At 62.9% G+C, this 68,845-nt stretch overlaps 1 protein-coding gene across 1 annotated transcript; it reads right to left on the reverse strand.

Moving 5' to 3' along the window:
• Positions 1 to 26,859: 26,859 nt before the first annotated feature.
• On the reverse strand, positions 26,860 to 59,314 carry FAM120B (family with sequence similarity 120 member B). Its single transcript, XM_054595245.1, has 11 exons — positions 59,251 to 59,314; positions 51,225 to 52,369; positions 47,149 to 47,329; positions 41,539 to 41,640; positions 40,092 to 40,264; positions 39,084 to 39,176; positions 38,545 to 38,751; positions 37,352 to 37,460; positions 34,778 to 34,870; positions 32,226 to 32,277; positions 26,860 to 26,933 (listed from the first exon to the last, which is right to left on the reverse strand). Exons 2-11 carry the CDS (start codon positions 52,347 to 52,349, stop codon positions 26,921 to 26,923), a joined length of 2,148 nt encoding a protein of 715 aa, XP_054451220.1. The 5' UTR covers positions 52,350 to 52,369; positions 59,251 to 59,314; the 3' UTR covers positions 26,860 to 26,920.
• Between the last annotated feature and the right edge of the window lie 9,531 nt (positions 59,315 to 68,845).

The raw sequence follows: 68,845 nt of genomic DNA on the forward strand, positions 1-68,845 counted from the left end.
ACCCGGATGCCCTGTGGCCCAGTCAGGCTGACACAAAATCAACCATGGCAGTTACATCAACTGGGAATACTTCATCTCTTTCAAAGGCTTTCTCGGTGAATTGGGGGTTCCGTTTTTCATTATTTAAAGTGATACAGACGTGTGTGTCTGGAATTTTCTGTGAGGTCCTCACCTCGAGGTTTTTAGGGAAGTTCTCCAAATTGATGTCTTTTCCCAGTTTGAGCGACACGTTATTTAACTTAGTTTTCCCCTAGACCGTGAGGGCGGTCTCATCTGAGGGCTGGTGTCCGAAGGAGGCTGGACTGTGGGTCCCACCACCAGCTCTGATTCCGGCTCCTTGGGCAGCTTTTCTAGACGATTCTGCCATAATTCCTCACTGGAAAAGGCAGCTTTTTAGCACTTGGACAGATTGGAGAGACAACCCACTTCGACAGCCAGCCCTCGATTCTGGTTAGAAAGCTGCCACTCCGTCCAGAGTTAGGTGCCTGCTCACTACGCAGAGTAAAGGCCTCGAACTAATCTGATAATCTGAGAAATGGCCGCAGGACACACTCCCTCTTGGAGGTGCTGGCCGTGTCCAGACTCGCGCGTGAACCGGGACGCTGCGTGCACGCCTGTCTTCAGCGGAAACAGCTCCTTGGCTGCCCAGGGGCCGCGCTGGCCCCGCCGAGCCTCTGACCTGCAGCGGCCACTTGGCCTCTGCATCTCCCGCTCCAGTTTGCAAGCCGAGAGCTCGGCCTTTGAGATGACTTTGCGAGCCTGTCATCCGAGGGGACCATGCCGTCTGCTGATGGTCCCGGTATCAGAGCCGCACAGGGCGCTTGCCGTAGACCGAGTCCTGGGCCTGCCGCAGACAAACCTGTCCGGGGGCTGGGACGAGGAAGCCTGTGCTCTGAAAAACCTCACACACACGCGCGCGCGTGTACTTGGAAGCTGTCTCCGCGTCTCTGCGACGGTTCCAGTCAGGAACAGGCCCTGGGAGACGTGTTCGTGGTTAATTACAGGGTTTAACGTTTCACAGTTACGAGGAGCTGGTCCACACAGAGCCAGCGGCTGGGCAGGGACAGGGTGTGACGTGGGGAATGTAGGGACATGAACTTGTGAGCTGGGGCCACGTCAGCTCCTCTAGACCTGCCACCTTCAAGAGGATCACCCCAGTCACCTGCAGCGGGGAGAAGCCAGGGGGTCCGCAGAGCCGGAGACCCAGCCCTGCCGCACCGCCTCCCCCCACCCCCGCCAGCCACAGGGCCCCTCCAAGGCACAGGAAGGCACTCCCGGAGCAGGTGCCCCCCTGTCCTTGGACTGGCAGGGCTGGGGGCGGGGGCTGGGGGGGCCAGAAGGCCAGGAGCCCGGGGGAGCCGCGACCTCATCCTTGGGTGGTGCTGGTTGGATGTCTCCCACCAGGACAGGCCTGAGGGGGTGTCTGCCAACACCTTGGGGTGACGTTTCCCAGACAGGAGGCCCCGTGGCCTGTGCTGTGCACTGTGGAGGCTGTGACTGGCCTCGTCCCACAAAGACGGAGCCCTGGCCGCCCCAGCCACAGTCCCATCTCTGTTCTGAGGGGCGCCCCCGGCACCTGCCCGTGTCCTTCACGCTGGTCTTAGTGGCTCCTGGGAGCCTGTCCCCTTTGAAAACTTTTTTCTACAGCGGGAGAGACCTGCATGCAGGAAAGCACGTGGCGAGGGGACGGCTGCCCAGAGCTGGACCGGCCGGTGCAGCCCCCGACCCCCACAGCGCGCCCGGCAGCCCCAAGGCGACCTGCACCACCGCAGCTCCGGGACCCCGCTGGGCGGCGCCCTGCGAGGCCTGTGCACTGGGCGGCGCTGGCTGGGTCCCCAGAAAGGGACCGACGCCCGCACGCGGCAGGCCCGCGCGCCGCTCTCCAGGAGGCCACCAGGTGGCGCTGTCAGCCCGCCCAGCGCGGCCGCGCGGTCGGGCCGGCGCGTAAGGCAGCCGGTCCCAGGCCGAGTTCCGCGCCGCGCGTGTCCTCTCTGCTGAGCTCGCACCTGCGGGGAGGGAGGCCTGGCTGGCGCTCCAGGTCTCAGCTCGTGCTGACGTCCAGGGGGGAAGGACAGGAGTCAGACCCAGCAATATCGACAGTAGACCGGTCTGCAGGAGGAAACCGGAGAGTGGCGGGTAACAGTTTGCAGGGAGGCCCCAGGCCTGGGAGGGGAGGGCAGGGAGGTGGAGAGAGAAAGAAGGCACGAGGGGCTGCCTGAGGTCTCAAAAACCAAAGCAGAATTTGTTTGGAAACAGGGAAACATAAGGGTTTGCCCAGTGGCAGAACTGAGGCCTGGACGCCAGTTCTACAGGGCCTCTCGCGCTTTTCTTTGTTTTCTGCTACCTGCAAGTCCTGCGGTTTCTCGTGCTGTGGCAAACTCCTTTCAAGGAAGGCTTGACGTTCCGACAACTAAGGGCCTTGTGGGTACTAGTGGGAGGGGACACCCTCGAAGCCGGGGGCACGACCTCCGAGGGATGAGGCTCCGAGTCCCGGTGAGCAGGCGGCTGCCCCCACCTGACTGCACCCCAAGAAAGTGCAACAAAAGACGTGCTCTCCTGCGAGTAACTGAGCGCCTTGGGTTCGATGGGACTTGGCCTGGGCCGCTTCCGGTGGCCACCGAGAGGGGCCCAATGGGTTTTCCTTGTGTATCGGGGGCAATTTGGCAGGAAAAAAATCAGGTAAGTCCGAGGCAGACCTGCTCTAACTGGAGATGAAAGAGAATTCCCCAGCGGTGGTGACATTTCTGGACCAGGGGTTGAAATGTGCTGTAACATCGGGTCTCACCAAAAACTTGAATTCAAGGCTGTCTGAAATGTGAACACTTGTACAGACTGGAATCTCCACTTAATTTCTTTTTAAATATTCATTTTTAGCTGTTTGAAAAGCTGGAGGCTGTGGTTTTCTTGGCGTCTTGGTCTCGATTCTCAGTCACGTTCTGAACCGACTGCTGGGGGCCGCAAGCGGCCCGGACGGGGGTCACGCCGCTGCCGCTCCTCTGCATCTCAGACGCTGCGAGCCTTCGTCTCCAGCCCTCGAGCCGCCCGCCCGCGTCCCGGCAGCCGCCCTGGAGGCCAGCCCCGTTCTTCCCGCTCCCCGGGATTCGCCTCCAGCTGCGCCTTTCTGCGTAAGTTCTCGGAAGGAACTTCCCTGGAAGCTGTTCACGCAGCCACGGGGTGGTGTGGCCGAGAGAAGGCACAGAGGACAGTGACAAGGGGACCCAGCAGGAGCCCACGCAATCCTTGCGGGTCCTCTCTGCAGGCCTCAAGGAACAGGAGCCAGCTTCGCTGCTGCACGAGGAGAGCAGGGTTCCTCCAGGAAAGCAGCGTGGGCTTCCTCACGTTGTGTATTTAGACGGGAGGGGAGGCACCCACTCAGGCGCCCCTCATGCTCGATGGCCCGTCCTGCCAGTGCCCGTTTTCAAGCCCCTGCTCGGTGCTGAGTCCCAGGATGCGCATGGGCTGACGCCGCCGCTCTCCTGAGGAAGACAGGCCAGCCAGCACGGCGTCCGGGGCCGAGGCAGGACACCCCGCGCGTGAAGGAGCCGCGTGGGCGAGTGTCGCTTGAGCAGGAGGCTTACGGGGCAGGTGGCACAGGAGCCACGGCTTGGTGACCAGAACAGCCAGGATCTGAGGGGCTGGGGCTTCCCCCGACTCCCAGCCCCTCTCTGCCAGCCCAGGACTACGGCGTCTTGAGCTCGGTGCTCAGGGCGGGGAGGCGGGGGGATCTGAGGCGGCAGCATACAGGCAAGTAGTGTGAGGCCAGAAGCCCCGACAGCTGAGCCAGGAAGGTGCTGCCTCCAGCCACATCGAAGTGACGTCGCGCTGCAGATTCTTTCTAGAAGGAAGCCAATAATTCCGTGATTCTTGTGTTGCATCCCGGAGTGAGGTTGAAACCCTAACACTTCAATTATTTCCTGAGGTTTTATCCCCTTGCTGTGGTGTATTCATGGCTCCCATTGAGAAAGGGCGGGACCCCAGGTGCAGGGTGAGGTGGGGGTCACAGCTCAATGGGAGCCGTGGGGGGGGGGGGTGCCTGGCGTGACCACATCCAGAGCACAGTCTGTCACAAGAGCGGCGTTTGGCGTTAAATTCTTTCCGTAACCAACAGCTGGGGAGCAGTTATGCGATTTATGAAATACCTCACGGGACACTATACGGCCTGTGAACCCCTGTGGAAGGTGGCAGAATATCAGGGCCGGACACTGAGTGGACGGCGGCAGGAGACAACGCCGTCTGTGCAGGACGCTGGCCGAGCAGGTGGCAGCGTGTCTCCTCCCTGCTCTGCGTCACTCAGGGAAACATCACCTGCTTTCTCAGGTAACAGACCTTGCAGATTGTCAGCTGTGCTCAGGGGAGCTTGCTGGTCAGTCAGGCCCTGAACACAACATTGTTTCTTATGCTCTATTTTGATGAACGAGCTCATTTATACAGTGTTTCTATCTGTCACACGGGTAATTGATATACATCCTACTATTGATCCCCACTCCTAGGGATAACGACCGTAAATCGCGGCCAGCCTCACCGCGGGCGCCCTCTTTCCCGTCGCTGCGCAGGGGCTATTTCGGGAAAGTGCCGGGGCGACAGCTGCAAGCCGCATTTAACCTGCCAGCTGGGGCGCTTCACAGGTGCCTGCCCGTCCGCGCTGCAGGCAGCTCTGCCGAGCGCAAGTGGCCACGAGGCCAGTGCAGCTCGCACCTCTTCTGGGAGGCTCAGGTGGCCTGGCTCCTCTTTTAGAGACTTAGAGTCCGGCCACCCACAGGGATGGCACCTCACGCCGGGGCTCAGGCGCCGGGCAGGCTGGAAAGGAGAGGCTGTGGGAGTTGCCATGGGCTGCGGGCGACACCTGGGGCCCGGCCTCAGAGAGCCTGGCACCTGAGCTCCCGCCGTGAGTTGCTCCCCGCGGTCGGCCGGGTCCTCAGCAAACATCTGCTCTGCAGTGGGCAGCGTGATGGTGCCGTGAGGTAGGGTTCTCTGTTACTGTCCCCTTCAGCTGCTGCACATGGGGGGCCACGTGGCACCCAAGTTACATCCATTTCTGGGCAAAACTAAATGTCTTGGCTTTTGGAGAACTCATCTCAAAGAATTGTTAGGAAAAGGAAAGCAAGTTCACCCAGCTTCTCTGTGACTCTATTCCAAACTGAGCTTCTGCAGGACAAGCTGCCGCTGCAGTGTGGCCACAGGCCTGGCTGGGCCACCCAGCCTCCGTCCTGCACATGGCCAGGAGGTGGAACAAGGAGGGCGTCAGGCAAAGCCAAGGAGGCTTTTGTGCCAGAGGGCTCCGACTGTTCACACGGGACCGAGGCGGAGGAAGCCCAGGGACAGTGGTTTGGAAATTGTAACACAAATGGCATTAACATGAAATGAGGCCCCAGGACTCGGGAAACTCTGTGTCTCCCCGTCCTGTGGGGACCCCTCCCCAGGCCCCCTGTGGTCGCCCCTCACAGTTGCCAGAGCAGCAGACTTGGCCCCGCTTCCTCCAGAGGGGCCCCTGGCCCACCTCAGCCCGATCTGCCTGGAAACTCTTATTTATCCTTCTAACCCTTCAAATTCTGGCCCGGGCCTGCCTCTGCCCCCACAACCCCCGACACACACACCCCTGCCGCCTCCTCCTCTTCCTCCTCACCCATGGTCTTCTCTGCACTTGCGCAGGTGCCTGCAGAGGGTGATTCTTCGCTTACGTCACTTCCGCCCGGCACCCCTGCGGACGGGGACCTTGTCTCCTCCAGGCCTTCGGCTCTAGACCCCTGTCAACTATTTTCTCTTAATAAATGTTTAAATAATTAGTTCGGTGGCTGCTTGCATAAAACCTGGGCTGGTATCTTTGATCCTTGGGGAACACATTGTTACTAAAGGCAGTTTGGTAGGAGAAATCTTTCCTGCACAGGGCGGGGTCGTGGGGACAGAAGAGGGCTGGCCCCTCGCCCCGCCCAGTGGGAGCTCGGCCTGCGGGTGAAGCGTTTGTCCCCAGCCCGGCAGGCACAGCTGCCACAGAGGTTGGGATTCAGGGCTCTGCAGCTGACCAGCCCCCCCGCCCCGCCACGGGCTTCCCCCACCCCCGCCTGGCGCGCAGCCCGAGCTGGCTGCTGGCCTCCGGCCACTCCCTGAGGCCCCTTCGGGTCGCGGTGCCGCCAACAGCCCTGAGATTTGGGGCTGGCCCCTCTCACCTTCTGCCTCTGTTTTGCAGCAGATTTTGAGCAGAGATGATCCCAAGAAACCAAAAGTGAAGAAGAGCCAAAAAGCAAGAAGCGTGAAAAGCAACGAGGGCCACATTTCATAAACGACCTGCACGGTGCGGTGACTGCACGTTCCGGCGGCAGGCCCAGCGAGCTCATCCGTGCGCGGTCGACGTCTGATTTGTGAACTGCTTGCTACGAGATGCCTTATGAAGTTACAAATGCTCCATTATGCTTCGTTGTATTCTTTTTTAACGTAGAACATGACTTAGGTTCAGAACTATTTCAGAATATGCAAACACGGCGGCTGCAGGGTGGATCCGCTGCAGTTGTTCACGTGCCTGTAGCTCAGACTCGCAGATTCATGCTATAAATGGGGTAGTTTTTCTGACTGATGACTCATAATCACTATTAAATTTTAGAGTGAGTTAAAAACAGCATGTTTGGTATGACTGATTTTGGCAGAAATATAAAATTATGCCGAGGCAAACACACGGGAAGCAGACTGGAAAGGGGTGTCAAGCACGGCCAGCAGCGGCGTTCGGGCCTTTTCCTTTGCGCTGACCCGCACCCATTTGCAAGAAAAGAAGCTGAGAGTGACATGTGGACTCTTGTCATCAGCCTGTGGGGGAGGCCAGAGAGCGCCAGCGCGGCTCCGGGCGCTCCCGGGACCAGGGCAACCTCAGGCCGCTCCCATGTTGTCACGCCCGTCCCTCTGAGCTCTTCTCCACGTCCTGCTCCCTGGGACACCCTTGGCCCAGAGCCCACCGCACGAGCCGGTCCCTCCCTCCTGCCCCCCAGATTCCTCTCCTGGGGTTCCGTACACCGCCTGCGATCGCCCTGCCTGCACTAGGACCCCCATTTTTGAAAGCTCACCAGACCCTACTGCGCATTCGTGAAAGACCCGCACACAGGACGCGGTCAGGAGAGATTCTCCGCTTGGAGGAAGAAAGACGAAGAGCAAGAGCGGCCGGGAGGCCGCACCGCAGCCCTGCTTGCGCTGGCGGTGCCCCGACGCCCTGCCTGGCTCCGGGGATGCGGCGCAGGCCCCGTGTGCGTTGGCGGGTTCTTCTGGGTCTGGGGACGCGCGCTCCTGGGCAGCGGGGGGCGCGCACCGTTTCCGAGGAGGGACTCTGCCTTCGGGGAAGGCGCGCGGGCCATGGCTGTCACAAGGAACCTACCTCTCAGAGAGAACCACGTCCGTCTCCCCACGCCCAGTCCCAGAGTGGCCCTGGGACATCACTGAAGCCATTCCCTCTTCTCTGTCCCCAGTGCCGTTCGGATCCTCGCTGAGCCCCGGCTGGCCCGGCGCCCGCCAACGCCGGCCATCTTGTCCGTGGGCGCCGGCCGCCGACGGCCTGACCCGCGCGTTCCGCCGCCGCCGAGCGGCAGTGGCCCCCGGACACGCACATCTGAAGGCCCGCTGCCCTCCTCAGCACCTCTTGGCTCTTCATTTGGACTTGCTTTAAAAATAGTTACATACAAGAAAAGCACCTCTTTCGGGTGTGCGTCTCTGTGTTGACACATGCGCACAGCGGTGCCTGCCCACCGCGGCCGAGACGGGCCGCGGTTGCTTCCCCGGGCCTTGTCGCGTCGCCGGGCCTGGGCCCAGCCGTGGCCGTGCGTCCGCGCGCTGCGCCTTAGGTCCCGCCCCTCCTAGGACACCCTCTGCGCGGAGTCGCACCGGATGCAGCCTTCTGAGGACTTACACCTGTGCCCTGGCTGGAGTGGCTCAGTGGACTGAGCGTCAGCCCACGAACCGAAGGGTCCTGGGTTCGATTCCCAGCCAGGGCACGGGCCTGGGTTGCGGGCCAGGAGCCCAGCAGGGGGCGCGCAGGAGGCAGCCCCACGCTGATGTCCCATGTCCTCCCTTCTTCCTTTCCCTTCTCTCTGAAGATAAATAAACAAAATCTTTAACTTTAACAACTAAGCCTGCTATTTGAGATGCTAGTAGGTCCACACGTACAACAGTTGCCGGAAATCACGTCCCACGGGCTCACCGGGCGCCCCCGGTGTCGGCATCGACACGGCCAAGTGGCCGACGGCGCCGTTGCCGGGGCCCGCCGGCCCCCCAGAGCCGCGCTGGGCGGGATACGCACGCGCGCCAGGCGCCCCTTCCCCCGTGGGCCGCCCTGCGGCGGCTCTGCCGCGGGTCCTTTCACCGGTGTTTTCTACAGCCGTCCGTCCAGCTCCTCTGTTTCTTCGGCCTTTCCCTACCCTTCCTTCTGTGGTCGATTCCTTCACACAACTTTCTTCTCCTATAACCCCCTTTTTCTCTTTTCACCTCTTTGCCATGGTTACGCGTTCCAGAAAATCAAAGCAAAACAAGGCAAAGGATGATGTAAACGGAGACGTACTGTATGGAACCTTTGGGGTCGGCTTTCTTTCTCTCAGCATAACCATCTGGACATTCGTTCCAGGACAACCCTCGGCGCAGCGTGCGGGGCCGAGAGTGCGCGGCAGGACCCCCCCATCCTCCTTTTCTCCCACCCGCATTTCCAGGGAGTGGCCGCTGACCGGCACCGACCGGTTGCCTCGCCGCACGGCGGGTGGCTGCCCCGGCAGCGTGGGCGCGGCGGCTGCGATGAGCCCCCGGTCGGGGCACCCCGTCATCTGTCCGCCCTCTGCCCGTCAGTGGGGGCTGAAGTCTTGCCACGCTCCGGGGGAGGGGAATGGGCTCCACGTCTTGAAGGCGAGGAGGGCAGAGGATCTGTGGGCAGACTGTGAGGTCGCCGTGGCGGGTATGTCTGAACTCGCTCTATGAAAATGTGACCCGCACGGCCCCCGAATAATGGCGTTCGGGGTCTGCTGTCTCACGGTGTTGGCCACGTGCCAGCCGTGGGCTTCGGGCTCATCACTGAGCTGCTCTGTGATCATCACCCAGAGACACTGGTGGCGTCGCGCTCCAATGCCGGGGCACCTGCGCCTCGGGGCACACGGGCCCAGCGTCCCGGTGCCACCTCTGAGCTCGGTCCTCAGAGACCCACCAGGGTGCCTCCACTTCCTGCGTCCCCAACTGCGGGCCTCAGGACGGACAGACGTGGGGTCAGCCTCTCACTCGCGGGATGGGTAAGCTCTGCGGGGTGAGCCTCCCGTGCAGACAGAATGGTCCCTGGAAACCCTGACCCTCGGTTCCATACGCGTGGGGGCTCTGGCCGAGGCGGCGTGTGTCTGCCCGATGGCCTGTCCGTGCTGTGCCCCCTCCCGGCGTGTGTGCCCGGCCCTCCGGAAGCCCACCCTCCGCAGAGGTCCCGCGCCTGAGGGACGGAGGCCTGGGAACTGGAGTGACAACAGCCCGCCCTTTGTCCCTCCCCGTGGCTCTTTGTCTGCCTGACAGATGTTCAGCCTGGCACGCGGCACTCCTGGGTCCGCGCACGGAGCGCGGCCCACCCGCCCGCTCGCTGACCTCTGCACATGGCTTTGCTGCCACTGTCACGGAGGCCCCAGCCCCCGGGCCCCCCCCAATGTCCCCCCTTTCCCCTGGTGCACCCCGAACCAGCAGCCATGGCCAGGGAGACGGTGGGGTAGCCCTGCCCCTCTGCCGGGGGCTGGGAAGGCTGTGGGAGGGTTGCTCGGCTCCCCCTCAGTGACAGGCCGCTGTCTGGTGGCCCGTGTGACCTCAGGTGTGGGTTCCGAGCAGAGCTCATGCGTCAGGAGGCTCCCCCTCGAAAGGCGCAGTATGATTTCAGGGCGGAGCGAAGGGGGCGGGCGGTCGCATTCCTGCTGCGGGCAGGCCGTGGGGACTTCTCGATCCCCCCCCCCGCCCCCCGTCTGCCCCATGCCGCTCCCCCACCCGGTCCGGGGCGCCGCACCCCCGCCTCCCTCTCCCACAGAGAAGGACCGCGTCTCCTCGGGCCGACTCCGCTCGCCGGAGGGAGACCCGTTTCCGGAGAGCCCGGCTGGCGGTGCCCGGGGGGCCCCGCAGGGCGAGGCTGGGGAAGAGAACGCAGAGGATCGGGCATGGACCGGGCCGACCTCTCCCCTGGCCTCCGCTGTGGGGCCAGAGGTTCAGGGAGGGGAACGGGACCTCGCAGCCCCCACCGTGCCTGCGCTGGCTCCCCGGGCCCCTGCCTGTTCTCTGTGGGCCTTTGGCTCTGTTTCTGCCGCCAGCTGCTCGGCTCTTTCTCTCTGTCTCTGTTCCAGCTCCTGCCGGGACGCTGGCCGTCCCCTTAGTCCCCATCAACCCCCTGGGCCTTCCACCTCCCGGGCCAAGGGCTGAGTCAAAGGCGGTCGCCCTGGGCCGGGAGCGGCGTCAGGGGGCCGCGGGCACCGCAGGGCTCGGCCCGGGTCTTCTGGCCGCCACCGGGAGAGGGCGGCTAGGGCGTGCCTGTCCCTCCCCGCCTTCTACTTCTAACTGGGAGGGACAGAGACACCGAGACAGACACAGATGGAGGCAGGGGGACAGGGAGACCCGCCGCGGGGACAGCGGGAGGCAGAGGCCCAGGAAGGAGAGCGGCCGCCCCCTCCGCCTCACTGGGGTCACTGCTGCCCCCGACAACGCGGCCCCCCACGTTGTCGGGTCAGGTCACTGGTCCAGGGAGCCGCAGGAGGGGGTCGGGTTTGCTCAGTTTGTCTGACCCAAACCTCAGCATCTCCTCCCTCCTGAAAAAGCCGTGGGGGAAAGTCCAAGGCGCAGCGTGAGCCCACAAACCCCCGCAGGTGGGCCCTGCGGCCGAGGTGGGTTTGCCAAGGGCGGAGGACGGGCCCTCGTCGGGCCGAGGAAGGCAGGTCCGGAATCAATGAGAAGTCGGCCGGCAAGTGCCCGGTGGCCCAGAGACCCCGCCGGAGGGAGGGGCGGCAGCCTGGCGCGGGGGGCGCGGTGCTGGCTGAGCCTCGCCGGGCCTGCGGGGGGCGGGGCGGCGGGCTCCTCGCGGGGCCTCCTCGGGGAGCCCGGGCTGGGAGCCCAGCCCAGCGGCCTCGGCAGCTGGGCCCTGGCAGCTGAGCCGGTGAACAAGGCGACGCATTTAGGGACGGGGTGGCCGGGAGCAGGCGGGCGGGGCGGCTCGGGGAGGGCTGGCGGGGGCTCCACGCCTTCCCGGGGTTGCCCTGCCTGAGGCCACAGGGCCTGCCTGAGGGCCGGGGTCCCCTCCCCACTCGGTGTCTGCGAGTGAGGGCAGGCGGGGAGCGGGGGCGCCAAGGGAGGCGGCCCGGGAGCCGCGCGGCCTGAGCAGGGCAGAGGGCGGTTCGCGGACCCAGCAAACCGCCCACGGCAGAAACCGAGGGACCCGCTCGCAGGGGGCGCTGCCGACGGTGGACGCGCGGGACGGCGTCAAGGCCTCCTGCCCACTTCCCGGCTCTGTCCGGAGGCGCTTCTCTGACAAGTCACAGGGCCTGGGGGGATGGGAGGGAAGGGGAGGCCGAGGGCTCGGCCACCGTTCCAGGGTCAGCTGGTGGGTCCCACGCTCCACCCCTGTTCCCCGCCCCGGGTCTCCTTTGAAAGGGGCCCCGGGGATCAGAGGGGTGACGGAGCTTGTCTGAGGCCACCCCACGGTGGTCGCAGGCCGGGCAGCAGCCTGAGGCCGGAACCCGGGACCCACACGCCAGCCCGTTTCTCCCGGTGGCCACACGGGCACGTGCCCCCACACCCCTGCCCACGTCGGGGCCTCGCGTGCCAGCAGCCCTGGTCAGGCAGCGGGGCTGCCTCTGCGGCTGCCGTCGGCCCCCCTGGGCCTTCGCGGGAGGTCCTGGCACCTGGGCCGCGCTCCGGCCGCACCGGCCTCCCGCGGGGGCTCCCGGCCGCAGTGTCCACGTGCGGCCCGGCCCGGCCCTACCCGGGCGTGCGAAGGGGAGCCGCAGGGCTCTGGGGACTGGAAATGGGATAGGGGATGTTTGAACCTGCATAGGCCACCTGTTCGAATCTGGCTCACTGGGCACAGGGACCAAAGGCTCGGCCGCCTAACAGCTGCTGGGGAGGGACACGGGCGGGGGGGGCTCGTGTCAGAGGGAGGGACAGCTGTGTCTTGGTCTCGGCCCACTTTCTCAGTGGCACCTCTGCTGACAGAGTCAGCCCAGGGCCCAGGACCCGGGGTGGCCACCTCGCGCCATTAGCCCTTCCCTTCACGTGGTGCACGGACAGTCACTGACCGCCTGCTGTGAGCGCCAGGACGTCCCTGCGGGGGCCGCTCGGCGCATCCGGGGCCCGGGGCTGGGGCTGCGGGAGCCGCCTACATCCCCATGCGCCTGCCGCCCCGGGCGCTGTGGTCCGGCCCCGGGCTCGGCCTCAGGCAGGGCCCCTCGCCCCGCAGGGGCGCGCGGTGGGCGCCGCTCAGGTGCGCGGCGCTTGGTTCCTGCGGCGGGAGGGCGCCGCCGGAGGCTCTGGCGCCGCGGCTTTGGAGCCACTGAGGCGCCCGGACGAGCCGGGCGAGGTGGCTGTGATGCGGCCGCGAGGCCGGCAACCTCATCGACGCACTTTTTGAGGTGGCAGACTCTGAACAGAAAAACCGTGTCTTCCAGGAAGAATTTTCTGCTGACAACCACCGCAGTGCGTCGGGGCGCGCGCCAGCTATCGCTGGGCGGCTCCCGTGGACAAACACCGGTTGCTCCTGAGGCGGCGTCTTCGCAGGACTGGAGCTGCAGGGCGCAGGTGGACGGCAGCTCCCCGCCAGCGGCCAGTCCAGAACCAGCGGCGGACGCCCCGAGGGGCCCGAGGCCCGGACGCTGAGCTCTCCCTGCCAAATGCCGACCGAGGTTGAGGGGACCCGCTCCCCAGACACTGCCTGGGCCGCTGCAGGTGAGTTGCTGCCCACGACAGAGGCCGCCCGGCCCGCCCTGACCCGTCCGGACCCGCCCTGACGGGCCTGGCCGGCAGGTGGCCCCTCGCGCTCTGGGCTCTCATTTCACTTAGACCAGCAGCCGCTGTGACGCTGGAGGGGACAGTTTAGTGGCTCCGGTTGCAGCACAGGCAGCTGAGAGGAGAAGTTCAGGAAGGCGGCTGTGGACAGGAGCCCCGTGTTTGTGTCTGGAGGCTGGGCCTGGCTGCGGGGGGTCCCCGGAGGGGGGTCGGGGTCTGTGTGACGAGGCCCCGCCCGGATGCAAATTGCACAAAACCTCTGTAGTGCAGGAGCTGGGCGCCTTCTGAACCTTCGCACGCACTCGGCCACCTGCCCAGGTGGCGTCTCCCCTCCTGGCCATCCACACCTGGGCGTGTCGATTCCTGTGCTGGGGCTTTGATCTCGGCTCCGGCCCTAGGGTCCTTTGCGGCCAAAGGAGGAAGAAGGTGAGAAGCCCCATTTCTCAGCCAAGTGTTGATGGCTCAGCTCCGTGCTCGCTCAGGGGGCAGATGGACCAGCCTGCAGGGCACCTGTGAGCCGGGACAGATGGCCTCTGGAGACCCCTGCTGCGGGGAGGGGGGCGCCAGGGCGGGCGGAGGGTCTGGGGCGAGGCGCGGGGGCGGGGGGGGGTGCCTGCTTGCCTCCTACAGGTTTCACAATAAATCACTCACCAGTTAAAGGGGGCCCCCTTCTGCTCCGGCCCTGGAGACGTAGCCCCCGCGGGGGCCCTGGCGGGGCTTCCTTGGGGCCTAGCCGAGGGTCCTCAACGCGCCGCTGGCTGTCACACCCCGTTTGTGCTCCCGCAGCCCCTGGAGCCGGCGTCTCCCAGCTGGGGTGGGGGCCTGGGTGCGGGGGGGGGGGTGGCCCGTGCAGGCGGCGCTGGTCCGCCGAGGCCGCCGGTCCCTGGGGGCGGCGTTTCCCCTTCACCCAGGAAAAGCCCGCAGGCGGAGGCCATCGGCAGTGTCACTCTGCGTCCTGTCAGGAGGCAGGAAAGCGGGTCCCTGACCCCAAGTGACCCCGCTGTCTGCAGCGTCCTCAGACGCAGGCTGGGCGTCCAGACCCGTCTGGCCGCCTGGACCCACTCCCTTTTCAGGCCCCACTGGTCCTGCCCCGGGTCCCAGGGGGAGGGAGCCCGTCCCTGGGACCCATGGCCCTGAGCCGCCGCCCTCAGGCCTCGTCGCCCCCCGCCCCCCGCCGCCCTGTGCACCCTGAGCAGCCCCGCGCACAGTGGGGCCCACAGGTGCCTGCGGGGGGCCGGCCCCCGCTTTCTGTGTGTTGCTCGGTGACACAGAGTGTGCCCGGAAGATCAGCTTGTCTGCGACGCCCAGCTGGGCGGTGGGGCGGGGACTGGGCCCTGTTAGGGAGCAGCCGCCCCGGGCCCTGTCCCCAGGCCGCGCCCCCGCCCGCTGGGCTTTCGGCGCCTGCAGCAGCCTCCTGGCCACGGACCCCCCTCCCTGAGCGGGGGAAGCAGCCTGTGCACGCATGTGCACGTGTGTGCCTGTGCCTCTCACCCTGGGGGGGGCTTCGGGACCACACGCCCCAGAGATGCAGTTTGTGACTGAGCCTCTGCGCCGTGCCCACCTCCCCCGACGTGTGGCACCACGGTAGCGTCGCATGGATTTTGCTTGTGACACTGCACATGTAGGCCATTTAAAATCCCTCGCATTTTGCAGAAGTGGCTTCTCTGCTCAGCCAGGCTTTTCCATCTACTTTGTAAAAAGCGAGGCCAGGCTCCCGAGGTGTGGAGAGCGTCCTGTGCCCCCTGCAACGCAGGCAACAGGCGGAAAAGCACACGGGGCCCCACGCTCGACTGGGTGGGGGTCGCACCGCAGCAGCATGTTAGAAGACGCAGCGGGGCGCCCTGGCATCGAAGCCACGGCCCTGGCCCCTCCCTGAAGGTGCCGTGCCTCCGCGGCGTCTGTCTCCCTGGGGCTTCGGGTCCGGGGGCCGCCCCCTCCTCCAGCATCAGGACCCCAGGGCTTGGTGCTGGGTGTTTTAAAAGCTGTCGTCAGAGTTCTCTGCGGCGACGTGCTGGGCCGTTTGGATTTCCTTTCCCTGAAGGTTTCTGAGACTGTCCTCTGCGCCTCCGCAGTTCCTCCCTGGGGACCCCCGGCTGTTCCTGTGGGCCCAAAGCAGCGGCTGCAACTGCCCGGCGGTCAGCGGCCAGGCAGGTGTGCTCGGCGCGGTGGGCACGGGCTTCCCTGGTCTGCGTGATCTCTGGCCTGTTACTCTGAGTTTGGGGGGGACGGGGAGAGCTGAGAACATGGCCCTGTGTCTGGGGGAGGGATGCCAGGGACAGACACCACCCCGGGCCCTTCCAGAAGAAGCTCCTCCGGTCAGGTGCTCACTGGGTCCTCTCCCCTGTCCCAGGTGTCTTTTGAAAAATAACTTACTTTTTATTTTTAGAGAGAGAGGAAAGGAGAGAGAGAGGGAGAGGAACACCGATGTGCAAGAAACATCCACGTGTGGCTGCCTCTCGCGCGCCCCCTGCTGGGAACCTGGCCCGCCACCCGGGCCTGGGCCCCGACCGGGAACCGAACCGCGACCCCTTGGTTCGCAGGAGGCGCTCAGCCCGCGGAGCCGCGCCCGCCGGGGCTCGGGCGCATTTCCTCTGTGAGCCATCAGCCCTCGAATGTCCCCTCAGTGGCCGCTTCACAGCGGCCCCGTGTGCCTCGAGCCTCCCGCCCATCGCCGTGCTCTGGTGTCCGAGGGGCACGGCCTCCCCGCCCCCGCTCCTGTCGCCCCCTTCCGCCTGCCCCCCTTCGAGGAGCTCTCCCCGCCGCGGCCCCGTCACCCTGCTCGAGCGCCTCAGGCCTGGGGGCCGGGAGGAGGCCCGTGCGCTTGTTGGGGTGTCACTGCCAGTTCAGAGGCTGAGAAGGGCCGTGGACGCGCCCAGAGCGGAGCTCCCGGGTCTGTGCAGTCCGATGCCCGGCCGTGCCCCTGTGGCTGGCACTCTTGTGCCCACGTCACGGGAGCAGGCGCTGCTGCCCCGAACGGCGGCAGGAGCACAGGGCGGGGGAGCCGGGGCCTCTGGTGCCTTGGCCGGTGTCACTGCGGCTCTGCATTCCTGTGGCTGTTCGATGGTGAAAGTGCCACCGAGATGCAAATGTTCTGTCACTTGCCCCATCCTGCAACACACATGTCTGTCAGGTGCTGTGCCAGGCACTTGAGCATGTTGTACTGGGCATTGTTTTTCTTAGGAAATAATTTAGCATTTCTTAGGCTGTGTCTAAACGTGGCTGCTCGGGAAGCCCCAGGCACATCTGACCTCTGCTTCCGGCCCCGCACTCGGCCAGCCCTGAGCCCCTCGGCCCGGTGCCCCCGGTGCGTGGTCCGTGACGGTGGACGGCACCCCCCCCGCCCCCCCCCCCGCCCCGCCGACGGGCTCGCGCACGTTCAGCAGTTAAATTGCGCAGGGAGCTCTCGGAGCCCCTTCCCCACCGACCACTCTGCACGAGGGGTTCTCTGCACTCAGCAGTTTTGTGTTTCACAGCTTTCGGCTAAGCAGCTTAGCATAACAAACACTGCCCGGGGTCTGAGTTCGGCAGCTGCCCTGTTTGGGATTCCTCGGTGTTTCTGTGCTGACGCGTCAAACAAGGAAAGGAAGCTTCCACAGCGACTGCCTGCAGCTTGCAGGGGACAGAGTGCGGGTGTCCGAGGCCGGCCAGCCACGCACGCCGAGCCCTGGCCGCGCGGCCTGGCTCGAGGCGGACGGCAGGAGGCGTGCGTCCAAACGCTCCTCCTCTGCCCGCCTCTTCCTCCCGTGCTGCGCGTGTCAAAAAGCGCGTTCTCTCCCCGCGAGCACCAGAGGCGGCATCATCCGCAAATGGGCCTCCGGCCCCGTCAACCCTGCCCTGGGCACTTGTCACTCGGGGCCGTCCTCCGCTCCCGACCTCCCGCCACCCCCGCCCCCAGTGGCGGGGACAGTCCCCACGCACGGCTCCGGCCCCATCAGCCATGGTCCAGCTTCAGCAGGAGGCCCGGAGGGAGAGGCCGCCCTGCCCTGCTGGCGGCGTGGGGACCGGACGCCTCTGTCCTCACAGCCGTGCACGGCGGGCACTTGGGAGCCGCACCAGCTGGGCCCCCACCTCTCCACAGGGGCAGGAGGGCGGCTCAGGCCTGGGCCAGAGGCCGCTGTGCGCCCTGAGCCCCGAGCACAGCCCTCCTCGGGCCTGGCCCGCGGGCCCGGGGCGCGGCCTCCGTCGAACACGCGCGCCTGGGCAGGGCCCTCAGCTGCTCTGGTCTTGGTGGCCGGTGAGGCTCCAAAGGGCTGAGCGGTGGGGGCCCGGGACTGCGGACGGCAGGTCCCAATGGGCCAGGAACCGGAGGGGCCTCCCGGAGCAGCCCCTCCTTGCCCATCCGCCCAACGACTGGTGGGGGTTCACTGGGGCCAGTGGGTCAGATGGCGCTCAGTCGCCTCTTTCCATAGCAGCTGTGCTGCCCGCAGAGCCGGCCTGGCACCTCCATCCACGCCGCTCCCTCCTCCTCAGGCGGATCCACACCCTCCATTGGCCAAAGGCGTGGGCTTGGTGGGCTTGCTGGTGGCAGAGGAAGCTGCCCCTCCCCACCGTGGGCCTTCGCCGACGCCTCCAACAGACGTTTGCTCACCTCGTTCCTGCTGGTCTTGGGTGCCTGTGTGAGTGTGTGACCGCTGGGGCTGCTGCAGCCATATTGTGACCGTGAGGAGAGGCGCTCACCAGGTCCTGCTGGCAGTGGCACGGGAGGCCCCTGGACTCCTGCCTCAGGACTTCCTGCCTGTGGGGGAACCGGCCGCTTGCCGGAGCCGCTGTTCCTCCGGAGCCCGTCGTTGTGGCCGACGCTGGTGGGTCTGGCTGGACGGAGGAGCGGGAGGCACTGCAAACACAACAGAGAGGGATCAAGGGACACAGGGCCCTCCGTGTTGCTGGGACAGTGGGAAGGGCAATAGGTGCACGTCGGCCGTGAAAAAAGGCGCTGCACTTGCGGCAGGGCTGAGGCGCGCGCTCACTGACGCTTACCGGGCCCTGGGTCCGTGCCGGGCGGCACGCGGGGCCGTCCGCGCCTCCCCGCGCCGACGGAGGCCCGGGTGCTTGGGCACTGTCTCCCCACTCCCATGGGCCGTCTGGTGCTCTGTGAGCCGTGGGAAGGCAGGCAGGGCGGGCACGGCGTGGCCTCGGCTGGAAACCGATCTGGGAGAGTGATGTGGTGCCGACTGTGGCCCCCGGAACCAGACCAGAGCTGCTCCTGGGGCCTGGCGGCGCCTCCCCTGCCGCGTGTCCGCGGGGTCGTCCAGCCGAGCCCCGGGACAGGCAGCAGCCGCCGGGGGCACTTCTCCCTCACCTCAGACGGCCCACCCGGAGGGAGGCCGGGGCGCTGCACTTGCTGGCTGTCGGGGGCTGGGGTGGGGGTGCGGGCTCGGGAGAGGCCCCAGGCGGGGAGGGGAGGGGAGCCCCCGTTGCCTGAGGCCTGCAGCCCTGCGCGGATGAGCCTTGGGGGCCTCCTGAGGGGGGTGTCAGCCTCTGGCGACCTTGAGGCGGGAGTGAGGCTCCGAGTCCGGGGTCCGTGCAGGGGTTTGGGTCCTGGCAGCGGAGACAGAAATGGAGCCCCGGGCTTGGGCGCGTCCGCAAACTGCTGGCCGTCTGTTCCGCTTCTGTCAGCGCCCGAGGACGCGAGGGCCAAGGCTGTGAGCAGCTCGATTGCCCAGAGGCCCCGGGCAGGAACAGGCCCCAGGGAGGGGTGGGAACTCGGGGCTGGGGTTGGGGACACGAGGGCCACCGAGCAGCTGCTGACGTTGGGCTGGGGGAGGAAGCGCCTCCTCGATGTTCAGCTGTGTCATCATCGGCACCCGGCCGCTGGGGGGTCGCGGGGGCCGGAGCGCGCCTCCCGGACCGGGTCCCAGGTGAGGCACAGGACTCAGATGCACACGCGCACGCACACGTCTGCGCGGCTGGTCTGCCCCGTGGCGCGCGCCTTCTGCCCTCTGGGCTGTCACTGGCGGAGGCGGCCCCGTGCGTCCCAGGAGCCCTCGGGGGCTGTGGAGCGGCGCCGGCATGTGGCCTCCCCGGACGGCAGCGCCACGGCCTCTCGGACTTGGTGGAAGGCAGGCCCTCCGGCCACCGGGTCCCGAGGTCGGGGTGCGTGTACCTCTGAGACCCGCTGACGCGTGTCGAGGGTTCACACTCAATCGTACAGAAGAGCTCGAGGCCACGGGACCAAAGGGGCCGTGCGGGGCTCAGGGAGGCCCTGGCTGCTGGGTCTGCGCGTCGCGCACGGAGGACGCAGACCCGGGCCCGCGGCAGGAGGCGAGGCCGGTGCCGGCGCCGGCGGGGGAGGGTGCGCGGGGCGCAGGGAGCACGGCGTGTCCTGGTGCCCATTTCCCATGGTGCCGCGGGGCCTCAGGGCCAGGGAGGCCACTCGGGGCGTTCACGTCAGTTTCTGTTGCTGGGAGCATTTTACAAACAGAATCGGTGTTGAATTTCATCCAGTGTTTGTCAGAACCTGTAAAGATGATCCTATTATTTTTCTCTTTTGCTCTATGAAGTGGTGACTTATATCCGTACACCTAATATCGAGCCATTTTACCACTGTTGAGAAAAACTTAGTCACGGTACATAATCCTGTTAACACACGGCTGGATCGTTTGCTAGTAATTTATTTAGGATTTGCACATTGCTGTTCTAATGTTGGATTAGTTGATAGTTTTCTTTTTATCGCTCTCTCTGGAGTCAATGTTACGCCTGCTTCATAAAAACCTGGCGTGTCTATGTGTGGAACGGCTGCGAAACTGCCGGCGTCGCACGGAACCAACAGGTAGCACTCCGCACCCACGCATCCGGGAGGCGCGGCGTGCGCCTACTCGGATGCGAAGACGCCCGGCGGGAGGTGAGGAAGGGTCCCTGCTTCAGCCGCAGCTGAGAAAGACTAATAGCAGGAGTTTCCCTTTGGGTAAAATTCCCCACCTGACTCGCCCTTAAGTCCATTTGGTGTTTATGAGCACATGTTAGACGGTTAATTTGGAAGCTGTTTGAAGGCCAGATTTTAATTTCACTTAAATAACAGCATCTATGCTCATAAGCTGCAATGACAGACGGCACAGGAAAACGTGACTTAGAGACAAAGCGCCCACCCTGCGCAGCTCAGCGTCCTGCCCGACGCGGAGGTGTCCGCGGGAGGGGCTGAGGCTGCAGCCGCGACACCCCAGACCCGCGGCCTGGGGGGGGCCGCCCTCTGAAGCCACGAACGAACCTTCGAAGCACACGTGGTGCCGTTCTGGGGACCGCGGGCGCCGCCGGCCCAGAGCGTGGGGTGGCTGGGCCCTCCCGCCTCGGGCCCTCGGGGACCGGCTGCGGGCGGCGGGACGGGTCGACAGGCTGGCACGGGGCGATGCGGGGGCCTGGCCCCCCCGGGCACTGGAACCGTTCGGAGCCCGGGGCCCAGGAGTCCCTGGGCTCGCACGTGGCCCCCCCCGCGGACGGTGCGCGGCGCCAAGTCACGCGTGTCTTCCCGGGAGGGGACCGCCACGCCCCGTCACTGGGCGCACGGTGCGCCCGCCCGCGAGGACCCCAGGGCCAGGCGTGGCCCCACGGGCCTCCGTGTGCAGGGACGAGTCTCCCCAGAGCCACGGGCAGAGCCTCAGACACACACGCGTCCCTCCCACAGCCGCAGCCCCTCCCCCACCCCGGCTACCAGATGGACAATTAGTGGGATGAACAGAATCCAGACTCTGAGTCACTCAATTTAGGGCTCAACCCCTCCCCCCAAAAACAAAGGCCTGGTTTTGCCCGAGGCGCAGGGAGGGTTGGCCTCAGGCACCTCACGGGAGTGGCTCTGCCTCTGTGGGGACAGCGGGGGGGGGGGGGGGGTCGCCCCCCGACGCCTTCCGGTCTCCCAGCAGGAGCTGCAAACACGGCTCCTCCTGGGGGCTTCCTGGAGGTGCTGGGATGGGGACCCAGGTCAGGAGGCCCCCAGCAGCTCCCCAACGGCATGGGGGGGCACAGAGCGGCCCGGGCAGAGGCTCAGCCCCAGGCACCAGCCTGGGATTCTGGAAGGTTCCCGAGTCACGGGCCAGGCAGACAGAAACAAGCACCCACCGGTGCCCTGATCCGTCTGGGGGGTTCTCTACTGGACCTGCACAGGGCGGCCGGTGGAGGCTGCCCCACACCTGCCCCTTCCCCAGCCTCACAGCCCCCTCCCCGCCCCTCCCCCACGGCCCCAACCGCTGCCCCCTCCCCCAGCGCCCCCTCCCCAGCCCCATTCCAGAGCACAGATAAAAGTGAAACCTGAGTAGGGAATGTTTGTGGTGCCACCGCCAATCAAGGGCTCTGTCGCCACGGTAACGGGGACACTTCATCAGCTCCGAAGCAGATGGTCAGTGAGCAACAGGCAGCATATGCGCCGTGAGCCCGACGTGGGCACAGATGGAGGGTGAGCGGCACGCGGGCCGCTCAGCGCCCGCCCGGACGGGCCCGGGGCAGCTCGGGGCTCTGCGGGACGGAGCGCGACTTTCAGGGGCACAAAGCCAGGCGGGGCCCTAACGGCATGTCCCCAGGGACCCTGACTACCTGCGGGAGAGGGCGGACTTCCCCGGGTGGGACACAGGAGTCCAGCGGCTCCTACACGTCCGGGCAGGGGTGGGGCAGGGGCGCAGCACCGCTGGCTGGCCCCGGGCGGTGGGACCAAGGCCTGTCGTCTCTGGGGCCGCAGCCTCCTCGTTTGCACGACCTCCGAATGTCGCCTGACCTCGCGAAACGAGGCTTGAACGTCCGTGTCGGCCACGGCCCCCGAGCGCGGCCTGTGCGGGGAGAAGGGCCCAGGAGCCGTCGGCCAGACCGGCTGTGTCACCGCAGCTGCGCCGCCTGCACCCCAGGCCCTGCCGCTGCCGGGGGCCTCCCGCGGGCTGTCCGGCCGCTCGGGCAGCGCCGGGCGGGCCGGGCGCTCCCACCCCCAGCTGCCGGGCCTCCGGGGGGTCCCGGTCCCCCAGCCCACGAATTCACTGGGCCCTGGTCTCGTGCCGCGTGGGCGCTACCCCTCTGAGAACCCCCGCCCCCGCCCCCGCGCCCCGTTCTGCTGGGGCTGCTGAGAGCCCTGCCGGGAGCCTGGAGGGCGCCCTCCACACCCGGCCTGCGGGACAGACCCACAGCAGCGACCCATCCGGCAGGGGCTCTGTCCCGTCTTCGCCGCACAGAACGGGGGGGAGGCACAGAGGGCAGCCCGGGCGGCCAGAGGGACTCCCGGGCGGCTGAGGGCGCCGGCGGGGCCTGTGTGTCCCGGCGGCTGCTTGTGCTCCCACGTTCTCCCTCGACACTCCCGGCCGCCGCAGGCCCCTGAACCGCAGCGACGCTCAAAGGCACAAAGCCACGTGTCCCCATCCCCCCGCTAGGGTCTCCCGGGAAATGGCGCGGGAGCCTGGGTGCGCCCGGCCGAGGAGAACTGCAAGGCCAGTGGCCCGGGGCCCACGGCACCTCCCGCGTGTCCCCGCCCAGTGTCTGGGGGCCGCCATCGGCCCGGGCGGCTAGGACCCCAGGGCGCAGGCTGAGTGGACGGGGCCCAGGTAGCCCCACCCCTGCCTGAACCCCGGGAATGGCTTCTACCCGGGCCTGCTCCTCCGGCGCCCACGGTGTCCGCGTGGGCCGCACCCTGGGGACAAATGGAACTGTCCTCTGAGGGACTTGGGAAACCAAGTGCGCACAACAGGGTGGTCATGCCCAGGTGCTCGACCTGGAGCCCACGGAGCTCGGGGCGGCTGGTTTGCTGGGACTTCGGGGACGCACCCAGGACTCACAGTCTGTGGACGATGACCGTCTCCCTCCCTTTTCTTCGTCGGGCGCTGCCTTCCTGGCTGGCAGGGGCCTGCGGAGCGGAGGGACAGGGAGGCGGCGGCCTGGCTCCTCACGTCCATTCCGTGGCTGGGTGCCCCCCGGGAAGGCCCTCCGTCACCGCACAGCTGAGGGCCTCGGATGCCAAGCCGTCGCTGCCGTGCAAGCTGCGGCCCCGCCACCTGGGAGCCCCCGGGGTGGGGGGCAGGGCTTGGCCACCCCCTGGGCTGCCTGGGGACAGGGCGTCAGCCTCCGCCCGACCTTGCCCAGCCGGAGGTCCCGCCGGCTCAGCCTGCTGCCTCCACCCGGCCCAGCGGGCTGTTGGGGCGGGGGACCCCAGCACCCGCCGCTCTGTGCTGGGGCGGGGGAGAGGAAGAGGAGGAGGAGGAGGAGGAGGAGGAGGAGCTTTTGGGCTTGATCGAGCTTGTCAGGGAACAGCCTAGTGGAGACAGGAAATGTCGGGCATTTTCCATCAAGGTTCCTAATGGTCAGTATTTCAACTTGTTTGCTGCTCAGAACTCAGTGCATTTGTCTGATGGTCTTTCTTCTTGGGCAGCAGTGTTTTCAGGAAACCACCTCAGCACAGGTCTCGGTGTGGGGTGAGTCCAGCGGCTGGCGTACACTAGCTGCTCCACGAGCCCGGGCTGAACAGACGTCCTGGGACGCCATTCGCACGTTAAGGCCCAAGGAGAGGACAGTGAGCCTTTACTTTGTTGCTAAGCCTTGGCGGGTCCTTCTTCTCGTCTCCCGGGAGGGACACCCCCCTGCTGTGGGCAACGCGCTGGCCCTAAACTGCCTCCACCAGCCACCGCACGAGGCTCAGCTCCGCGGCGCATCCTGGCCTGCGCGCAGGCCCCGGCGTGTTTCTGGGCCCCTGGGCGCCGCACACACCACTCGCTGTCACCGTGAAGCAGCCAAGAGAGGGCTGACGAGGCTCCGGGGACCGTGGGGTGGCTGCCGGTGTCTCTGTTCTACAGACCAAGCTTCAGGCTGAGTTAAAAGACCGGGATGATATTTGTGCAGACACACGAATAACGACATTAAAATGAAAACAGTTGTCACCAAGGACGCATGGCGTGACTTCAGCAGCGCGTGGGCAGCGTGTGTGGGCTGCAGGCGGGCGCTTCCCCTGGAGCCGCGGGGACGAGCCGGGTGCGCGAGGCCGCTGGTGCCGCGAGGGGCTCCCACGGGGTCACGGGGGCCAGCCCGTCTGCAGCAGACGCGGCCCCCGTAGCCCCGGCAGCTCCGTGGCCGGTGCCACCAGAGGGGAGGCCTGGCCTCACTGGCCCGGGGCTCTTCTCGAATCCGCGGCTGGTGCCTGAGGAGGGGCCTGGTGGCCGGGACGGGGGCGCGTTGCATGGGGCGGCCTTCCGTCTGTGCCCCCATCTGCCTTTGGAATGCGTGAGGTTGCTTGGCAGACGATGCGGCCCCCAGCTGTGGTTCTCCCGGGCCGGTGGGCACAGTGGGTGCTGGCCAGGAGGGGGCGGCTGCGGGGCCCGCTGCAAGGACGCCGGGCACGGGACGCCAGGCGGCGCGTGCCCCACAGGCAGACAAGCAGGGGCCCGAGCCCGGGCGAGCGGCTGCCGGGAGGGTGGTTCTGAGCGTTTCAGAGCCCTGGCTGGGCCCCTCGTGCTTCCGGACACGGGGCGTGCCGCCCGGAGGGGCCGCGGCGGCCGCGGTGGCCTCTGAGGCCCAGCTCTGTCCTGCGGCCGGGTGGCCGGACCCACAGGCAACCCCACCAGCTTTCACACACGCCCCTCCCGCGGTGGCTGGGGCGCCAGGCCCCACGGGGGCACGGACTGGACAGGGAAGCGTCCCGAGCCCCACGCCGCTGTCCCCACAGGGCCAGGCCCGCAGCCCGCGCCTCCGGCCGCCCCCACCCACAGGCGACGCCCAGGCCTGCCCCTGCCCCCGACGAGCCGTGGGCGCACGGGGCCTGGCAGGCAGCACCGGCCGAACCCAGCGCCACGGTGGCGAACGGTGGCACGAGCAGCCCTTGCTCCCCGACGTGGCCGCGGGGCTCCCGGCTCCCGCGTCCCTTCCTGCCGCCGCCCCCGTGTCCGGCGCTCGGCTCTGCGGCTACCGCGGAGGACAAGGGACGGCTGCCTGCCTGTGGGGCAGGTTGGGGGCTCTGGCTCCCCAGGTCTAGTCATTCCTCTCGGTTGCAGGTGGAGCGGGAGGGCCTCGGGGAGCCGACACAGACCTCGCGGCCTCGACGTCACCAGGCTGAAGGGGTTTGAGTGAGCGACGTTTCTGATCATCTGGGAGCCGCGTGTGCACGCGGCTCCACGCTGGGGAGAGAGAAACCGAAACACCTGCTGGGTGCTGGCTGGTTTTTGTCCTTGTCGGACGGGAGCTCAGGGTCACATCTGCGATGCTCACTCCTGTCCTCGGCCCGGCTCGTGCTCCACCACGAGCCCCCGAGCACTTGGGGGACAGAGAGGGCAGGCGCCGGCTCTCGCGGAGACAGCAGACAAACAGCGGCTCGCGGAGGGTCGGGCCCCAGTGTCCCCCAGGCACCAGGCACCCGCGGCCGAGGGCCCCGCCCCTCAGGGCTGCAGCTTCCCAAGGGCGCCTAGCACCCTCTCTGCCGCGGGACGGCTGCGCGGGGGCCTGACGGCATCAGTCAGCAGGGCCTGCTGGCCACCGCGGGGCCACCCCCTGACTCGGGCACAAAGCAAGGACGACACTGGGCCCAGCCCTTCCCAGGAAGGCGGAGCCAGCGACCTCCTCGCAACCAAGCTGCCAGGCGGAGCAGCTCGGCGCACACGCCCCCATGCACGGCACAGGCTCTGTTCCTTTTGTGTTTCGCTGCTTCTTTGCGACAGTCAGGAAACACGGCTGATGACCTACTTTCCTTCGTAAGTTGTGCCAGGTGCTTGAAAGAACTTGAAATTTTAAACAAAAAGTAGCTCAGAGGATGAAAAAAATGAACAACTTTAATCTCTAGGGCACTGTGACCTAAAGGACAATGTGATTTGCTGAATCCTGGGGATCAGCTTCAGAAACATCTAAGGGGCGCAGGGACCAGGAGGCGCCCCAGGCTGGTCTCCCCCACCACCCCGTCCGGCACCTCGCGAGGACACGGTGGGCGCAGCGGAGCCGTGTGGAGGCCTCAGCGGGACTGCCGGCCGCGGGAGGGCCACCACGGGCTGCCGGCGCCTGCTCTGCACGCCTGTTTCCTGCCCACGACGTCGTGGGCTGAAAGCAGGGCTGAGCGTCTGGGGTGTGCAGGGCCTAGCGTGCGTCAGGGCGGCGGCGGCACGTTGCCAGGAGCCTCCACCTGCCTCCGTTCAGGGTGCGCACAGGCCTCGCCGGCCCCGCCTGGCACGAAGGACCCGCGGAGCGTCTCAGGTCTGGAGCTTGAACGACTGACCCAAATGAAAAACAGAAGCAAAAGAGCGACGTCTTCTCATTCCTGACAGCGGACTGGTTGTTTTTATTTGGCAACACACCACGAACGGGCACTCAGACCGCTGCCCCTGCCCAGGACGGAGATGCCCAGCTGGCGGGGGTCTGTGTGGGGCGGGTGGGGGTGCTGTGGCCTGTGAGCAGAGTGGTGACCACAAGGCTGGACTCTCCACGCTCCCGCGGAAAGCCCGGACCTTGCAACATTTGGCATTTTTGACAAATTAAATGAGGAGCCCAACCATCCAGAGCGGTGTCTGCGTCGGAAACGCTGACGAGAGCCCCAGGGGTCAAGCCTGGGCCGCCGCCAGGGGGCCGCCGGCGCTGTGACGCCCTGCATCGGCTCAGGTGGGACCGGTTCGCGGGCAGGGGTCAGGGGACACTCCTGCTGGTGGCCGCAGGGCTCTCTTCAAGCGCACCGGCTGCCCCTCCCCGGTGCAGGGCAGCGTCTTCTCCCCAAGACCATGCTGAGGGGTCTCCACACGTACAGCCCCCGACCAAAGATGGGCCTCTGAGGGGTGAAGCCGCACGGACGCCGGTGGCCGTGGCTGCCTCTCCTAAAGGGCCTCCCGCTCCAGCCGCTGCCGCTGGGGGAGGGGGGGCGGCAAACACCACGCAGCTTTCCTCACGTCCGTGCCCGCCAGTGACGGGAAACTCAGTGCGTCATCACGTGCCTTGAGGGCACCTGAGCGAGGTGTGCTGGCTTCACGTCCACACCCAAGATTAAAAGAATATTCTCTCTGCAGCCGCAAGCAGGTCGGGTCCGGCAGAGGCGTCAGTTGGACCACCTGGAACACAAGCAACGGACTGAGGGCCAGGCCAAGGCCATGAGGGCCGCCCCCGCCGCTGCCCCGAGAAGGGGCGGCGCCGCCAGCCGCAGCTCCCTGACCGCACGCAGTCCTGCCTGGGGGGTCTGGGGGCCCGAGTCGCAGCAGCTGGTGCTTCAGTCACAAAGCCCCCGAAGGCTCCTCTCCACTTCCCCCCCCCCCCCGCCGCGTTTCCCGCCCACGCGCACGGGGCTGGATCCCTAACCCGCCAGAGGCCGGGCTCCCCCGGGCCTGTCTGGCCCCCCATGGCCCCGGGGCTGCGCCCGCTTCTCCGAACTCTGCCATCCGCCCGTGTCCTCTCTTCTCTAGGACGCGGCCTCGGGGGCAGGGCAGGGCCCAGCGCCAGCGCCCCCAGGGACCCGGCTCCACGCCCACCGGGCACGCGCCCAGTCCCCTTAAGGCCTGACTTTTCGACATGAGGGGACACTCCAGAGTCACCAGGCATTGGAGGGAAGAGACACGGGCCTGAACACACACGAACACACACACAGGAAAAGAAACCCGGAGGAACAGTCCTCGAAGGAAGAAACCCAGACACGGCCGGTGCCACTGACTCCCTCACTAACAGGAAGCCTGGCAACTGCGCTCTGAGTGCTTTCTGAGCTCCTGGAGTCCAAAACCAGCCACACTAAGGAAATGAGAGAACAGGGAACATTGGACCGAGGGCTTTTCCCTCGAAGTACAGTGAAAAGTCAAACAGGCGGTGTATCTGAAGGGAGGGGAGAAGCCACCAGGGACCCCGGCAAAGCCTCCCAGGGCAGGTGAGCCCCGAGCCCCCTCCCTGGGCAGACAGGCACCTGGGGCTGCGGGGCGGGGGCTGCGGGTGGGGGGTGGGTGTCGGCGGTGGGTGGGGGAGGCCTTCAGCTTTGCTCGCCCCGCGGGGCCTCTCCGGGAGCTCTGGCTCGGGACGCGGGCTGCCTTGCCCATCGCTGGCCGCAGAGGCAGACTCAGCCTGCGGAGGTCGCCGACCAAAGGCTGAAGGATGATTTCTGACGGGCCTTCGGGGACGAGGCGGCGGAGAGGCCGCCCCCTCGGGGCTCCAGCAGCCGCCCCGGGACACAGGTGCCGTGGCTGCCACGGGCCTGCGGGGCGGCGGCCGAGCGCCGGGGGCGGGGGGGGGAGCGAGCGGCGCGGCTCCCCGCCCCCCGCCCCGAGCCGACCCCTCCGCTGCCGGCGCCGGAGCCGCTGGCCTCTCCTCCTCCGCCCTCCACGCCCTGCCCAGGAAGTTTTGAATGTAGCACCTTTATTATTATTTCAGAAGTAATTTTGCTCATCTCCTCAGTAGATGCTTAGAATGGTGGGCTAATTTCCAAGTGGAAACATTTTTCCTTTTAACTTGTTGGTTTTCAAAGTTACTTTCTTCTGGACAGAAAATACGGCTCTGTGATTTCTACTTTTCACTAAACTGGTTGAGATTCACTTGGATGCCTAACACATGAATACATTCTCAAACTGTCAGTATGAGTTTGAAAAAAACATAAATAAAAGCCCATACATTGTTCTGTATGTTTCTACGACACTTCTCAGACTGACTCAAATGGACGTCTCTAGTTTTGGTCGTCTTGATCTGCTCATCTCTGGGAGAGAGGTGTGTTAAATACACTATCATTGGGTCTGTTTCTCCTTGTATTTTGATAATTAATTTTTAAATTATAATTTTGACTCACGACACCGGGTGCAGACAGAGTATGACAGACTTACACCCACCCACCCACCCACCCGTCCGTTGTCATTATCTGTCTTCTCTCCTCCTTTCCTTCCTTTCGGTGCATGTCCTTACATTTCACACATACACCTTTTAAATAACAAACCTGGATTTATTGAAAATCTATCTCTGTCTCACAAGATAACAAAGTTAGCCTTTACTTTTCTTTTTAATATTATTCCCCAGAATCACACATCATTTTCTTTGTAATAATCTGGTTTCAGTCTTCAGATTTTTTGCTTCTTTGTTTTTTACAGTTCATAAATGTCTATGTGTTTTACTAGCCTCTTTGTTCAACACGGCTTCCTAGAGACCACGCATTCTGGTTAGACACACTCATTTTGCTAGAGCACACCCATTTTCTTTTGGAAGGGATCTGTAGATCGAAGTTTTTCAATTCCTGCAAACGTGTTAACTTTTCCTTACACTAGAACGCTGATTTGGCTATAAATGATTCTGGCCTCCAAGTCATTTTCTGTAGTGGAAAGCAAAGAAACGTGGCTGCTTAAGGGACGTAGGTCCCCAGGGCTCTGGGAGAGGGCAGCGATGACCGTCCAGGGGACAGAGCCGACGTCTCAGAAGGGGCTGAGCCGGAGCCGCGTCACCGCGCGGGCGCTGGGGGCCTCGGGGCCAGCTGGAGCTGCCGATGTGGCAGAGCCCCCCCGCGACAGTGGCGGGGTGCACGGTCTTCTCGCACATGCATGGGAACACCCGGGCAGGGTGCGTGAGGCGCGCTGGGTAAGCCTTAAAGAGCTAAGAAGACTGAAATCCCTGCAGCATATTCTCTGATCACAGTGCTATGCAACTAGACGAGAAACACTGGAAGTTTCACAAATCAGTGGGAATGAAAAACACCCTTGAACAACTAATGGGTCAAGGAAGAAATCAAAAAGGAAATAAAAAAGTGTGTTTAAACAAACAAAAAGGGAAACACAACATACAAAAAGCCCAGGAGATGTAGTTCTAAGAGGGGTGTTTGCAGCAGTAAGTACCCACATCCAGAAAAAAGGACAATGTCACACACACAACCTCAAGGAACAAGAAGGAGAGACTGAGCCCAAAGCCAGCAGAGAGCAGGAGACAACCAAGCTGAGAACAGGAATCAGTAGCACACGGACAACAGAGACAATAAAAAAAATCAAGAAAACTAAGCTGGTTTTTCAACAAGACAAGCAAAATTGACGAACCTTTGACTTTGTCAAAATTCACAAAACCAACCAAGAGAAAAAGAGAGAAGGCTCAAACAAATTACAAACAAAAACGGAGACATTACAAATACTATCAACAATACAAGGCAAAGAGAGTACGAAGGACCGCAGCACACCAGCAACTGGACCACCTGGGAGCAGTGGAGACATTCCTGGAGACGCACACGCTCCCAGGCTGCGACACGAGGAAACAGTCTGAACAGGCCAGTCAGTGAGGAAGGGGCTCGAACCAGCAACCCCAAATCCCCCAGGACCAGATGGTTTCCCTGGGGGAATTCTACCAAACGTTAAAAAAAGAATCACTGCCGAACCTTCTCAAAGTCTTCCCAAAAACTCAAGGGGAAGGAACACTTCCCAACTCATTTTATTACAAAGCCAGCATCACCCTGACACCAAGACCAGACAAGGACACTACCAAGGAAAGGACGTCACAGGCCAAGATCCCCGACAATCGGTCCCCGCACCCCAAACCCCATGGCACAGCAGAGGCCCCCCCCACAGCCTCCCTGCTCACGCCCCGGGGGCCAGGGGCTCAGCACGTGCAAACCCAGGTGCTACACAAGCCCATCGCCAAAGCGGAGGGTTGAGAGCGCACTGGCATCGCAGCAGGTGTGGAAAAAGCAGGGGCAAAACTCAACCTCCTTCACAAAGACCCCAGTGTATTGGTAGGCGATGTGTTTCCTAAATAATCGAGGAAATGTGAAATTGTATTTAATTTCAAGTACTAAGTATATTGTTTTATTTTCATTTTAAAAATAAGATAGGGGACTTTCATCAGAAGACCTGACAGCAAAAATTTATAAAGTATCAAGATTCCAAAACACACCCCGCGCGGGTTCCCCACGCGGAGAAGCCGGCACCCACGCGGGCGAGGAGCTGCTCGCCGAACCCCAGCGGCGCGCCGGTGCACCAGGGCCGAGGCGTCTGGGGAAAGCGGCCATCGTGGGGGCGGCCGGGGGGGCCGAAGGAGCAGAAACTTACTTCCAAGTGGCACAAATAAGCAGCAAAGACATGAAACTTACAGAGGTAGCAGTGTCTCAAACGAGCAGAAATGGAAGGAATGGGATTTTAGGGGTTTAAATTGAAAACAGGAGTCCTAAGAGGAATGAAGTAGAAAGCACGTCTAAAACTGGGAATAAGGCTGCAGGCCCCGCAGGCGGCGCGGGACAGCGGTCCGGTGTGCGGCGGCCGTCAGGGCGCGGGGCTGGGAGGCCGTCTCGCCGGGGCCCGGAGGTGTTGCGGCTGCCCCCTCTCCCGAAAGGGCCGGGCAGGCCCCTCACCGAGCACAGGTGCCCTCGCTGGGTGGGCGACTGCCCTCCCAGGCACGTGGCCCAGACGCTGGGCAGTCCCCGCCAGCTCCCCGGGATGGGGGACGAAGCCTGCCAGGAAGGGCCTGCCTCTGCCTTCCAATCGCTATCAATTCTCCAGAGGTTACTAGGCTGACAGCTTCAATTCTTGGGTTGCCTGGCGATCCTTCGACGTAAAGGAGCACCAGGAACCTGCCTTCGCTGTGCTGTTGGGGTAAGAGCGCTGCCCCCCTCCCCCCACCCCTGCCCCGGGCCTGTCCGCCCATGCGCAGCGGCAAAAACCCTGAGCTGGAGCCACACGTGGGGACATCACGCACCCAGCCAGGAGGCGCCCCAGGTCGTGAGCCCCACACAGAGCCCCCGCGGAGCGTGCTCCCCCCGAGGAGGGGGAAGGGGCTTCTTCTTTTTCTGTGCAGATGCTCCCGGGGACCAGAGGAGATGCGGCTGGAACGGGTGGCGAGCGCCGGCCCTGGGAGTGCTGCGCCGCGGGGCGTCGTGCTTGCTGGCCCGGCGGCCTGGGCGGGCGCCCGCTGCCCGCGCGGCATCAAGGTGGCGAGGCCCCTGCTCACGGGGAAACCCTCCTTCCCTCGGGGACTCTGGGGCGGGGGCTGGAAGGGAAGTGTTAACGGTGACAGATTGCAGCTGTGGGGATGGAGCAACCTCTGGAAAGGGGTCAATAAAGTCTTTTAAAATGGGATGCGAGAGGAGGGAGAAGTCACTGAAAGGATGTTTTCCTTCTGCGGGAAGCTGGCCCGGACCCCGAGGCAGCCCTCTCCTTCCTGACGAGCCCGCAGGGGGCTCTGGTGCCGCTGAGGGAGGGACACACGGGGTCCCAAGGCCAGACTCCTCGTCTGTCCCCTGTCCACGCTTTTTCTGCAGAAAGCAGACTCTTCTCGAAACCACGTGAACATAGGTACACGTCGGTAGGATCGAACATCTGAACTCTGTTCAGGGCTAGCACCTGACGCGGAGGCGCGTCGGGGCGGCGTGTTTCACGCGGTCGCAGGCGAGCTGACCTGCTCCGGTCACTCACCCGGAAGATGGTGCGTGTCTTCTCCAGGGGTCAGGCTCCTGCTGCCTGTTTCCTGCACCAAATGGACAGGAAAACAAAGCTAAGAACGAAACCTGCCACACACCACGCAGCAGAGCCCGTCCCGCCCCGGCTGTGGCCGCCTGGCACTGGGTTCTGTCCCACGATTGTGCCGCTGCAGCAGGAAGCAATTAATCGGGGGCCGAACTGGGAGTGGAACCACTCCTGACTCCAGCCCCACCGCCTGCCAAGGACACTTGGGAACAGAGCCTCGCAGGCAGGTGGCCCTGGGGACATGGGGCCAAGCACGAGACAGGCAGCGCGGGCTCCTCCTGCAGCCGGGCCCAGGGCTCCTGGGCGGCCGGGCAGCTGCCGGGGCTGCCCCACGAGGCAAAAAGGGGATCGGTTTCCACATCCGACAACAGCACTTTCCCCACAGAAATCCATCAGGCTTCTCTGCCTGGGGGGGTGTCGCCCACCCTCTGGGCAGCACCCTGTGGCTCACACCTCTCCCAAGCGGGGGCTCCGGGTGAGGCCCCACCCTTGCCATCCCGGATGATCAGAGGCAGTTTTACAACAGAGAAATCGGGAGAAATCACAGGCCAATTGGTGGCTGCCGCCTGAGGAATTTCCCACCTCCTCTGTCACCCCCAGCGCGAAGGGGCTCACCCAGCTGCGGGGCATTTTAAAGCTGGGGGAGCTTTGATGCTCTCACCTTCCCGCCCCTCCCGGCCCAGCCCAGGGCTCCCCAGCAAGGAGGGCGGACCCCCCGCCGGGCCCCCCAGCCCTGGGGCAGCGGGGGACACTCACTCAAAGAGGCACTTTGAGTTTTTCATTCAGGAACAGAGGCATTTGCCTGTTACCTTCTGTCCTGAAAATAGTGACAACGTTTTATTGGAATACTTTAAAATCTCCGAAAATACTAAAATGGGCGTTCAGAGGTAGACAAAACCCAGCAAAAAACGCACTGGCCAAATAAAGATGACATACTCCAATCACAGTAATTAAAACAGTGGACTACTTGACCTGAAAAACTGTTCCATTCGTATTAAAGGAAAGGACTATGTGTGTGCATGTAAAACACACAGTTCACACAAAACACCTGAAATCAGAAAACCTGTGCGCGCTGCCGGCACCCGTGTCTCCCCGGCCGCGCTCCATCGCCGACACTGGGGCCGCATGGGGGCCGCGGGGCAGCGTTCGCCCAGGCCCCCCTGCCGTTGCCGGTCCGTTCTGCCCAGGGACCCAGGGGTGTGTGCTGGGTCCCCTGACGTGCACACCCGCTCGGCCGGGATGGACACAACCTAGGCAGGGGGCGCAGACGCGGAGGTGGGGGCGGGGAAGCAGCCGGGGCGCCGGCAAGAATGGATGTGCGCCTGCTGCAGCCACACCCGGCCAGGCCCTCCTGGCCCCCGGTTCACCCGGGGAAGGCGGCCGCCCTCAGTGAGGAGCCTGGCACCGTGCCCAAGCAATCGCGCCGGCCCGCCCGCCGCTGTGTGTCCAGGGCTGCAGGACCTTGTCGCACGGCCAAGCCCTGGGGGCAGGCGTGTCCAGGGCCCCCAGGGCAGCAGACGAACCCACGTGACAACCGCGCTGCAGCGGGGCGCGGCGGCGAAGGCACCGAGCAGCGTGCACCCCCCCGGCCCCGCCGGTGGCTCCTGCGGGGAGCGCGGCCGCTCCTCACGGGAAGCAGGCGTGAGGCGGTGGCGGGTGCCGGGCCCCGGCGCAGCTCTGCACTCGAGCACAAGAGCCCAGTGACGCGGGGTGACTGGAAGCCGCCTGCTGCCTGCACTGCACGGGGGCCACGAGAGGGTGGACGGCACTGGGCCCCATCGGTCAGGCCCTCTGGGGGCTCCCGGCACCCTGGGCACAGCTGGCGGGCCTTTCAAAACTATTCATGAAACTGGTCTATGCTGAGCCATGCGGCAGACTCCCAACACAGGCGTCGTGGGCTGATCCAGCGGCGAGAGGAAGCGGCCAGCCTCGCGCCCAGCGCCCATGGAGGCCCCCGACACCCAGACTCGGGGGGCCGCCTGCGGCGCTGCAGGTGCAAAGCCGGGAGCGCCCGTGACTCGGCAGGCCTTCTGTGAGACCCCTCGGCGTACAGGGTTTGCAAAAGTGAATAAAATGATGAGTCACATCAAATTAAAGGAGTTTTTGTGCTTGAAAGGGTACACTGAAAACTGTCAGGTCAGTTAAAAGCCTGCAGAGTTCAACTCCCGAGTGTAAGGACTGTGAGATCAAGGACAGGCGTGAGGCTTTCTGCTCACGTTTGGCGTCTGGCACTGAAGCCAGGTGCCCGCGCACGTGGGCGACGCAGGCCCGGCCGGGCTGCCTCTCGGCCCAGCACCGGGCCATGGGGAGCTCCCAGATGCCCTCCCACGAGGCCGCCCCCCCTCGAGCTGTGGCTCCATGAGAAGGCGCGCGGGGCCTTCACGAGGGCCTGGAGCGCACTGCGGGGGGAGCAGACTGGCCTCGGGCCGGACTTTGGCCGGAGGACCCGGGTGTTGACTTGTGAACGTGCCAGCGCCCCCGTGCGGGCAGCGCCCTCTTACCTGGGCCCTGGTCTCCCCAGTGCTGTCCTTGGCCGGATCGGCTGTGCCCAGAGCTGGTCCTGCGGGAGCCGGGCCCCTGTCTTCCCCATCTCCCTGTGGGGATGCATGGTCAGCGTGTCAGCAGGCCACCTGATGCCGGACCCCAAGGGGCACGTCACGTCTCAAAGGCTGGCCGTTTCCGACCGTCGAAGGGGAAGCCGTGGCGGTGCAGACGCAGGCGCCCTGTGCCAGGGCTGGGTGGTGGGGCGGGCGGGGGGTGCCGCCTGCGAGCACGTGTCCCGGGACCTGTGCTGGGGACGGGGGCGGACTGAGGACACGGGGTGCTCCGGGGGTCCTTCAGGCAGGGCCCTGGGTCCGTGCTGGCGGACTCGGCCCTGGGGCCGGGGTCCTGGCCGGCACACCCGCCCGTGGGCGGGGCTTTGTGCGCCAGCCCCGTTCTCCACGCACTGACCTCGCACGCACTTCTTTCCCTTGGACTCGCCCCCCAGCGCCCATCCCGACACCCCCCCCCCCCCCCGTGTCTCTGCTGGAATTCAACACAGAAGGTCTGACTGCGTCCTACTGACGCGTGTCTTTCAGAGCACCCTGACGCCTCACGGCGACCCACAAAAAGAGGAGGTGCCGCTGCAGCGAGCCAGGCTCTGCCCGCACTGTGGAGGGCGGGGGGTTCCCCAGCGGCTCACCTACCCCCGCCCGGCTGTGGGCCGGCGCTGCCAGTGGTGCCGGGAGGCAGGCCACGGGCACACAGGGCTCAGGCCCCGTGAGCAGGAGGTGGCAAGGCCTGGCCCGGTACGTGCGGGTGCAGGGGGGCTGGGCGCAGGCTGAGTCAGTGCAGGCGGGCACACGCGTGACATCCCTGGTGTTAGGGCACCACCCGCCGCACACGCGGGCCTCCGCGGCGGAGGGGGTCAGGGCACAGCCCTGGCGGCCGCCGGCACCGCGCCTGGAGGCGCTCGCTGGGGGCGGCCTGCAGGCCTGGGCCCACAGCAGGCTCGGGCTGCGCCCTGACCCTGCTGCCTGCCGCCCGCGAGAGGCAGTGAGCCCTGGAGAAGTGGGGAGCGGGGAGGGCGCCTGCTCTGCCCACGCCGTCGGGGGTCCCTTCACTCGCCCAGACGCTGCCCCGTGGCCGGACCCACACGGCGCCCGGCAGGAGCCGCACGCGTCCCTGGTGGTGTCCTGACCTCGTGCCGTGACGGCTCTCGGGATGCTCGCTGCAGGGCTGACGCCACGCAGAACTCTGAGGACAGCGGGGGGTAAAAAGCCGGGCCGAGCAAGACAGAGAACGGGGCCGCTGCAGTTACAGACGCGGACCCTAAGCCAGCGAGGCCGTGAGGTGATCACTAAAATAAGGCCGCTGAGGAGCAAGCTGAGGAGCAAGCTGTGGCGACCTCGCTGGCCGACGCAGGAGGCTCCCTGACCTACCACACCAGGTGAAAAACGAAACTTCTCCAGCCCAGGCTGGTGCGGCTCAGCGGACTGAGTGCCCGCCTGCGAACCACAGGGAGGCGGGTTCAGTTCCCAGTCGGGGCACAGGCCTGGGTTATGGGCCAGGCCCCCAGTGGGGCGTGCGCAAGGGCAACCACACAGGGATGGTTCCCTCCCTCCCTCTCTTCCTCTCCCTTTGGAAATAAATAAAATCTTAAGAAAAAACAACCCAAAAAACCATTAAAAACACAAACAAAAACTTCTCCGTGTGGTCCCGGGCCCCGCACCATGGCTGGGGGAGGCGTAACGTGACCCGTGTCCTAGAAAGCAAGCGGGTAGCACGTGTCAGAAGCCGGGTCACGTTCTGAGCCACAGGCCTGTGAACCGGCGCCCCCCACTTTAAGGAGGTGAGGCACGGAAAGCCGCGTGTACGCTGAGAGGAGGGGACAGCCACGGAGCCAGCGGCGGGGGCCCGCGAGCCACAGGGGATGGCAGGGCTGCGAGCCCGCGTTTCAGAGCGGTGTTCTGTGCCCTGATCGGGCTGCACGTGAGGTGCCGCCTGGAAATCAGGCACAGAGATGCGCCGGGGGCGGCCGCCAGGGCCAATGCGCAGGACACGCTGCCTCATCCACCCACGCCCTCTCCACGCGGCACCGCGGGAGGCTGCTGTGTGTCATTTCTAATTATTTTCTGTGTTCTCGTTTCTTGAGAACACATTCACTACGAGGAAAGCGAACCCACACACACGGCGAGCACGTGCCCCGGCGGCGCCCAACCCTCAGGGGACGGGGATGCCCCGAAACACGTTTTCTTTCTTTTTTTAAAAAAGGATTTTATTTACTTATTTCCACAGGGAGGGGAAAGGAGGGAGAAAGAGAGGGAGAGACACAGCCATGCGTGGCCGTCTCTTGCGCACCCCCCACTGGGGACCCGGCCTGCACCCCCAGCCTGTGCCCTGGCTGGGAATCGGACCTGAGAGCCTTGGCTCACAGGCCGGCGCGCAGCCCACGGAGCCGCACCCGCCGAGAGACATTCTCCTGATAGAGCTGAGGGGAAACGGGGGACGCAGCCGGGCAGCAGCCGGCCACTCACACTGTTTCACTGCTCGCCACGGACCCCCCGCCCCTCCGCCGAGCCCCAGCTGCCCACCTGTGGGGTGCGGCCGCCAGAGCTGCCGGCTGACGATGCGCCGGTCCTCCGTCAGGCAGGCCTTGCACACGACAGATTTCAGATGGTGGAACTGGGTGAGCCGAGACCTCTGCAAACGAACCAGTGCCGGACGTAAAGACTGCCGGGACACGCCAGGGGACGGTCCCCACGGGCTTGGAGCACAGGTGCCGTCAGCCCCGGGACCTGACAGGTTGTCCTGAGCCCCCGGACGTCCCCCCGCTGTAGGGCAGACCTGCCCGCACACGCGCCCTCACGCCCGCGTGCGAGCAACAGGCGGAGGAGCGGCCCTCGGCCCGCAGCCCCACTGCCTGCCTGCCGCTCCGAGCCGGGTCCGCGCGCAGCGAGCGCTTCGCACGGGGTCGAGGCGCCGGCGACAGAAGGACGAGGAGCCCGCAGCCCGCGGGCGCCGCCTTCCTCCCCCACCCCCGTGGGGACCGGCCCTGTCGCCACCCTGCTCAGGGAGCTGGCATGTAATTCCGGCAGCTTCCGAAGCCTGCACTTAGGCTCCCGCGACGCCCTCCTGGGGGTGAGAGCTGACCGTGGCTCCTGCCACCGCCTGCCCTCTCTGAGGCTGGAGCTCAGAGCACGTCTCCCTGGCCAGCCCGTGGGAGGGCACGGGGCGTGCGGCCGAGGCCTCGCCTGGACACCTTCCCAGCGTCACGGAGCCGCCGTCCTGAGGGGCCGGGCAGCCGCCAACATCCCTAACCGAACGGCCAGCCTCCAGGAGGCACCTTCAGCTAAGGAACCGTCACTGTTCCCACTGAACTAGTCTGACGTCTGCAGAGGCCGCTTGGCGGGAAGCATCTGCACTTGATTCTAAAGGGGAGGGAGTGCACTTGAAAAATCAAAAATGCGCAGGACTGGCCGGGACACGGCCGCCCCCCGCCCCCTCGCCCCCGTGCCGACACCTGGGGTCTGGCGCCCGTGGAAGCGTCGCGGCAGAAGCCAGAAGAGGGCGGGCCCTGCCGCCTTGGGCTTCGGGCTGCTGAAGTGACTGCCCCTCCCGGGCGGGAGCGGCAGGCCCAGGGCCACCCGCACCAAGTCTGTCTTCCCCAGTAAAGTGACCGCGGTGAACACAGCCCCCCCCCCCCCCCCGGACACAGTCTCGGCGAGGCCTGGGAGCACGGCCCCACGCGCCGGCTCGTTCCGAACGTGAAAAGCGGCGCACTCACGTTCTGCTCCACGAGCGCCTCCGCGGGGCACCCCTTCTCAGACTGCAGGTACTTCTCGTGGAACAGCTTCCCGTCAAACACGGCCCAGGGCACGAGCTCGCTGGCCTCCCAGGGGAAGCCGCACGCGCTGTTGACCAGCACCAGCGTGGTCAGGCCGCGGACCAGCAGGGAGCCCAGCTGCACGGCTCGGGGGTCAATGTGATCGAGCTGTGGAGACCAGATGCACGGAAGTCAGGAGACGCCACACAGTGGGGGACAGGGCCCCGTGCCTCCACGCCGCCACCTCGGCTCAGAGCGGACACTCGGACACAGTCAGGGTCACGCAGGGACGCGGGCGCAGGCGGCACGCAGGCCGCTCAGCTCCCCGGCACAGAGTCAGGGCTGCCGTCTGGCCTAGCTCCTCCTACAGCTTTGCTGATCTGGCAGGACTCGGCCCCGCCGTCCGAGAGGTGAAGCCCCACAGCCACACCACGAGGACAGACGCAGCCCGGCTGAGCGCCGGCCGCGGCCCCTGAGCTGCGGTGAGCGGTGACCGGTACCTGCAGGCCCGCGAGCTGCCCCGCCGACTTCCCCTGGAGGCACAGGGCCTGTGCGATGAAGGCATGCAGGTCCTCGAGGCCCAGCGTGTCCACCTGCAAGGGGGGGCGGGGGCAGCGTTGGCGGGGGCTTGGGGCCTTTGCCATGGACGCGGGGGTGGTCAGAGGGCCGCCCTGGGCAGAGGCGCCTGCTTATGCTCTGGCAAGGCACAGAGTTCCAGGTGCTGGGAGGGATCGGAGTCTTGGAGACACAGGTGGCCACTTCTGGCACAAGTTTTGGGAGCTGGCAGCCCAGGGGTGAGCAGACAGAGTGCCCGCGGCGGGCCAACCGGGAGGCCCAGGGCCACATCCAGCTCCACCCTCCGAGTCCCCAAGGCACCTGTGCCCTTGGATCCCCGTGTGACGGGAACCAGGGTCCCAGGGAGGAGCCCCCACAGATCCTCCGTGGAGCGAAAAGGTCCACGGCAGCGCAACAAGGAGAGGCCGAGACCCGGGGAAGAGGCGGGTGGGGAGGTGAGGAGGGGGCCCTAGAGCCAGGGGACAGGGCCAGCGCGCAGAGTGGACGCAGGCACCCCGGGCCTCCTCCTCACAGACCCGCCAGACAACCGTCCCGTCACGGGACGGACCTGGAGCTCCTCGGAGAGACCCGCGTCCGGCGGTGGGACAGGCCCGAGGACGGACGCGTCTACCCTCTGACCGTCTGGGCCAACCCCACAAGGGCGTCGCCACCGGGCGCTGACTCGACAGCGGGGGGAGGGGGCAGCCCAACGCCCTAAAGCTTTGGAAGCCGAACCCAGGGAAGGCAGGGCTCCAGGCCCAGGCCCCACGCGCAGCGCGCGTCTCAGTCTGACGCAGACGGGCTTCTCCTCCGTGTGGCACGCGGGGCCGCCCTGGAGCCTGAGGGCTTTGCACGGAGCTCGTGACGAGGCAGTGGACAGAGGTGGCGCCGCACCCCCCACGGGACAACAGGAAGCGGGAGCGGCCGAGTAGAGACCGCCACAGCGAGGTTACCTGCACGAACAGGTAGACGAGGAGGCAGCACAGCGCCCGGAAGGGGCTCTCCAGGGCTTGCAGCTCTTCCCTGCAGGAGGAGAGGTCGAGGCAGGCGAAGAGCGTGTCCACACGCCGCGCTTGGGCTCCGGGCTCCCGGCTCAGCCACAGCTGCTTCAGACTGGGCGTCCCCCCTGGACCAGAAGACCCGCCCCGGTCCCCAGCATGACTCTTTGCATCAGCAAGTCATCGCGTCCTGGCAGAAGGACAGCGAGACAGCAAAAGACAGGAGCCACCACCTCGCTGACGTCTCTGGGCTTCAAGGCTTGAAGGGACCCGCGGGAAGGCCACCGCCCCTGCCCTGCGCTGCAAACCGCCTGCCTCTGGCATCCGGAGGGGGATGAGGGCTCCCCTCCTGTCCGCCCTGAGCCCCACGGGGTTGAGGACACATTGCAGAGCGTGTCCCCAGGTGCTGTCCTTGGGGGTGAGCAAGGTGCCGGACACCGTCGGGGGCTGGGCTGAGACGCCAGCCCCCCGCCCCCGGTCCCCCTGCCCCCACCCCTGCCTGGTGGTCTCCGAACTCCCAGCAGCAACAGGCCCCCCTGCTGCGACTGTGAGGCTCTGGCCCCGGCTCTGCCAGCCGTGGTGCAAGAGATGCACACCGGCTCCCTCGGGCCCCTGGCTCCGGAAAAGAAATCCCTAATATGTAAGTTGTGTGCTTTGCTTTTGTCTCTTACACATGCATTTACATTATTAAAGTTAAAACAACAACGCCCTGGCTGGTGTGGCTCAGTGGACTGAGTGCCGGCCTGTGAACCAAAGGGTGGCTGGATCTGGTCGGGGCACAGGCCCGGGTGGCGGCCAGGTCCCCAGTCAGGGGCGGGCGAGAGGCAGCCACACATGGATGCTTCTCTCCCTCTCTGCCTCCTTCCCCGCCCCCCTCTAAAAATAAGTAAATGAAATCTTTTAAAAAAAGAAAAAGAAAAGGCCTTGCTCAGTCCCTTAGGTCATGAGAACCGGTGGGCGTGGGGACTCAGAGGCGCTGGGGCCGTTCAGGAAGACGCTGCGGCCAGCGCCTGCGTGCTCCCTTCACTGTGTTCTGAGACGCCCCCCGTGAGGGGAACTTATTTTTCCAGGTCGAGCAACTCTCCATTCATCAGCGGGGAGAAGAGGTGACAGGAGCAAGGTGTCAAGAACCGCCCTGGGCGCTCGGTGGGTCAGGCCCGGGCGTCTGGCGACGAAGGCCGCGGCCGCTCCTCCCCGGGGACCTCGCGGTCGGCAGCCGCGCAGAGCCAGCCGCAGGTCCCCGCAGGACTGCATGCTCCTGCCTCCCGCCCCCTTGCCCCCAGGAACAGAGGCCCCTCGGGGCCCAGGCTGCCACACCCACTAGCGCGCGTGCAGAGCGGGGAAGCCTGTGTCCACAGCAAGTCCGCGGCCACGCGCCTGCTGAAGCGAGGGCTGCTGGTACCTGGGACGGTCATCGGCAGAGGCCTGACGAGGTCCGGGTGCCGCAGCGGGTTCCCAGCGTACACGAACCACTCGCGGACGGGGGGGCAGCTGCCAGGGCCACCTGAGCAAAGATGGGCGTGTCAGCAGGTGCGCGCGAGGGCCCCGCGTGCCCAGGCTGACAGGGAGGGCCCAGCGCTGCCTGGGCCGTTCCAAGCGGGTGCCCCGGCCTCCTGCCCTCCCCTCGCCCTCTGAGGCAGGCCAGGAGCGCCAGCCCCTGATCACGGGCGCAGGGACAGGTGACTCAGACCCTCAGCAGGCCTCCTACCCCGAGGGGGGAGGGCAGTACAGAGGCCCGAGCTGCTGGCGTCCTCCGGGGACAAGCTCGGTGGCGGGGGTCGCACCCTCGCCGGGAAACATCCCAGGCGGCCCCCTGGAGGCAGCGGCAGCTGCCCGCGCCGTCGGAGCCCAGGGCCAGGGCAGGCACTGCGCGCTCTCCCCAGAGCAACGCCAGCCTGTTTCCCTGGGAGCCCTGGAGTCCGGTGCTGCGTCACTGCGGAGGCGTCAGTCTGTCCTCGCTTTGAAAACATGGCAGAAACGCCTGCAGTAATTTGGTTTGTGTGAATGCAGAGGAAATAATCGGAATGTCTGCGTATCAAGAAAAAGAGAAGAGGAAACAGAGTCGGGGAACTCCCAAAATAAAAGGCTGCTTTTTCTCCCCGGAGCTTCGGACTGGTTGGGCTCTAGTTCAAAGAGCGAAGTAAAACTCAAGAGCTCCCTGCTAGTCCCACTCTCCCCCGCGCGGGGACGTCACCCACGCAGGTGGAGGAAGGGCCTGGGCCTGCTCCGGTGGCGCCCACAGGACACATCTCCTCGCAGAAGCCGAGGCGCGTTTCCCTGGGAGTGAACGGCACCCACAGAAAGCCTGCGGGTCCCATGACCACCAGCCCCGAGGGGCGGCCGCTCTCAGAACCCGGGTCACGCGCGTGGGGGCGGGGGGCTGGGGTTAGGGGTGGTCGCACGGGGCAGGGGAAGGAACATGGGCTTGAACCTCTCAATTACTGGGATTTCCCAGTTTGCAACAATCCTCGAGGCTTTTTAAAAAACGCCTTTGTCCTTATGGTTCTGTAGTGTCGTTACAGTGCTGTTTTGTCTGAAAGTGTCCATGGTCACTGTAAAGAACAGAATAACTCCCCATTCTTTTCTGTGTACAGTTTTCAAAAACGGTACCTTCTAGGTCAGTCTCTAGGATTTTGGCAAGTGCACGGCTGGCCAGGTGCGTCGCGAAGGGGCCACCCTGACTGGACACTGACTGTTCGCCTGTGGGGCTGGGTCCCCACCGCAGGACCGGCGGCCCGCCCTGACCCCCCAGGATCCCAGAACACAGCGCCTGGGTCACGGTCACCGGCAGCGGGGCTCCGGGTGCCTGCCGAGCTGACCCTTGGCCGGGCTCAGGCTGTGCTCTCCGGGTCAGGGCGCGGCTCTGGGAAGCGGGGCCAGGCCACTGCAGGGGCTCCCACGCGCAGAGGCCGCAGTGAGCTCCGCGCACTTGGGCCCTCGGGAGCGGGGGTTCCTGCAGACCCACGCTCGCCAACCTTCTGGGCCCTCAAAGAATCAGGCGCGAACAAGAGTCAACATCCTTCAGAGCACCCACAACTTTCTTGCATATGGTTATAAAATACTGGATGTGAACACACGGAGAAACGGGGGGCCCACTGTGAGTACAAAAGTCAATAAACAAACACCGGCTCGGGAATGACCAGGACGGTGGAATCAGCCGAGAAGGCCGTGAAGAAGATACAGTGAACACAGGGAAGGGTCTGAAGGAAACGGCGAAGACAGGGAAGAGGAAAAGGTAGGCGGCTCCACTGGCCGGAGTTCTGTCCTGGTGCCACGAGAGGCTGAGGGTTCGATGCCCAGTCACGGCACGCACCTGGGTTGCTGGTTTGGCCCCCGGCCGGGGTGGGCAGGGGAGGCAACGGATCGATGTTTCTCTCTCCCATCAATGTTTTTCTCTCTCTCTCTCCACCCCCCTTCCTCCCTGTAATCAATAACTACATCCTCAGGTGAGGATACAAAAATTGCGTACCTTTCAAAACCCCGCACCCGAGATGGCACTCTCACTGGGCGAGGTAACAGCGGACCGGGTGCGGGGGAGGAACGGCCTGCTGGGCGGGGACTCGGAGCAGCAGCCGCGACCCCGAGGCCGGGCCCGGTGCCTGAGGGTCCCTCGGGGGCAAGCCACGCAGGTAAGTGACTGGGGCCCAGAGCGACAGGTGAGAGAGGCGTGGACAGAAAGCAGCATTTGAAAAAACGGCACCTGATTTTCTCCAAATTTCACAGACTATATAAACTCAGAAAGGCAAGCAGCTCAGGAACCCCAAGCCCGATCAGCGGAGAAAGCCACGCCGAGGCTCAGCCCGAACAAGCTGCCGAGAGCCGTGGTTGGCGGGAAGCCTGCGGGGAGCGCCCTGGGCACGCGCAGGCGCGGCTCCGATGAGCGCCGCCGTCGCCGCCGAGGAACGGCGGGAGCAGGGACGGCGTGAGGACGCGCTTCACGTGCTGGAGCCGGCAAAATCATACTCTCCCGTAGAGCTCCTTCCGGAGGAAAACCCAGGGAAATAGAATGCGCACGACCAGAAGCGCGCAAGCACGTCCTTTCGATGCGCCGAGGTGGCCCCCGAGGCGGCCGGCCCCACACAGGACGCGGGGGACCCTGCGAGGGCAGGCGGCTGCTGGCAGGACGAGAGGGGACGTTCCAGCCCAGGGCCGCGCCGGGCCTGTTCGTTTCCATACAGCCAGACAGTTGGCAACACTTTTTACACTATTTGAATGAATGGAAAATTACCAAAAGAATGTTCTGTGACACTGGGAGATTATATGAAATTCAAATTTTGTGAACAGGACAAGGAGAGAACGGCCCACGGCACCCAGCCACACCCCCTCATGGTCACTGACGCGCCCCTGGGGGCACCGACGCTGCGGGGGGCCCACCCCGAAAACATCGACCACTGAGCCCTTCCCAGAGCAACCTTGTTTGAAGCAAAAGTAAGGTCCTGTATTAGGGGGTTTAAAATCGATGCGTGACCTCGTAAGGTTATACACAATGAGCTTCCATTTATGTAACATTCTCAAAGCGACCGGAGCACAGAGACGGAGGACGGACCAGCGGGGGCCGGGGGCCGGGGGCCGGGCTCACAGCGGCAGTGCAGGGGAGCTCCCTCGTGGTGAGGGGCCGCTCCGCATCCTGACACGCGGGCCACACGCACAGCTCTGCGAGGTGGAGCGGAAACGGGGGGCTTCGCCAGGGTGCGCCCGGGCCAGGGCGGCTCGGTGGGCTGGGCGCCGACCCGCACACCACGGGGCCACCAGCTGGGTTCCCCGTCGGGCCCTGCCTGTCCCCGGCCGGTGCCCCGGGAGGTAGTCGATCAGCGTTTCTCTCCTCTTTCTCCCTCCCTTCCCCTCTTTCTGAGCAAAATAAAATAAACACTTAAAAAGTCTTTAAAGAAACAAGTAAGGTCTGTGGCCTGTGGGCACTGATGCCGACTTCCTGGTTTATCTGTGCTTTACCGCACAGGGCAGTGTTGCTGGAGGGGCAACTGTGCAGAATCTAAATGGAGGCCGGTGTGTTATTTTTACAACTCCCGAGAGCATATATTATTTCAAAATAAAAAAGTTTTGAACATATACAGGAGACATAAAGCGACAATAGCAAAAATGAAGGAAACAATGAACGTGCACATAACACGGTACGATTCTCAGAGAAGAATGTTACAAACCCGAGAGCAACTGCTATGAGAAACAGGTGAATGTAACAATCCCCCCAAAAATGTAAAACAAGATACTAAAAATCATTCAACTCATTCAAAAGAAGTCAGAAAAGGAGACAGTAAGGAGAAAAAGAATAAAGAGTAAAGAACGAAACGGGAGACTTAAACCCAATCGCGTCAATAACCACAGTAAATGTAAACGGCCCAGACATTCCAAAGACAAGACAGAGGTTGTCAGACAACATCCCGCTGGGGAGAGGTGCGCTTCACACATAAAAAAACACTTTAAAGGTAAACGGAGAGGAACAGGCGCAGCCGGCAACCATGGGTCGTGCAGGGAGGCCGGAGCGCCCACGTCAGCGCCCGACAAAGCCGGCCTCGAGGCAAAGGGCACCGCGGGTCACTGCGCGGGGAAGCCGCACGACGGCTCAGGGGCCGACTCATCAAGCAGCGTAACCATCCTCAAGCCACGTGCACCTAACCGCAGAACTTCAAAAATATGAGGAACAACAAGCAAAACTGAACATACAGAAAAATCCACAGTAACCCCTGAAGATTCAACACCCTTTTCCTGACAGGAAATCGGACGCAGCCTTGAACAGCCCTGCGCAGGCCCCGGCGTCCGCGGGGATCACAGGGCTGCCGAGCGCGGCAGAGGGGCTCGGCCAGGCAGCGCCCAGAGGGCAGTCCGCCGCCACACCCTCCACGACCCAGCGACACGGCACTTCAGTGTCAGCTCGCGACACACAAAGGCAGGAAGCTGAGAAAGGAAGAAGCAAAACAAAGATCAACCAGGAAGTTCAACGAGACCCGTGTTCCTGCTGCGACGGTCACCCAGTGCAGGCACCGCCCGACCGTCAGGCCACCAACGACGCGCGCAGTTCACGTGTAGAGGTTAGCGGGGCTGCGTCTTTTAACCTCACCCAACGAAGCACAGCTGGTCCGGGGACACGAGGGCTGGAGCAGGCAGCCCACGCGCACGCGGGCTTCAGGACACGGCCGCCACAGCCCGGAGCCCCACTGCGCAGGGGTCGGAGCCCACCGAGGGCCAGGCGTGGTTCTGCGTGGGCTTCTGACTCCGTGTGGGGGTGAGGCCCTGGGTCCCTGAATTGTTGTGATCAAGGGTCAGCTGGACTCTAAAAACAACTCCAGGCAAAAATTATTCTATACTGTAAATTTTTTTCATGATGAAAATACATTTTTTAATCTTTGTGTGCAATCATTCATGTTCAGAAAGAATACGGGGAGAGAGCTATATGAGAAAAAATCAAACAATATTTGGTGCCGAAGCTTATTACATGGGTTCCTTTGTTTCTGCTTTTACATCAGCTTCTTTCCCATCACCTGTCACATCAGACCAGGATGGGGGCCGGGGGGTGGTCGGCCAGTCTCGGGCGAGGGAGGCCGTTCCGCTTGGCATGTGAAGGGCCTCCCAGGCCAGGCCGCTGCGCTGGCCACTGGCGTCCTCTCCCTACACTACGGTCGTCTCTGCAGACGGACGGACAGAGAGCGGGAAGACTGGGAACCTAAACAGAAAAAGAGCCTACAGGAAAATTCTGTTTGTATTTTAAAGACACCGACACTCCTACAGGAGGAAAGGGTTTTCACAGTTTCAAAACCACAGGTCCTTTGAAGGCACAGACTATAACATTTTATAGAAATAACGCTCCTCTTTTTAACGACCTCTGACCAACCCCTGGCCGGTGAGACGCAGGTGCCCGCAGCGCTGACCCCGACGCCCCCGGGTGCCCGTGGCGTCCTCCTCTGCGGGCCTCGCAGAGAACGGCCCGCTTTCACCGTCCGTGCCCTCGCCTGACCCGGGCCCCCGCGCCCGCCGGCGCCCGCGTCGGCACAGGACTCACCTCGGCCGTCTGCCAGCAGGAGGGAGTAGACGCGCTGCCGCACCGGGCGGTAGACAAAGGCCTGGCTGGGCAGGGCCTGGTCCAGCGCGTCCTCCAGGGTGTTGCTGCACTCAACCTCCCCGCTGGTCATGACGTTGTACACCAGGTAGCTGTCCGCCTGGACGTGATGGGCTCTCGCGACCTGCACAAAATTTAGACACAATGGATTTCTCCTTGAGAACAGAAGAGCTTTAAACAGAAACAGTGAGCACCTCGTGCCCCACGCCAGTGCTTCGGAGACTCTCAGCAATGGAACAACTGTCCCCCGAACTCAAGCCGGCGCCTGTGTTCCCAGCCTGGCGCTTTCGTTGCTCCCTGCCCTCCAGCGCCCAAGCACGTGCCAGGCTCACCGACGCCCCGGCAGGGCCCTCTGTCCACCCGAGAGGGAGGCTGCTGGGCAAGGCTCGCCCCCGCACCGTCCACAAGCACAGGTCCACCCGCGGCCCTCGCCCAGGCCTCTGAACGGCTGCCACAAGCTCTTCGCCCGCCGAGGTCCGGTGGGAGGCCTCACCCCTGGCCCGCACAGAGCCCGCCGCCAGCAGGCACGCCCCCTGCAGCAGGGGCGCTCGCCCCCCTGGCCTCACCCTCCCCATAAGCCGCCTGCACCCCCCACCGGGGCTCCTGGCATAGCAGCACCCTTCAGAGGGTGGTTTTCTCGTCTGCTCTCCCCGCCGACCCACACGCTCCTTGGGAGAAGTCGCCCCAGGCACCCCCGTGCTCACCAGTTTCCTACAGAGCGACGGCCGTGAGCTGAGCCCACGTTGGCGCCTGCCTTGCCATGCCCGGTGGCCGGGCGAGCAGGCGCGTGGCTTCAGCGGCTCCATGCTCTCGCTCAGTAAGAACCGCACATCGGAAGGGCTCTGCTAACCTGTGCGCGGGTGCTACCTCCCCGGGGAGAACACCCTTATCACTGCAGGAATACATTAACCTGCAGGGCCGTCCACCACGTGAATACAAACGGCCCACAGCGGACGGCATTTTGGGGGATAATTTGGAATATCAAAACCGGTGAATCCGGCTGTCTCCTTACTTACACACACGAGTTACGCTAATTCGGCATTGCCGACGTGGGGCTTATCTGTGTATGCCTCACTTTCTTCCTATATAAAATAGATTTAATTAAAAGTGCCAACAGCACAAAGCCACCGTGAGGGCCGAACGCAGCAGCTACGGGACGCGTGGCCCAGCACCTCACGCGCACCGACTCTTGCTGTGAGGCGGGAGAGACGATGACCTGATTCGTTGCTAAACTTTCTCCAAATCGACAGCAGACAGGCCAGGAGCTTTAAGATCAGGAAGGCTTAAAAAAAAAGATTTGTAAGAGCTACCGCCTGATATTCTAACCCACTGAAGATGCTCAGAAGCGACCTATTTCTCCATGGGCTCCTTCCGACACAGACTCTACCGGGAAGGGGAGCCATGCAGCTGACGACCCTTCAAGGCTGCAGCTTCTGATTTATTTTCCTACTCCCTCTTCCACCTTTTTGGATTCTTTGTATTTCAGACAAACTGGTATTCTGACCAATTTATCTAAGAAATTATAAATTTTATTTACCCTACCGAGAAATCTTAAATTTTGGCAACTATGCAGAGTTTGAGATGTAATGTTCTTGTGGGTGTACGAAGGGTTTTCAATTAAGTTCTCTAACTTGTCATTTCAGTCTATTAACTAGCTTGGTATTGTCCAGTAAGCAGCTCTCATCTCTGCCCTTCACTGTGGGTACAGTGCTCGGTACTTCAAAACCCTTAACACGTTCCCCCAGTTCACAGCGGCCGAGGCCACGGGTGGGTCCTGCCAGCGGGGCAGCCGCCAGCCCGGGCTCACAGAGTGGAGCCGAGCCCGGGGAGGACACAGGCGCGGGCCACGCACAGATGGGGACGGGAGCGTGTCGGGAGGCGGCAGGAATGGCAGGGAGGGCTGGGGCGGCGGCGCTGCGGGCACCAGCAGGGGGCCATGCCACGCGCCTCCACAGCTCTGCTCATGGCCCCTCTGCCTCTGTGACTCTCCCCCCCGGCCCTCAGGCTTCCCGGGTCGCCTCGGAGGCCGCTGCACCCCCGTGCTTCCAGGCTGCCGACCACGGCGGTCCCGGCTCGCTCTCCAGGGGCTAGGGGGGCCTCCAGACAAGCAGGGGAGGCGGGTGCGATCTTCCGGAGTCAAACTCGCAGCCAAAGGCTTGGGCTCACACAGGGGTTGGCCAAGTCCCAGTCTGTGACGCACACACGATGCCTGTGTCCCCGCGTGAGAAGGGAGAGGAGTGCACCTAGCAACACAGCTGCGTGCGGATTGAGGGGGGAACGTGAGAAATGACAGTTACAACCAGCTACCTACAGAGGCGCTGATGGAGTCAGCTCTGCATGGTCGACGCTAAACCAGGCTTCCTCCAGCCAACCTGCGTGTCAGAACCGGAAATACCGCAGCCAGCCCGGAGCTGGCTTTTCTTGGGGCGATCCCTGCACCCCTTTGCATGTTCCCAGCTCTGAGCCAGGACCCAACCGTCCTCCCACGCCCGGCAAGTGGCCGTCCGGGGCTCCCCTCCGCCAGCTGCCAGCCGCTCCCATTCGTCCTTCGCGGAAGGAAATGCTTCCAGGTCGAGCAACTGTCTGAACTCCTGAGTACTGTTTCACCTGGAACTCTCCTAAAGCAGGCATTCTGTTCTGGTTTTATCACGATTTCCTCTGCTAACACAGTAGCTTATTTGCTATAGCGTATGTGACAGAGGAAGAGAGAATCTCCAAAGCTAAAGAGAAAGGGAAGACACGCTCCGTCCAAGGTCCAAGGAGGAGCCGCTACCACGCGGACGGCACAGCAGGCGCCGGGGTTCGGTGGCGGGACGCGAACCAGGCAGACACAGCAGAGGCGCCGCGGGGCTCGGGGTCTCCTCTGAGGCTCAGACAGGAAAGACCGGCGGCCAGCAGGCGGGCAGGACGGCCAGAGACAAGGGGGTGGCGCAGCCAGAGGTGCGGGCGGCAAGGGCGGGGGCCTTGTTCAGCGGCGGTTTCTGCCCCGAGGGCAGGCCTGAGGTGCAGGCCGGGGATGGGCTCTGCTCACGGCACGGCAGGTGGACTGGCCGGCCGGAGCCCGCCTGGGAAGAGCCTTGACGCCTGCCGCGGCGTCCAGACAAGACGGCTTGGCCTAGAGTGCAGGACATGGGGGGCTGCTCGAGAAGAACGGGGGGCTAACTCATAGGTCCATGACGGGTAACTCCGTGGGGTGGCGATGCCCCGGCACAGGGTCTCCCGCGGCAGCGGTTGACAAACGGTGCTCCCCCATCAAAACCCTAAGGGCTCCGTACCACTTTCAACATCAAGGCCAAACTCCTGGTGTGGAATTCAGGAACTTTCACGGTCTGGCTGCAGTCCACCTGTCCTGGATTGTTCGCCCTACTTCTCCCCTTACACCACCCCCTCCGGCACGCTGTCCTACCAGGTGACACAGGTTCCAAACGCTATACCCTTCTGCCCCCTAACCTCCGAGTCTTCGCCTGTTCAAAGCACCCATCAGCCCCTCTAAGGTCTGGCTCCACTGCCACCTCTCCTGGGGCTTCTCTCTGTACCTTAACCCACAATGACCTCGCTCCTCAAATTCCCAGAGCTCCCTCTGCAACACTCGTGTGACAGCATCAGGTGTGGTTGGTCGTCCTGGCCAGTGCAGCTGGGTTGGCTGGGTGTCATTCCGCAAACTGGAGGACCACAGCTGCAGTTCCTGGGCAGGGCACAGGCCTGGGCTGCGGGTTCGGTCCCCAGTCGGGACGCATTCAAGAGGCAACAGAGCGATGCGGCTCTCTTGCACATCGGTGTTTGTCTCCCTTTGTCCCTCCCGTCTCCCTTTCTAGATTCAATGAAAGAAAAACTTTTTAAGGACGTGGTTTCTACTCTGAGTTTTCCTGACTTATGTCATACTTCCCAACTAAACTCCCAGGGTCCTGCTCTGTCCCTGCAGAGCCTCGACCCCTGCAGGCAGTCAGTTCTCCTGAGCCCCTCGGTGGGTGTGTTTTTCAATCAGGACACAGTAGATTTGGGTGGGCATATCTACATACCTGTAAGATTTCAGGGTCTGAAACCATGGTTACTGGCTGCTTGGTTTCAGGCTCTATATTCATGGGAATGTCTTGCTTGGACTCAGTGTCTGAACTCACGGGAACTTCTTGCTTGCATTCAGGGTCTGAACTCCCAGGAACTTCTTGCTTGTCCAAAGTTGTTACAGCTTTGGGTTTTTGGGAAATCCATGGAGATTTCTGTCCTGGCAAAAGGTACGATGCCATTGCTTTGTAAAAGAGGGCTTTGTTTGGTCCCAGAGGCAGCATCTCTTCCAGCTTCTTCTCCCCTCGGTGCGAGCGCAGGACCTTGGCGATGTGGTCCGCCACAGCCAGCACGACGCCGCCTCTCCGGTCGCAGCCCTCGCTCCCGGCGGCGTGGGCGGACAAGCACCTGTACCGGAAGGCCTCGAACATGCCCTGGGGGACTATGTCATTGCCCAGCAGGCAGGCCAGGAGGGGGAGGTCCGGCAGGCCGAGGCCCAGACTCGCACAGAGCCGCTGCCTGCAGAGCATGACGGTCGTGAGGCTGTCCAGGCAGAGCTCGCTGATGGAGAAGTAGGGGCAGGTGTCGTAGACCAGGTAGTCGGTGTCCTCCCCGAGGACCCCCAGGCAGGCGTTCCGGAGGCCGTAGGCGGCCACCTCGCGGTCGGCCTCCTGCAGGGTGCACCGCGTGTCCTGGCCCAGGGCCTTCAGGGCGAACCGCGTGAACAGGGCCAGCCCCGAGGGGATGAGGAACATGCTCCTGCTGGGCTGCTGCCCGTGCGCCTTGACGTACTGGAAGACCCTGGCTATCTCCCTGCTGTTCTTCAGCCTCCGTCGCACCCACTCCTCGCGCTTGTCCTGCTCCACCGTGCCGTCGAAGAAGAACACCAGCTTGATGCCTGCGGCGGCGAACGTCCCCACAAAGTCCCGCAAGACACAGAAGTACTCCTTCCACTGGCCGCCGCAGACCCAGGACTCGGGCGTGTACCAGTACCTGAGGCAGCACATGGCGTCGACCACCACGGTGGGGGCGCAGCCCGGGCGCTCGCTGCGGTGCCGCTCGGCCAGCTCTCGCAGGTCCACCGCCGCGCACACGTGCGGGCAGCTGCTGCCCACAAACCCCTGCAAGCCTCTCACGCCCATGGCCAGGCTCCGGGAAGGAACTGCAAGGGAAAGCAGCCGTCGTTAGGGCGCTCGGGGCAGACACGCGGCGCCTCGCAGCCTGCACGCACGCCACGGCGGGAGGTCCGCGCTCTGTGACGGGCCCAGAGGGTCCCGTCGAAACACGGAGGGACGCCACCTAAGCTGGCCTCCCACACACGTGGACCCCCGTCCAGACCCGAAGGGCGGCACACAGACCTTCCCTGCTGCGGAGCAGTTTGTGTTTGTGCCGCCCGAGACGGCGAACCACGCTGAAGGGAGCACTGCCCTCTCTGAAGGGCAGAGAGAGGATGCAAATCTGAAAGCACTCCAAGCGGAGCACTTTATACGAGGTTCTTACACAATAAAAGGTGTAACGTAAGACATGACTGAGCAGGCGACCTCATCCATCAAAGGTCAGAAAAAATTCCAGGATGACGTCTTTCATCTCAAAGGCCTGTGCTTTTCACTATGGTTTTCACAGTTGTCAGGGCTCAGTGTCCTTTGATGAAACAAAACAAAAAGCCTCATTATGCCAAAGGCAGCACGAGAAGGAGCCTTGCTTCTCCCCGAGGACACCGAGGACAGGGCGCAGCAGACAGGCTGCGCCCTCAGGACAGAGACCCCGTCTCCCAGGCGACTCTGACGGGTCACCACCTAGAAGCTCTCACGCGTACGAGGGAGCCGAGAGCCGACGACCGGGTCAGGAAAAGGCGCCGGCACAGGGTTGCCCCTTGAGAACGCGCTGCCTGTCAGGGAACCCTGGCCCCAGCAGCAGAACTTGAAGTTGCCCGTTTACTGGCTGTTCCATGAGGGACACACACTAAAGGCGAGTGGATGCAGGTCACACACACCTGAGTTGAAATTCGGAGAGGCCTTGCTCACTGAGTTACTAGCTGTGAGGGATGCCCGGGTGCACACACCCCGCCCCTGCAGAGCTCTTGCGGCGGCGGCGGCGGCGGCGGCGGCGTCTCCCAAGGCCACGCCACAAGACCAGACTTTACAATGCGACCACCTCAACTCTACGGCTGTTGTTGGACCTCCGGGCACGGCCCTGCGTGGAGGAAGGTGACGTGCCGTCTCTGCGGCGGAGGGCAGTTCTCAGGCCACGCCAGCGGCGGGCGGGCTGGGTCTGGGAGGGGGGCCTGAGGACGCGAGGACGGTGCCAATGCGCAGGCTGCTCCAATTCCGGGCCACCCTTCTGTGCCTCGTTTTGGACATCGCAGCCTTACGAGGTTTGTGGATGAGCGCAACAAATCTTACAGGTTGTAGGGGGGTGTGACTCAGTTTCCATTTCTTACCAGGCTCCTGGCTGGGTGCTGCAGACGCCCCCCAAGTCCCCCCGCAGCCGGTGGGCATGCAGTCGAGTCTGCCCCCCGCCCCCGCTCCCACGGCCGGTCCCCCTTTGTGCAGCGGCCAGGCCACGTGCGAGTTGGCTGCCTTCCCTCACCAACAAAAAGGGATTTTTGTTTCCAGCATTTTTCTACTAAAACTGCAAGTGACAACACTGAGTTCCCCAAAACACTCTCTTCTTTGTTTTACAAGGAGTCGGGCTCAGCTCTGCTTTGATTTCATTCAAATGTTTTCCCTCCTTTCTCGCCCCCGTCCTGAAAAGCTCACTATTTTAATTAAACGCGCGCTGGTCCTTCCTGCCGTTCGTTCGCGCTGCCCGTGTCCCCCACGCTGAACCACAAATCACCTCGGAACGGCACCTTACGGCGTGTCCATCACGCCCCGGAGGGGCACACGCGGACACGCAGGGGCCGGGGGCTGACCTCGGGGGCCCCCCATGTTCCGCGGCAGGCCGCCCCCCGCGAGCCGCCCGCCCATGCAGGCGGGGCGGTGGGAAACAAAACGCTTCGAAGTACAATTTTGTGGACATTACCTTTTTAAACAATTTTTTTGTTGTTTCTTAAGCCTTTGATCCTACCTGCACATTATAAGGAAATTTTCACTGCTTAAAAAGAGAACAGCAGCTCTACCTCATTTGGTAGGAGTCTCAGTCCCCAGCATACAGCCTGGGAACCTCTCTGGGGCAGACACGTCCCACGGCCGCGTCCCCCACGCCCGGCACGTCTGCCGCGTGAGGGCCCGGAGTTTGGGAACAGACGGACGGATGGAGGCAGGGGTGTGACCAGTGGTCAGGAATCCCCAAGTTCAAGGATCCAAACCGGCAGAGGAGGGGCCAGAAGTGGAGCCACTGCCCTCGGGTGGCATCACAGCTGGGCTCTCACGGGAGCGGCCAGCAGCGCACGGGAACCCCCACCCCACCCCGCAGCCTTGCTCCCGGGGACAGCTCCGTTCTCCGGCTGCCACCTGACCCCACGGGCTGGGCTACCAGTAAAACGAGGACGTCGGCAGAAGACAGGTGCATCCAGAGCCGCCTCATTCCCAGCCTTTCAGCGACGGGCTGGGGAATGGAGCCGCCCGCCCCTGCAACGACACACCCACACGACCTGCCGCCCCCAGGAGGGGCCGACGCATGGCCTGAGGGACTCGTGCGCAGCCGCGAGGCCTGCCCCACGTGCGGGCCAGCACCTGCAGGGCCGGACCAGCGGCTGCAGCCGCCCTCAGACATGCCCCGCGGCCTCGGGTGTCAGAGTGCCCGGTGCAGAGGGCGTGGCGCAAGCTGGCGTTGCAGACAGGCAGGTCGGTGCCCCACAGAGTAAGAGAACGTAGCCCTAGATTTACTGTTAGCAAATAACATGAACCTCCAGACAAAAATCTGTAACTTAACACGCAAGGTCAGCGTCTGGGCTCAGATCAAGAGTACAGGGGACACCAGCGGTGCGCGCGTTAGAGCCGACCGGTGCCCGGTGGCTGCGGGTGACACCCGGCCCTCTTCGCTCGGTGCCCCCAAGTCTTCAGGGGTCCCCCGCCGGCTGCCTGCGGTCCTCAGCGGGCCCTCACGACGCCTGCGGGACATCTGAAGGCTGCTGTTTCTTCTCTCCTGTCCTCCCCCGTCCCCTCTCGAGAGATGATCTATGGGGAGCCCTACACAGAAGGGTAAGAACAGGGGCACAGGGTTCCAAGGGACTGACCCCATGGCAGCAGGTGGGGCAGTGCTGGCTTGATGGCGAGGGAGCATTTAGGGGCGCACAGCCAGGTAAGTAAGCTGGTGGTGGCTGCCCACTCCACACGTCTGAGGCCGCCCCATGGGGCCCACTCAGTGCGGACTGACGCTCTCAGTGACTCAACGTCAGGCAGGTCCCCGCGGGCCCTCCGCGGCCAGGGCCCTGGGCTTCCAGGCTCGTCCTTGCTGAGCCCAGCTACAGCGAGACTCCTGCTTTCCATGTGGAAAGGACCCCGACATCTGATCAAACTCTGCCCACCCCGGTTCTCACCGACCCCTCACTCGGCCTTTACGAACCCCCAGGAGTCCTTGCTGTGTGTGGAGCTGAGTCTCATCCTGCTCCCCCCGGGCAAGTCTTGAATAAAGTCTTCTTTACTGTTTTACGTGTCAGAACAAGAAGCTTGTTCCAATGGAAAACGGAACCTGCAGCTATTCCGACGCACTTCACTGTGCCTAGGCTCGCGTCCCGACGCGGATGCCCCGGAGGACCCCCCGCAGCCTGGCCTCCACCTCTGGCGCCCAGTCAGGGCACCGCGGGCGCAGACGCTCAGAGCGGGTGGCGCCCTCTGTACCGTCCTAGGGCGGAGTGGCCAACGCCAGCACTACTGCTGGCAAGAGGGAAGGAAGGCTCTAGAACAAAACCACACTGAGTCGAACTCTAACCTCCATTCCTTACAGGGAAATTCTGAGCAAGTCACCTTATCCTGTGAGCTTTGTTTTTCTGATCCATGAAGCGAGCTTTGTAACATCTGCCTCATCCACTGCTGTGATGTAATTTCACTTAGATTCTAAATTTATTCATCGCTTGCCTAAAGTTTAATAAAATCTGCCCAGCACCAGTCCAAAATCCTTAAATTACCTCAAAATTTAAAACAAAGTCATTTAGTATCAGTGAGGGTTTACTATATTTATGATTTCTATAATGTAGGTTATTTTTTAATATTGGGAGTATATTTGTAAATTTTTTGATTAAAAAAGTAGCCATGTTCTTAGCAGAAAAACCACGAAGACAGAAACTACTCATACGCTCATCTTCCAGCGATAAGGGCTATAACAAATATTTTAGAGTGCACGTTTCTCGCGCTCTTCTACGCTCTGCTTTGCGTCTTGGCCTCCTGGGGACACGTCCCCCCATCAGCGTGTTCGCCCCCTGCGGCGTCACTTTTACAGGCGCACCCCGCGGCGCTGCCGACTGTGGAGCGTGCAGGCCACCTCCCCCACCGCAGGCCCAAAGTGAGAACGCGCGCCACGGCCGCCCCGCCCGGGAGACCGTGTGAGCCCGCTCCGGCCACTCCCTGCGGATGAACCGCGGACGTGAAGCTGCGAGGCAAAGCAGCGGCACGTCCAGGCCATTCCTCTCCAACAGGCTGTCCGGTGGCGGCGGCGCCGGCGCCTCAGCTCTCAGCTCCTCGCCCCCACCAGAGGGGCCTCATCTGGACATAAACCCGGGCTACTCGGTCAGCAGGCAGCTATGCAGCAGGCGCTACCGCAGACACGGAGCCACGTGCAGGACAGACGGCCAGCCCTGCCCTCCGGCAGGGAAATGTCCAACAGGCCACAAGCACTTCAGCGGATGTAGCTGCAGGACAGAGAAGGGCAGAGGCCAGGAACGTGGGGAACACGCAGCCCGAAGACCCAGCCCAGGTCCAGGACCCATGGCGGTGTCCTGAGTGGCCAGACGGAGACGGGAGGCAAGGCAGACGGGAGGCCTCACGCAGGAGTGGAAAGGGGCCAATTTACATCCATGAAGGTGTTTGTTTTATTATTAAGTGGATGTTTCTAAGGTGCTTAAAAATGTCTGTTCTACTTGGTTTAACCTACCACTTTATTTATGTCTGTTCTTCAACATAAAAAATGGAAAAAAAAATCCCCAAATGTTAAGTGTGGCCAGAACCTCTGCATTAAGAAAAGAGGGAGCTGAGGCTGCAGCCAGACAGCGAAGGGACTAGAGACCCCGGGCGTTCACACTTCACCTGCAGGGGGCCAGGGCAGTGCTGGCCTTGGGCATGGCCTTGCAGAAGCACCGCCCTGCCCGCTCCAGCAGGCGAGGGACAGCGGGAGGCGAAGGCCTGCGAGGCTGGAGCTGAAGGAGGCGGCTGCCGGACACCCCACGCCTCCCGCTAGAGCTGCAGGGCCTGTTCCCCACTGCAAAAGACTGAGGGTGGAGAGACGGTGCCCTGCCCCCCCCACCAGAGGCGTGAGAGCTCCTCCCCCACTCGAGCTCGGCTGGGGCTGCTCTGGGGTTGACTGTGCTCCAGGCCCGGTGCTGGCAGCTGCGGACACAGCGGTGAACAGGACAAAGTCCCGTCTAAGACCCGCATCTTTAAAGAGGGCGGCAAAGGCTCAGGGCCAGCCAGGAAAGAAGAAACCTGGGGGTACGTGTGCATACGTTGAAACACATACAATTGCACCCTTAAATGTTTCTTTGAACTTTCTGCACAACATGGCTACAGTTTTAATCAGAAAGCCCCACAGCAAACACCCCCTCTAGTCCCTCTGGCACGTGGTCAGCTTTGCTCGGACTCCACCGCAACGGGCACCTCTGGCAGCCACAGCAGGGAGAGCGGGCGCGCCGGCGGTGTGTGCTGCGCGGTCACCCGCCTGAGGTCGCAGGTGGTGGCAGCGAGGCTGGGGCTGGAGCCGTCCTCCTCCAAAGCCTGCTGCCCTGTCCCTAGGACACACCCCCGCCAAACACTGCATTTCAGCCCAGGGAGCTGTCCCTCTGGCAGGTTCTCATGTCCCAGGGGCCCCAAGAGAACGGCCGAGGCCTCCCCCATCCCCTGCAGCTGGTCAGCCCTTCCCAGGCCAAGGAAACACAACCACTGTCACCGGACACAGAGGAAAACAATGTGTGCAGACCTGTAAAAATCGATGCCTCATTTATTCAGAATTCAGAGTAAGAATCCAATATAAATTTTTAAACGCATGAGTTAAAGGTAGAACAATGTTTCATCAGAGACTTTCTCCGGCTCTGACTTGCCATCTAAGGGCTATTTTTCTATTTATTCTAACGACCCACTCCTAAGCCCAAAAGTACGGAAAGGGCTCGGAGGTCAGGCACGCCAGCGGTGGGAACGCAAAACGCTGACCTGGGAAAGGCCAAAAGATAGAAAAACTTAAAAAAAAACCCAAAGCTGAAAGACCAAAAAACTCCAACCAACTGGGCCACAGCTGTGTCGGTCCTGGGGTCGCGGGCAGCAGCGGTGCGTCTTCCCCGCCAGGTCTCTCCACGGCCCTCGCGTCCCCCCACCCCGTGGCCAGCGTCTCTTCCCCATCATGTCCCGCTGCCGCGAACTCAGACCTCCTTCTCCGTGGGAAGGCGTGGCCCTCCCCACGCCACTATCCAAACCCGACTCAAAGCCTCCCGGTCGGCGGGGACACATCGCCGTCGCTTAAGTTCCGGACCGACGGCGAGCCCGCGTCAACCTTCTGTCCCAGAGCTCCCGGTGCTTGCGCGGCGCAGGCTCGGGGTCAGGGCAGCCGTGACGGGGGCGGGGGGGAGCGCACCACGGCGGCTCGGCGGGATGGCCGTGACAGCCGGGCCGCGGAGGACAACAGAGCTGACCAGAACCCGGCACGCGTCGACTGAAGGGAGGAGGTGGGGGGGACAGAGGCGGCGTCCGCAGGTGACAGGACAGGCGGACCCGGGATGGGAACGGTGGGGTCGGCGGGCAGGGCCGCGGGGGCTCGGACCCGGGGCCGAGGCCCGCCCCCGGGCTCACAGCCGGGGCGGCCGTGACGGCGCAGACCCACGAACGCAGCCAGCGGAGCCGAGGCCGACGGGTGGAGAGCGGCGCCCGGCCCGCGCCAGCCCCAGAGACCCGGCCCTACCTAGAGATGCACCAGCACCGTCTGAGAAACGCCCGCGCCGCCCTCGGCCCCGCTACAGCCACTCGCGCGCTTCCGCTTCCGGCCTGGCGCTTCCGCTCGAGGGACCGCCGGCGCGAAGGTGGGGGCCGAGGCGCGGGAGGAGCGAGGTGCGCAGGCGCCGGGGAAGCGGCGGGCCGCGCACGCGCCCGGGGAGCGAGGTGCGCAAGCGCCGCGCCCGTTGCCTGGGAAACCGCGCCCCGCCGCCAAGGTCGGCGTCCGCGGTCCCCGCTTTCCGCAGGCGCTGGTGGGATAATGCCCCTTTCCGCTCCGGGCGCAGTCCGTGCTGCCGCGTGGAACGGCTGCAGGCGAGTCCCTGACGCCGAGGTTCCGCGGAAGCGTGGCCGGGCGCTGGGCCCCCGCGCGGGTCCGCACTGCGACAGCTCCCGGCGGGGGGCGGGACTGAGGGACGGGCGCGCACCGAAGCCCTGCGGAGCGTTGTCTCGCGGGACGGAGCGTGGACTCTGAGCCAGGTCTCGGCCTTTTGGCGCTGCGGGGACGAGCTCCCGCGCGCTCTGAGGTCAGGTAGCCGTCGCACTCAGCGCAGCCGCCTCCTCCGCCTGCGACGTCTCCCTTTGCTCTAGGTCCAGGAGAACGTCCAGGTAGCGGGCGTGATGGCAGAAAAATAGGCTTGACACCAGCCTCATTTATTTTTAAGAAAATTATTGACAGCTAGTTATGAATAATATCAGGTTAGGGCGCGTCTCACGCTCCCACGCTCACGCACAGCGTGTCTGAGGAGCGCGAGCCCTGGGAGCGGAGGGTGCGCGGGGCGGGAACCGTGGGAGGCGGCCCCTGTAGGGGCCAAAGCGCTTGGCAGGTCAGGCGCTCAAAAGAATCACCAAATGGAAGGGACACCACATGCACGCATTGAACAGTTTGGGAAGGAATGTCTCCATTCGGCATACAAAGATTTCATTTTCTGTTGTTTTATTCCTGGTTGGGCGGCTAGGGTTACACGGAAAGTGTGTGAGAGGGTCTCGAGTCCTAAGGCGCGCACGTCGTGGTGGGGGGGCGGGGGGCAGACGAACGTAAAGTTTAGAAACAAGCGAAGCCTGGGGCTTAGCGTGTGCAATGAAGAAGGTGGCAAGGAAGTATTTGGTGGGAGCTGAGCCTGGACGGAAGGGTGAGATCTGAGACGGGATCGGCAGAGAAGGACTGCTAGGCGGGCAGCACACCTAGGAAAAGGATGGAAGTGGGGTGTTCATGCGGTGGGCGGCTCCAGGCTTCAGGAGCAGGGGCTCAGCTCGCGGGCAGGGGAGGCTGGCGCCCAAAGCCCCCCCGTGGCTCACGTGAGTCCTACCACCGGGCCGCCCTCACCTCCCACAAAGCCTCACTGCCTCCCTTCCAAATGTACACAGATGACCAGGGATCAACAGACATTTGAGGAAGATGGGAAAATATGGGAAAAAAAAACCCAACCAGAAATCACGAGAAAAAAGTTTTATAAAAAATTATTTATAGTCTCTGAAGAGACTATTGCACCCATAACAAAAAGGTATATAAAAGAGCCATCAGAAAATAAGAGCCCAGTAGAGGGTGCGTGAGTGGCAACCCCACATGGATGTTTCCCTCTCTTTCCCCTTCCCCTCCCTCTAAAAATAAAAAAAAAATTTTTTTAAATGACTTGTTTAAAAAAAAAGACATTAGAAGATTAAAAGCTGCAACATCTGAAAATAACAATGACAGGAAAGACAACAGAGAAAATAAAGAGGAAGAAATTACTCAAGAAATAATTCAAGAAAACTTCCCAGGTCTAAAGACATGTTCTCATACTAAAAGGGCACAACAGACTTGAAAAGATCCACACCAAGACATCGTTGCGAAGTTTCAGTGGTAAAGAAGAGATCTTTGAAAGTTTCCATGAGAAAAAAAGAACGTTCACATTTAAGTTACTGGAAATCAGAAACGCATGGGAATTCCCAGTAGAATTTGAGGAGCTGAAATTAATTTTAACATGGAATTCTACTCTCAATGAAAATGTTAGTTAAGCGTGAGGGTAGAATAAATATATTTTCAGGTACGCAGCTCAAAAATATTATCTACCAAATACTTCATTTCAGAAACAGGCTGGAGGATAGTCTCCAAAATTAGGAAGTTAAGAAAGGACTATTTAGGACCTAGAGAGTGGGAGCCTGCCTGAGGGAGAGGAGGGGTCCCAGGATGAGAGCTAAGGGCCGTCGAGGCTGGAGCAGGAGGCCCTGGAGACATACCTTCAGGGAAAGCGACCCATCAAATACCTGGTGCACTTGAATAGTTTAAAAGATCTGCAGACTTTGGTGACAGTCAGTAATAGACACATAGAAAATTCAGTTAGCACCGCGGCTGGTGTGGCTCAGTGGACTGAGCGCCGGCCTGAGAACTAACAGGCTGCTGGTTCGATTCCTGGTAGGGGCACAGGCCAGGGTTGCTGGCCAGGTCCCCAGTAGGGGGCGTTCAAGAGGCAACCACACATGGATGTTTCCCTCTCTCCTGCTCTCTCTAAAAATAAATAAAATCTTTAAAAGATTAAAAAAAGAAAATTCAATAAGCAAATAAATGAAGCCATGGTTGCATTCAGTGAAGACAAAAATTGTACAAAAAAATGTAATCATAGCATAAGCCTCGGCTCTGAATAATGGTTACACAATTTTAATAAGGTAGTGAATGGTGATTTAATGAAAGGATGCTGTAACCATTTTTGAGAAATGGGAGGTGACCTTATGTGTACTCATAAACGTGTGTGTTAGCGGGGACAGAGGCCCTGCCCCTCCAAAATATGGCTTTCGGGATATTGACTTTAAACTGCTTATGAAGATATAAAAGACTCAGAAAGATGCTCTGGCCCTCCCCTTAGCTGCCTAAAGGGACCAGCTCGGAAAACCTGCGCGGGGGAGGAGAGCAGGTCGCTCCGCATCCTGACAGAAACGGAGGGGCCACGGGGAGGAGCCCAGCAGAGTCCGCCCGTTGGACTGCCCTCCGTGCCCCGGGGCACCTGGTGGCCTCGGAGGAATGTGTTCATGGCAGGTGTGTTCCCTCTCCTCTCCCCGCGAGGCACCTGCTTTCCTCTGAAGCCCCAGGTCCCCGCCGCCTCCTCTGTGCAGACCATGCACTGCGCCCTTGGGTCTCCCCTTCGGACGGCACCCCCAACCCCACGTGTCATCCAGAATAAATTTGGGCCACTTTTTCCTGTGGCTCTGTCTCACGTGAATTAGACTATTAGCCCAGCCAGAAGAGCATAGGTGGGAGAAAAGTTATTTTCTTTTTATCCCCACAGTGTCTAGGAAAGTGTGGCGGCGGGGGGAGGGGGCGGTGCGTGGAGAGTTAAACCCTCGTCTGCTGTGGCAGGAAGCCCACAGACAAACCCCACGGCTGAAAAAGACGGGCGAGTGCGAAACGAGAGTTAGGCCTGACGGCACTGGGGGCAGGAACATGCGGCGTGGGAAATCGCTGTTTTTTCTTATAAACCTAGAAATTCTATTTGGATTTTGAAATCTGTTAGTACGTTACTTTGATAAAAGGAAAAAGTTTCAAATGTAGGTTTTAAAAACTGGTTAATTAACCAGTACAGGTGGTTGTAAGTAGACCCATTGTAGCTTAAACCTGAATCTGTCTAAATTTCAAAGGCGTTTTAATTTTTTTTAATGGTGACAATACACTACAGTGAAGGAAGGGAAAAGCCAAGGTTGCTCATGGACCTCTTTCCTGGGAGACTAAGAGTTGTCCATGAACATCAGTGCAACAGGAGGAAAAAAATGACATGTGGTGACTCGCAGCTCGCGCAGAGACGCTTAGCTGTGCCCCATCCTACACGGCAGCTTCACCGGTTTGGGGGGATCTAAAAGCAAGGGATGAAGAATTTGTGTAGAAAGGAAAATGGGGCAGGTAGGAAAGGGGGGAAGAAAGAAAAACTGTAGGTTGAGAGTAGGGAGAAGTTGGGAACTCAGGGCGGTAAAGTGTTGAAGAGACAGAGAAAGGAGACATGGAAAGTAGAGTGAACTGGGGAGAGGGCAGATTCGGGACTGGTTCTCTAGGTGACAAACTGACCCTTTAAATAGCCTTCAAGGTTTATTTGGAAATAAAAGTTAATTTTATTTGAATGCTCAACTGAAGTTCTTTGAATGCAACAACCACATGGTGAACTATTTAAATAATAGTTCACCATCCAAAATGGAGAAAGAAAAAAGCCACAGCCCCAAAAACATACTTCTATGTCGTCGATCCACACTAAAAATGACTAAAGTGTTTTACTGTTGACGAGAAGCATCCTGAAGAAAGAGCATTTCCATCTTCTTCTGCATGTCATCCCGTGTCTGTCTGCGGCTTCCGGGCCCTGCAGGCGTCGTGGGCGGGAGCGAGCAAGGCCTGAGCCCACAAGCCACGTGCGAGGGCAGGGCACACGCCCGGAGGGCGCCCTGGGCCCTGGCCGTGTGCGGGGCCAGTTACCCCAGGCCGCTCTGCCTCCTCATCCCATGAGTTTCAGGAGGTGATGCCTCTTCATTATTTCACTTGCGCGATGAACTTCATTTCTTCATAGTTAAGAGGATTGCATTAGGGTTTTCTGATACTTGGAGCTTCTGTCCATGAAGGCATAACCCCTACAGAGCTTGCTCTTCTGCTCTAAACAACCAGAAAACCAGGCACAATGTGTGGTTTTCTGTGTTCAGATGGTAGAGAATGGGCGGTGAAGGGAAGTCTTAAAAGAAGGAAGACGACAGACAGCCCTGCAGCTGCAGGGCCACGAGGAAAACGCCGACACCGCACGTCGCCCGCGCCGACTGTGGAGGCCCGGGTCACGCCTTTACCCACAGCGAGGGTTAGAAGGAGACGATCTGAGCAACCTCAGCTGATGTGGAGAAATTTCTTGACCCAGTGACCAAACCTGACCAAGGAAGAAATGTGAAAATCTGAGTAACCCTGTATTTATTTATTTATATCAAAGCTGCAAGTAAAAACTTTCCAACAGAGAAAACTCCAGACACAGTTGGACTCACTGGTGAGTTCTCTGGAGCGTTTAAGGAAGACACATTCATCCCAAGCAACCTCCTTCCAAACATCAGAGAGCAGGGAGGCTCCTCCACTGGAGACATAATCGGCAGAGAGGCAGAAACCGCCACCCAGCAAGGCAGGCGGTGCACAGAAGCCAGCACTGTGAACAGCAAATGCTCTGCGGGCCAGGAGGTGGGAGGCCAGGCTCAGGTCCGGCTCCCGGGTCCAGGGTTTGAGGCAAGACTTCAGGGTTTTCAGCACCGGATCTTCCTGGACAGCGGATCTGGCTTTGGAAGGGCCCTGGTGTGCGGGTTCCGGTCCTGCCCTGGTCTTTAGGTTCTGCCGGCCCAAGTGGCGAAGGCCTCACGGGTGTTTCTTGTGAGCGCGGTGAACTTTGTTTCTGGGTTTTGTTAGACATAGGACAGGCCCTGTTTGACCAATTCTGCAGTCACGAAAGCCGTTCTAATTTCTTTTTGGACCTCCAGCCGCCGTGACCAGTGAGCGGATTGAACAAATGAGAACATGAGGCGGCCTTCCCACTACAGGGCGCCGGGGGCAGCGGCACCTGGCTCCAGCCCCAGCTCTGACCGGGGGTCGCCCAGGCCAGTCCCAGCTCTCCCACTTGCTGGTCGGTGGTTGGAGCAGCGGTGGCCCGAGGCTTAGTTCTAGCCACTGAGAAGCACTTTTGCAGGCCCCGAACCTGAAAACAGCTACATTTCTTGCCTTAATTGACCTACTCCTGGTAATAGGAACAGTTCCAAGCGCCACTAAAGCAACTCATGGTTTGTGATTCCCTAAAAACCCAGGCTCACCGGCCATGCCTGTTTACCCAGCAATGGCCTGTGCATCCGTTATGAAAGCACCTCGCAATTGTTCTTAGTGGTGATGACTGAGAAACAGCGCCCTAGCCCGGCTCCGTTTTCCTAAAAGAAAATAGCATTTTGAAACCAAATCTTGACGGTGAGCCAGCGGTGTCCCCCTCCTGTGTCCCCTGGGGGAGGGGGGAGAGGAGGGGGCGAGGCTTAACACACCCGGAAGGGAGCGGGGCAGCCGGGGATGCCACGCGAGACGGCAGCAGGCCCTGCACTTGAGATGAAGAGGTGGGTGGATCGGAAGGTGAAAAACACTTGCCTCACTGCAGGCGCCCCTCTTCCCCTCCACGCTGGGGCTGTTTATGGGGGTCCCTTTCTCTCCAGCCCCTTTCCTGGAGCAGGGCTGTGCCCAGCCGGTCTCCTAGCAGCGCGCCCATTCATATTACAATGGCCGCAGAGGGAAGAAAGAGCAAGGCTTGTTTAAACTGCCTCTGTCCGCGCTCACAGCCTGATGTCCGTCTGCATTGTGACCCCCACAATGGCACTAAAGGACTCATTGTGGCTGAAAACAAATCAAAACAGAGTGAGCGGTGCGCAGAGAAAGGAGTCATGCAACAAAATTGCTGAAAAAAATCTCAGTCTTACATCTGAGATTTATGTTACCTTTTTGCTGTGTGGCCTATTGACCGGTGTTTATAAAAACCTCTAGAGTTTAATAAACAAAAAGATAAATGGGAACTTTGTGTACATTTTTAAAGGCGCTTACCCAGAACGGACGGGTCTGCCGGGTTGCTTGGGAAGCAGTTTAATAATTACCGTTTTTTGTTTGCACAACATTTGGGGAGCCACGCTCGGGCCTCGGTGCGCGCTCTCCGGGTCGAGGCTGGGCTCGGCCCCGCGGCCAGCAGCGCCCCCCCCCCGCCCCCCGCGCAGTCGCCCCCGCCCCCACCCCGGCCTGGCCACATCAGATGTTGCAGGAACCCACGCCCAGTTCAGCCGGCAACAGGTGGAAGGTTGAATAGCTTCACACGTTTTTCGGGAGAGGGGGTGGGGAGAGAGAGAAAGAGGAGGGCGGGGGGCAGGCTTCGGGGAGCCGATTTAAGGATTAGATCAGATGTTATTGCTGGTGAAAAATTAAACAGCCCGGTGCTCTGGGGAGCGCAGATTAATATATTTAGTGGCCGCGCACAAAGGCCGCTCATTGTGGCCGCGTCTGAATGCCTGTGAATAGGACGCAGCATATGCAGCCCGTCACCGCGGGCGCTCACATCTGCTCCTCCCCGGGCAGATGCTCGCAGAGAAGGGGCTGGGAGGCCAGGGGAGGCTGGCGCGGCCGAAAGCTCCGCCTCAGCCAGGGCTCCTGGGGTCCGGAGGGGACAGTCCGTGGGGAGGGCGGGGCCGCGCGCCGGGCAGGGCTGGGCGCGCGGCGTCTCCGGGGCGACTGCGCCTCAGAGCCCAGGGCGCCGGGCCTGGTGATTGACGGGCCGCCCGGGGACCCGGCGACAGGTGCCCGCGACCTCCCGGGTGGGGCGCGTCCTGTAGAGCAAGGCCGCAGGGAAGGCCTGCCGCGCAGCGCCCTTCGACGCCCTCTCTCTCCTTCCTCCATTACCTCCCAAAGTCACGGGCCTGCGATTTCCAGGTCCGAGCCCTGATGCGGGTGGCCCGGCCGTGCGGCCTGGGGTCGCGGCCTGGGGCCTCGGGTCGCGTCCTTGCGGAGCGCGCGGCGTCCCGGTGCCCCCTCGCAGACCGGGCGCCCACTGTGCGCAGCCGGCCCTCAAGTCTCCGGGGCCGGCCCCTGGGTCCCCTGCCCGGCCACAGGGATCCGCGCGCGTGAAACCCGCTCGAGGCCGACAGGTCCGCCGCGAGGAGACCGCGGCAGGGGGTGGCCCGCCGCGCGCCCCGGCCGCCTCGGCTCCGCACAGGCGCTCCGCACAGGCCCCGCCGAGTGAGCGTCGGGCCCGGCGCCGCCGCTGCCTCCGGGAGGCCCTCCGGCGCGTCGCAGTCCGCGGCTGCGGGTCATAGCGGCTGCCACCTAACGCGTCCCGCCCCCCCCCCACCGCCGCCCCCGGCGGGGCGCGTACACCCGTCGGAAGGTCCGAGGGGCTGGGGGCGGGGCGGGGGCGCGCGGAAGAGCAGCTGCGCGGTCATCTGATCCGGACAAAGGCGCGCCCGCCGGGGCCGGGGCCAGGTAAACACGTGCTTTGTCATGGAGATGGGCGCGCGGCCCCGAGCAGATGATCCGCAGCTTCGGGGAGCGGCGGCCGCGGCTGAGGAGACGGCGGCGGGGGCGGGGGCGCGGCGCGGGTGCAGGGGTGCGCGAGCCGGGCGCGGGGCGCCTGCGGGCGCGGGGGGCGGGGCCGGGCGGTCCGCGGTCCCCGCCGCGCCGCAGCCACGCGACCCGGCCTTTCTCATGCAAATCCGCGCATGCCTTTGCAAGGCCCTGCGGACCTGCGGCCTCTGCCTCCGCCTTGCCCTGCGGCTCCGGCGCGGGCCCCGAACGCCCGCGCCCGGAACGTCAGAGTGAACCTCGCGGGCTGGGCCGCTCCTGCCTGCCCCTCGCCGCCGCGGCTGGACCCTGGAAACAGGGGAGGTTACGAAACACGCCGCGCCCCTGCTGCTCGGGGCAATCAGCCCCGCCGTCTCTTTCGCAGGGTCTACTACGGCCCAGCGTCAGAGGGAAAAGGCTTGGGAGGGGCCCACGGTGGGGGCCGATCGTGCTTCCCCGGGTTTCTGTCCGGCCACCCCTCCCCTCCCCCAGCCGCACGCGGATCTGCGGGCAGGGTCGCCGTCCTGGGAGTGCGAGGGGCCTGGCCTGCGTCCCGGATCTGTCGCCGGGAGGGCAGGAGGGCGCTGGTCCGCGGGCGCGCGCCGTCGACCCACCAGCGGGAGGGCAGCCTCGGGGCCTAAATCCCGGCCGGCCCGGGCCTCTGCGGCGGTGGGCGAACGGATGGCTCAGGCCAGCGAGGTTCAGCCTTTACCTGCTCATCGCACTCATCAACTAATTACTAAAATTCTGCAGCGCACCCACCCACAACTACGTATTTTTGCCAGTATGACAAAAATAGGTATAATTTTGGTTCATTCACACCGGAAGGCTACTGTTGTATAGGTTGCTACATTTTTTTCTTTTTTCTTTTTCACTTGACAATCTGAGGGAGGTCCGTGCCCCTGACTCAATGGTCAGGGGTCGCACGTTTTAAAAACTGCCTTGGCAGAGCAGCTGGGAACAGCTGGCTGAGGGTCGAAGGCTCCTTTAGCGGCAAGGTGCCAACAGAACTCCAGTGCAAACATGTCAGCAGGTACATTTGGGCCAAAGTGTCTTGTAAGTGTGCACGTGTCCCGGGATTCGATCCTCGGAGGCGGGAGGAGGTGCCCTCGCTGTCTGTGGGCCTAGAGGAGGGTTCCGCCGTGGGCAGCCGGGGGAGCGCGGCTGGCCTGCGCTCCCAGTGGGCGGGTGAGGCCCCCCTGCTCCCGCCGCTGCTACGCGGCCGCGGGCGTGGGCCCAGGGCGTGCTGGTGGGAGACGTGATTCTCATCCTAATCACTCGACCCGCTTCAGGGGCGCCCTCCTCCCCGCCCTTCCTTCTTTTTTAAGTAAGCTGGCATGTTTGGTCAACACCAGATTTGCTTCCTGGAAGTTTTCTATTTTGTTGTTCTGAACAAGGACCCTAATTCTTCTCCGGAATGAGAGAACCTCTCTGTTGGGCATACAGTGTTCAGTTGGTCTATGAAAACACAAACCCACTCAAGTCTGCAGACTTGTTTACACAGAAAACTGAA

This window comes from Pteronotus mesoamericanus, unplaced genomic scaffold (assembly GCF_021234165.1).
Source record: "Pteronotus mesoamericanus isolate MK-2021 breed Mesoamerican mustached bat unplaced genomic scaffold, CSHL_Meso_final contig_134, whole genome shotgun sequence".
In the NCBI taxonomy this organism is placed as follows: Eukaryota; Metazoa; Chordata; class Mammalia; order Chiroptera; family Mormoopidae; genus Pteronotus; species Pteronotus mesoamericanus.

Excerpts from the sequence above, each read along its gene's own strand:
- FAM120B (XM_054595245.1), bottom strand. The coding sequence starts at position 52,349 with ATGGGCGTGAGAGGCTTGCAGGGGTTTGTGGGCAGCAGCTGCCCGCAC. Across the intron at positions 47,330-51,224 it reads CAGACCCTGAAATCTTACAG|GTCGCGAGAGCCCATCACGT; the intron begins GTATGTAGATAT and ends AATTTTGTGCAG. Across the intron at positions 39,177-40,091 it reads TCGTCTACCTGTTCGTGCAG|GTGGACACGCTGGGCCTCGA; the intron begins GTAACCTCGCTG and ends CCCCCCTTGCAG.